The sequence below is a fragment of the Dendropsophus ebraccatus genome, chromosome 2 (assembly GCF_027789765.1).
Source record: "Dendropsophus ebraccatus isolate aDenEbr1 chromosome 2, aDenEbr1.pat, whole genome shotgun sequence".
NCBI lineage: Eukaryota > Metazoa > Chordata > Amphibia > Anura > Hylidae > Dendropsophus > Dendropsophus ebraccatus.
In genome coordinates this window covers 217,711,461-217,783,549 of record NC_091455.1, presented here as the reverse complement: position 1 = coordinate 217,783,549, position 72,089 = coordinate 217,711,461, and the positions used below count along the sequence as shown (strand labels likewise).

The window sequence follows — 72,089 nt, the reverse complement described above, 5'->3', positions numbered from 1 at the left end:
GGAGGATGAGGGGGATGATACTGAGGAGGATGATACTGAGGAGGATGAGGGGGATGATACTGAGGAGGATGATACTGAGGAGGATGAGGGGGATGATACTGAGGAGGATGAGGAGGATGATACTGAGGAGGATGATACTGAGGAGGATGAGGGGGATGATACTGAGGAGGATGAGGAGGATGAGGGGGATGATACTGAGGAGGATGAGGAGGATGAGGGGGATGATACTGAGGAGGATGAGGGGGATGATACTGAGGAGGATGATACTGAGGAGGATGAGGGGGATGATACTGAGGAGGATGAGGGGGATGATACTGAGGAGGATGAGGGGGATGATACTGAGGAGCATGAGGGGGATGATACTGAGGAGGATGATACTGAGGAGGATGAGGGGGATGATACTGAGGAGGATGAGGGGGATGATACTGAGGAGGATGAGGAGGATGATACTGAGGAGGATGAGGGGGATGATACTGAGGAGGATGAGGGGGATGATTCTGAGGGGGATGAGGTGGGTGATACTGAGGAGGATGATACTGAGGAGGATGAGGGGGATGATACTGAGGAGGATGAGGGGGATAATACTGAGGAGGATGAGGGGGATGATACTGAGGAGGATGAGGGGGATGATACTGAGGAGGATGAGGGGGATGATACTGAGGAGGATGAGGGGGATGAGGGGGATGATACTGAGGAGGATGAGGGGGATGATACTGAGGAGGATGAGGGGGATGATACTGAGGAGGATGAGGGGGATGATACTGAGGAGGATGATACTGAGGAGGATGAGGAGGATGATACTGAGGAGGATGAGGGGGATGATACTGAGGAGGATGAGGGGGATGATACTGAGGAGGATGAGGGGGATGATACTGAGGAGGATGAGGGGGATGATACTGAGGAGGATGAGGAGGATGATACTGAGGAGGATGATACTTACGAGGATGAGGAGGATGATACTTAGGAGGATGATACTTAGGAGGAATAGGGGGATGATACTGAGGGGGATGATACTGAGGAGGATGAGGGGGATGATACTGAGGAGGATGAGGAGGATGATACTGAGGAGGATGATACTGAGGAGGATGAGGAGGATGAGGGGGATGATACTGAGGAGGATGAGGGGGATGATACTGAGGAGGATGAGGGGGATGATACTGAGGAGGATGATACTGAGGAGGATGAGGGGGATGATACTGAGGAGGATGATACTGAGGAGGATGAGGGGGATGATACTGAGGAGGATGATACTGAGGAGGATGATACTGAGGAGGATGAGGAGGATGATACTGAGGAGGATGAGGGGGATGATACTGAGGAGGATGAGGGGGATGATACTGAGGAGGATGAGGAGGATGAGGGGGATGATACTGAGGAGGATGAGGGGGATGATACTGAGGAGGATAATGGGGATAATACTGAGGAGGATGAGGGGGATGATACTGAGGAGGATGAGGAGGATGATACTGAGGAGGATGAGGGGGATGATACTGAGGAGGATGAGGAGGATGATACTGAGGAGGATGATACTGAGGAGGATGAGGAGGATGATACTGAGGAGGATGAGGAGGATGATACTGAGGAGGATGATACTGAGGAGGATGAGGAGGATGATACTGAGGAGGATGAGGGGGATGATACTGAGGAGGATGAGGGGGATGATACTGAGGAGGATGAGGGGGATGATACTGAGGAGGATGAGGGGGATGATACTGAGGAGGATGAGGAGGATGATACTGAGGAGGATGAGGAGGATGAGGGGGATGATACTGAGGAGGATGAGGGGGATGATACTGAGGAGGATGAGGAGGATGATACTGAGGAGGATGAGGGGGATGATACTGAGGAGGATGATACTTACGAGGATGAGGAGGATGATACTTAGGAGGATGAGGAGGATGATACTTAGGAGGAATAGGGGGATGATACTGAGGAGGATGAGGGGGATGATACTGAGGAGGATGAGGGGGATGATACTGAGGAGGATGATACTTACGAGGATGAGGAGGATGATACTTAGGAGGATGAGGAGGATGATACTTAGGAGGAATAGGGGGATGATACTGAGGGGGATGAGGGGGATGATACTGAGGAGGATGATACTGAGGAGGATGATACTGAGGAGGATGAGGAGGATGAGGGGGATGATACTGAGGAGGATGAGGGGGGTGATACTGAGGAGGATGAGGGGGATGATACTGAGGAGGATGATACTGAGGAGGATGAGGAGGATGAGGGGGATGATACTGAGGAGGATGAGGGGGATGATACTGAGGAGGATGAGGGGGATGATACTGAGGAGGATGAGGGGGATGATACTGAGGAGGATGAGGAGGATGATACTGAGGAGGATGAGGAGGATGATACTGAGGAGGATGAGGGGGATGATACTGAGGGGGATGAGGGGGATGATACTGAGGAGGATGAGGGGGATGATACTGAGGAGGATGAGGAGGATGATACTGAGGAGGATGAGGGGGGTGATACTGAGGAGGATGAGGAGGATGATACTGAGGAGCATGAGGGGGGTGATACTGAGGAGGATGAGGGGGATGATACTGAGGAGGATGAGGGGGATGATACTGAGGAGGATGAGGGGGATGATACTGAGGAGGATGAGGGGGATGATACTGAGGAGGATGAGGGGGGTGATACTGAGGAGGATGAGGGGGGTGATACTGAGGAGGATGAGGGGGGTGATACTGAGGAGGATGAGGGGGATGATACTGAGGAGGATGATACTGAGGAGGATGAGAGGGGATGATACTGAGGAGGTTGAGGGGGGTGATACTGAGGAGGATGAGGAGGATGATACTGAGGAGGATGAGGAGGATGAGGGGGATGATACTGAGGAGGATGAGGAGGATGATACTGAGGAGGATGATACTGAGGAGGATGATACTGAGGAGGATGATACTGAGGAGGATGAGGGGGATGATACTGAGGAGGATGAGGAGGATGATACTGAGGAGGATGATACTGAGGAGGATGAGGGGGATGATACTGAGGAGGATGAGGGGGATGATACTGAGGAGGATGAGGAGGATGATACTGAGGAGGATGAGGGGGGTGATACTGAGGAGGATGAGGGGGATGATACTGAGGAGGATGATACTGAGGAGGATGAGGGGGATGATACTGAGGAGGATGAGGGGGATGATACTGAGGAGGATGAGGAGGATGATACTGAGGAGGATGATACTGAGGAGGATGAGGGGGATGATACTGAGGAGGATGATACTGAGGAGGAAGAGGGGGATGATACTGAGGAGGATGATACTGAGGAGGATGAGGGGGATGATACTGAGGAGGATGAGGAGGATGATACTGAGGAGGATGAGGGGGGTGATACTGAGGAGGATGAGGGGGATGATACTGAGGAGGATGAGGAGGATGAGGGGGATGATACTGAGGAGGATGAGGAGGATGAGGGGGATGATACTGAGGAGGATGAGGGGGATGATACTGAGGAGGATGAGGGGGATGATACTGAGGAGGATGAGGAGGATGATACTGAGGAGGATGAGGGGGATGATACTGAGGAGGATGAGGGGGATGATACTGAGGAGGATGAGGGGGATGATACTGAGGAGCATGAGGGGGATGATACTGAGGAGGATGAGGGGGATGAGGGGGATGAGGGGGATGATACTGAGGAGGATGATACTGAGGAGGATGAGGGGGATGATACTGAGGAGGATGAGGGGGATGATACTGAGGAGGATGATACTGAGGAGGATGAGGGGGATGATACTGAGGAGGATGAGGGGGATGATACTGAGGAGGATGAGGGGGATGATACTGAGGAGCATGAGGGGGATGATACTGAGGAGGATGATACTGAGGAGGATGAGGGGGATGATACTGAGGAGGATGAGGGGGATGATACTGAGGAGGATGAGGGGGATGATACTGAGGAGGATGAGGGGGATGATACTGAGGAGCATGAGGGGGATGATACTGAGGAGGATGATACTGAGGAGGATGAGGAGGATGATACTGAGGAGGATGAGGGGGATGATACTGAGGAGGATGAGGAGGATGATACTGAGGAGGATGAGGAGGATGATACTGAGGAGGATGAGGAGGATGATACTGAGGAGGATGAGGAGGATGATACTGAGGAGGATGATACTTACGAGGATGAGGAGGATGATACTTAGGAGGATGAGGAGGATGATACTTAGGAGGAATAGGGGGATGATACTGAGGGGGATGATACTGAGGAGGATGAGGGGGATGATACTGAGGAGGATGAGGAGGATGATACTGAGGAGGATGAGGAGGATGATACTGAGGAGGATGATACTTACGAGGATGAGGAGGATGATACTTAGGAGGATGAGGAGGATGATACTTAGGAGGAATAGGGGGATGATACTGAGGGGGATGATACTGAGGAGGATGAGGGGGATGATACTGAGGAGGATGAGGAGGATGATACTGAGGAGGATGAGGAGGATGATACTGAGGAGGATGATACTTACGAGGATGAGGAGGATGATACTTAGGAGGATGAGGAGGATGATACTTAGGAGGAATAGGGGGATGATACTGAGGTGGATGAGGGGGATGATACTGAGGAGGATGAGGAGGATGATACTGAGGAGGATGATACTGAGGAGGATGAGGAGGATGAGGGGGATGATACTGAGGAGGATGAGGGGGGTGATACTGAGGAGGTTGAGGGGGATGATACTGAGGAGGATGAGGGGGATGATACTGAGGAGGATGATACTGAGGAGGATGAGGGGGATGATACTGAGGAGGATGATACTGAGGAGGATGAGGGGGATGATACTGAGGAGGATGAGGGGGATGATACTGAGGAGGATGAGGAGGATGATACTGAGGAGGATGAGGGGGATGATACTGAGGAGGATGAGGGGGATGATACTGAGGAGGATGAGGGGGATGATACTGAGGAGGATGAGGGGGATAATACTGAGGAGGATGAGGGGGATGATACTGAGGAGGATGAGGGGGATGATACTGAGGAGGATGAGGGGGATGATACTGAGGAGGATGAGGAGGATGATACTGAGGAGGATGAGGAGGATGATACTGAGGAGGATGAGGGGGATGATACTGAGGAGGATGATACTGAGGAGCATGAGGGGGATGATACTGAGGAGGATGAGGAGGATGATACTGAGGAGGATGAGGAGGATGATACTGAGGAGGATGAGGGGGATGATACTGAGGAGGATGAGGGGGATGATACTGAGGAGGATGATACTGAGGAGGATGATACTGAGGAGGATGATACTGAGGAGGATGAGGGGGATGATACTGAGGAGGATAATGGGGATAATACTGAGGGGGATGAGGGGGATGATACTGAGGAGGATGATACTGAGGAGGATGAGGAGGATGATACTGAGGAGGATGAGGGGGATGATACTGAGGAGGATGATACTGAGGAGGATGAGGAGGATGATACTGAGGAGGATGATACTTACGAGGATGAGGAGGATGATACTTAGGAGGATGAGGAGGATGATACTTAGGAGGAATAGGGGGATGATACTGAGGTGGATGAGGGGGATGATACTGAGGAGGATGAGGAGGATGATACTGAGGAGGATGATACTGAGGAGGATGAGGAGGATGAGGGGGATGATACTGAGGAGGATGAGGGGGGTGATACTGAGGAGGTTGAGGGGGATGATACTGAGGAGGATGAGGAGGATGAGGGGGGTGATACTGAGGAGGTTGAGGGGGATGATACTGAGGAGGATGAGGAGGTTGAGGGGGGTGATACTGAGGAGGATGAGGGGGATGATACTGAGGAGGATGATACTGAGGAGGATGAGGGGGATGATACTGAGGAGGATGAGGGGGATGATACTGAGGAGGATGAGGAGGATGATACTGAGGAGGATGAGGAGGATGATACTGAGGAGGATGAGGGGGATGATACTGAGGAGGATGAGGGGGATGATACTGAGGAGGATGATACTGAGGAGGATGAGGGGGATGATACTGAGGAGGATGATACTGAGGAGGATGAGGGGGATGATACTGAGGAGGATGAGGGGGATGATACTGAGGAGGATGAGGAGGATGATACTGAGGAGGATGAGGAGGATGATACTGAGGAGGATGAGGGGGATGATACTGAGGAGGATGAGGGGGATGATACTGAGGAGGATGATACTGAGGAGGATGAGGGGGATGATACTGAGGAGGATGATACTGAGGAGGATGAGGAGGATGATACTGAGGAGGATGAGGGGGATGATACTGAGGAGGATGAGGAGGATGAGGGGGATGATACTGAGGAGGATGAGGGGGATGATACTGAGGAGGATGAGGAGGATGATACTGAGGAGGATGAGGGGGATGATACTGAGGGGGATGAGGGGGATGATACTGAGGAGGATGAGGGGGATGATACTGAGGAGGATGAGGGGGATAATACTGAGGAGGATGAGGGGGATGATACTGAGGAGGATGAGGGGGATGATACTGAGGAGGATGAGGGGGATGATACTGAGGAGGATGAGGAGGATGATACTGAGGAGGATGAGGAGGATGATACTGAGGAGGATGAGGGGGATGATACTGAGGAGGATGATACTGAGGAGCATGAGGGGGATGATACTGAGGAGGATGAGGAGGATGATACTGAGGAGGATGAGGAGGATGATACTGGGGAGGATGAGGGGGATGATACTGAGGAGGATGAGGGGGATGATACTGAGGAGGATGATACTGAGGAGGATGATACTGAGGAGGATGAGGTGGGATGATACTGAGGAGGATAATTGGGGGAAAATACTGAGGGGGATGAGGAGGATGATACTGAGGAGGATGAGGAGGATGATCCTGAGGAGGATGAGGGGGATGATACTGAGGAGGATGATACTGAGGAGGATGAGGAGGATGATACTGAGGGAGGATGATCTTAGGAGGAATAGGGGGATGATACTGAGGGGGATGATACTGAGGAGGATGAGGGGGATGATACTGAGGAGGATGAGGAGGATGATACTGAGGAGGATGAGGAGGATGATACTGAGGAGGATGATACTTACGAGGATGAGGAGGATGATACTTAGGAGGATGAGGAGGATGATACTTAGGAGGAATAGGGGGATGATACTGAGGGGGATGAGGGGGATGATACTGAGGAGGATGAGGAGGATGATACTGAGGAGGATGATACTGAGGAGGATGAGGGGGATGATACTGAGGAGGATGAGGGGGGTGATACTGAGGAGGATGAGGGGGATGATACTGAGGAGGATGATACTGAGGAGGATGAGGAGGATGAGGGGGATGATACTGAGGAGGATGATACTGAGGAGGATGAGGGGGATGATACTGAGGAGGATGAGGGGGATGATACTGAGGAGGATGAGGGGGATGATACTGAGGAGGATGAGGAGGATGATACTGAGGAGGATGAGGAGGATGATACTGAGGAGGATGAGGGGGATGATACTGAGGGGGATGAGGGGGATGATACTGAGGAGGATGAGGGGGATGATACTGAGGAGGATGAGGAGGATGATACTGAGGAGGATGAGGGGGGTGATACTGAGGAGGATGAGGAGGATGATACTGAGGAGGATGAGAGGGGTGATACTGAGGAGGATGAGGGGGGTGATACTGAGGAGGATGAGGGGGATGATACTGAGGAGGATGATACTGAGGAGGATGAGAGGGGATGATACTGAGGAGGATGAGGGGGATGATACTGAGGAGGTTGAGGGGGGTGATACTGAGGAGGATGAGGAGGATGATACTGAGGAGGATGAGGAGGATGAGGGGGATGATACTGAGGAGGATGATACTGAGGAGGATGAGGGGGATGATACTGAGGAGGATGAGGGGGATGATACTGAGGAGGATGAGGAGGATGATACTGAGGAGGATGATACTGAGGAGGATGAGGGGGATGATACTGAGGAGGATGATACTGAGGAGGATGAGGGGGATGATACTGAGGAGGATGATACTGAGGAGGATGAGGGGGATGATACTGAGGAGGATGGAGGAGGATGATACTGCGGAGGATGATACTGAGGAGGATGAGGGGGATGATACTGAGGAGGATGAGGAGGATGAGGGGGATGATACTGAGGAGGATGAGGAGGATGAGGGGGATGATACTGAGGAGGATGAGGGGGGATGATACTGAGGAGGATGATACTGAGGAGGATGAGGGGGATGATACTGAGGAGGATGAGGGGGATGATACTGAGGAGGATGAGGGGGATGATACTGAGGAGCATGAGGGGGATGATACTGAGGAGGATGATACTGAGGAGGATGAGGGGATGATACTGAGGAGGATGAGGGGGGATGATACTGAGGAGGATGAGGAGGATGATACTGAGGAGGATGAGGGGGATGATACTGAGGAGGATGAGGGGGATGATTCTGAGGGGGATGAGGTGGGTGATACTGAGGAGGATGATACTGAGGAGGATGAGGGGGATGATACTGAGGAGGATGAGGGGGATAATACTGAGGAGGATGAGGGGGATGATACTGAGGAGGATGAGGGGATGATACTGAGGAGGATGAGGGGGATGATACTGAGGAGGATGAGGGGATGATACTGAGGAGGATGAGGGGGATGATACTGAGGAGGATGAGGGGGATGATACTGAGGAGGATGAGGGGGATGATACTGAGGAGGATGATACTGAGGAGGATGAGGAGGATGATACTGAGGAGGATGAGGGGGATGATACTGAGGAGGATGAGGGGGATGATACTGAGGAGGATGAGGGGGATGATACTGAGGAGGATGAGGGGGATGATACTGAGGAGGATGAGGGGGATTATACTGAGGAGGATGAGGGGGATGATACTGAGGAGGATGAGGGGGATGATACTGAGGAGGATGAGGGGGATGATACTGAGGAGGATGAGGAGGATGAGGGGGATGATACTGAGGAGGATGATACTGAGGAGGATGAGGGGGATGATACTGAGGAGGATGATACTGAGGAGGATGAGGGGGATAATACTGAGGAGGATGAGGGGGATGATTCTGAGGGGGATGATACTGAGGAGGATGAGGGGGGTGATACTGAGGAGGATGATACTGAGGAGGATGAGGGGGATGATACTGAGGAGGATGAGGGGGATGATACTGAGGAGGATGAGGGGGATGATACTGAGGAGGGAAATATATGAAAATAGGGGGAACCCTACGCGTTTTTTAAAAATTATTTATTTAAAAAAAAAACGCATAGGGTCCCCCCTATTTTTATAACCAGCCGGGTTAAAAACCAAACGCCAGCAGCCTGGTAACACCAGGGTGGGAATGGCCATTGGTTTAGGCCCTCCCCAGCCTGCTTCTTACCAGCCTGCTGCCGCCCGGTCCAGGAGCGCCAATTTTGACGCTCCGGGACCACTGGCACCCGGCTCTTCCCAGTACCCCTGGTGGCATTGGGTACTGGGGTAATAATAGGGGGTTAGTGTTAGCCACTTTATACCGGCTAACACTAGGCCCCGACTTAGTAATGGATTCCGTCTATTAGACGACTTCCACTACTAAGTCTATAAAGTAAAGAAATAAAGACAAGACACAAGTTAAAAAAAATTTTTATTCAAATAAAAACACCCCCACACCCCTCATTGACCATTTTATTAAAAAAAAAAAAAACGCTGGTCATCGACGTAGTCCACGGAATCCGACGTAATCCCCAGGATACTGATATCTGAAAAACAAAAAGGGAGAAACACACAAAAAAACACACAAACAGGAGCACAACACCCATCATTGTGAGCGGTGTTGTGCTCCTTACAGTATGCAGCATCTTTACAGATCGCTGCTTACAGTCTGGCCCCCAAGGGGTTAAGGGAGGATGTATTGTATCCCCCTTAACCCTTTGGGGGCCAGACTGATGTCAGACTGCACCCATCCCAGCAAGGAAGGGGTTAAGTGACCCCCCCTTCCTTGCTGGGAGGGGTGCAGTGCAGGGGAGGGGGTGTGGAGAGCTGTATACTCACCCCGATGTGTCCTCTTCGCTGGTCCGCAGCACAATGAAGTCACTGTACTGCGGACCCGCTCATTATATGTGCGCTCAGCCGAACAGCCAATCAGCTGAGCGCACATATAATTCTAAATGTTTCTTCTAATAATGCTATTGTCATAACATAATTAGAAGAAACATTTGATGTTTTAATTAAAGTAAAGTGATGATTAGTACAGAAAGCTCTATTACCGGCAATATGAATTAACGGCTTATGGAGCTTCCTGTACTAATTAATATTAAATTAATAAAACACATTTTCGTTGTAATAAAGTCCCTTTTGTTGGTCAATAATTTATTTCTAACGAATCCATCATTGTGCAATTAAATATACTGTTAAAAAATAAATGTATATATAAATATACATTTATTTATATATCTATTTATTTTAACAGTATATGTAATTGCACAGTGATGGATTCGTTAGAATTAAATTATTGACCAACGAAAGGGACTTTATTACAACGAAAATGTGTTTTATTAATTTAATATATTAACTATTAGAGGCATCGGCATTCGGCATCATTGCCGGCTATTTTTGAAGTACTCCGTACGAACCGCCTGTCAATCCACGGCCGCATTTCCAGCCTCAAACAATGGTCTTGTTCATTTTTTACGGGTCCGTTTACGATAGGGCCGTAGATTCATACATAGTGTGCACTGTGCAGCCGTATATCCTATACTTTCCAGCGTACGCATGAACCACCAAAAATACCGCCGCACAATTACAGCCGCAAATACAGCCGCACACTTACATAGTCTGAACCTGGCCTAAGGGTACAAACACACACACCGTATACGCAGCAGATCTGCAGCAGATTTGATGCTGTGTTCAGTTATTTAGATCTAATCTGCTGCGTATCTGCTGTGTGGCTTTGTACCCTCAGACGTGATGCATGTACGGACAAGCTGGCTTCTTTTTTCTTTAATCTAAGCAACTTTTTAGCAAAATCTTGTTTAGTGGCCGTTCTTACATCCTCAGGCGTCAGTCCCACAGCTTCAGCCAGGATAGCAGACTGTTCATTTTCCGTGACTGTTTGAGTGTCCGCAACTTTCTCTGTAATCTTAGAAATTTCAGTATAGGACATAACCTCTCAGTTTCTTCTTTTATTCCTTATATCGGAAAAGTAATCAGTGTCCACAGGAAAGCAGAATCCAACCCAAACAATTGCACTGTGCTGATTCCGCTCAGTGTGTGTAGAGGGGCCTGCACTCCCAATCCAATCAATCAGTAATATCCATGTGTTGTCTTCAATGAGCTTATTACATGGTACCAAAACTGGTGGTTGTAACCAGGGCCGCCATCAGGGCAGTATTGGCGGTACAGCTGTCAGGGGCCCGGGCTAAAACTAGCATCCAGGGGGGCCCGGCAGCCCAGCCTACCTGTGTGTAAGCTCCTGACAGCTGTACCGCACAGGCAGGAAGACACAGGGCCTCCTCCTCACTCCCCCGGGCCCTTCCTCTTCCTCACTCCCCCGGGCCCTTCCTCTTCCTCACTCCCCCGGGCCCTTCCTCTTCCTCACTCCCCCGGGCCCCTTGGAGGAGAAGGGGGAGGGGCCGGAGCCGCTGTGTGAGGAGCAGGAGGAAAACAGGAAGCACGTGGGTCCTGGAGCTTCCCAGCAAGTAAGTGTAGATGTGTGTGTAATCATGTGTGCTGGGGGGGATGATGTGTGCTGGGGGGATGATGTGTGCTGGGGGGGGATGATGTGTGCTGGGGGGATGATGTGTGCTGGGGGGGATGATGTGTGCTGGGGGGGGATGTGTGCTGGGGGGATGATGTGTGCTGGGGGGGATGTGTGCTGGGGGGGATGATGTGTGCTGGGGGGGGATGATGTGTGCCGGGGGGGGATGTGTGCCGGGGGGGGATGTGTGCTGGGGGGGATGATGTGTGCTGGGGGGGATGATGTGTGCTGGGGGGATGATGTGTGCTGGGGGGATGATGTGTGCTGGGGGGGGATGATGTGTGCTGGGGGGGGATGATGTGTGCTGGGGGGATGATGTGTGCTGGGGGGGGATGATGTGTGCTGGGGGGGGATGATGTGTGCTGGGGGGATGATGTGTGCTGGGGGGGATGATGTGTGCTGGGGGGGGATGTGTGCTGGGGGGATGATGTGTGCTGGGGGGGATGTGTGCTGGGGGGGATGATGTGTGCTGGGGGGGGATGATGTGTGCTGGGGGGATGATGTGTGCTGGGGGGGATGATGTGTGCTGGGGGGGATGATGTGTGCTGGGGGGGGATGTGTGCTGGGGGGGGATGTGTGCTGGGGGGGATGATGTGTGCTGGGGGGGGATGATGTGTGCTGGGGGGGGATGATGTGTGCTGGGGGGGATGATGTGTGCTGGGGGGGATGATGTGTGCTGGGGGGGATGATGTGTGCTGGGGGGGATGATGTGTGCTGGGGTATATTGCACCTTGTCAGCCCCCACATCCCTGATCCCTGCACCCTGTCTGCCCCCGCATCCCTGCACCCTGTCTGCCCCCGCATCCCTGCACCCTGTCTGCCCCCACATCCCTGATCCCTGCACCCTGTCTGCCCCCTCATCCCTGATCCCTGCACCCTGTCTGCCCCCGCATCCCTGCACCCTGTCTGCCCCCGCATCCCTGCACCCTGTCTGCCCCCGCATCCCTGCACCCTGTCTGCCCCCGCATCCCTGCACCCTGTCTGCCCCCGCATCCCTGCACCCTGTCTGCCCCCACATCCCAGCAGTATTATTTGGTACCAATGCGTAGACATATTTTGTGGCCATGTGTAGGGGGTTTGTGCTCCTGATCTTTTAAGACCCCAGCAACACTCCTCTCGGACCACCTTCTTTATTTAACTATGACTGTGTAGTGGTTTAATGTCTAAGCACTTGGGACCCCACTTTTAAATTGTGCCCAGGCCCTTGGGTTCCATTGTTTTTATTTTAATTAATAGTGCACGGAAGTTGGCTGGCGTAGGATGTATCCAAAGAGACCCAGCTTTCCAGAATTATCCCACAGCCCCCAGTTTCTTCAAAGACATCAGTCAAAAATATGTCCCATGTTTTTTTTTGTTAAGGGGGGGCCCAGACACTTCGGCTGTATGGGGCCCCGAAATTTCTGATGGCGGCCCTGGTTGTAACGCACACACATGCTTGAGAAAGAAGCGGGAGCTCCGAAATGTCGCAGAACGTGATTGCTCCATCTGTTCCGTCAGTGTCCGGATGTCCTATGTGAACTGTGACTAGCCGGCTGGGCGATGGACATTTCTACATTATAAGACGGAGGTTCTCTCATCAGTGCGATTATTTCCTTGTCACATATTGGTGAAGCGTTTTGGTACCATGGAACCTAAGCTCATTGAAGACAATACATTTACAAATACTGGATTTTCCTGTGGATGTTACTCTGGGACTCTGGGAGTGCAGGTTCCTCTATACACACTGAGAGGAATCAGCACAGTGCAATTGTTTGTGTTGGATGTACTATTATGTGTATACTGTGTGTATGTATATATGTACTATGTGTATACTGTGTGTATGTATATATGTACTATTATGTGTATACTATGTGTATGTATATATGTACTATGTGTATACTGTGTGTATGTATATATGTACTATTATGTGTATACTATGTGTATGTATATATGTACTATGTGTATACTGTGTGTATGTATATATGTACTATGTGTATACTATGTGTATGTATATATGTACTATGTGTATACTATGTGTATGTATATATGTACTGTGTGTATATTATGTGTATGTATATATGTACTATGTGTATGTATATATGTACTATGTGTATGTATATATGTACTATGTGTATACTATGTGTATGTATATATGTACTATGTGTATACTGTGTGTATGTATATATGTACTATGTGTATACTGTGTGTATGTATATATTTACTATGTGTGTACTATGTGTATGTATATGTATACTATGTGTATGTATATATGTACTATGTGTATACTATGTGTATGTATATATGTACTATGTGTATACTATGTGTATGTATATATGTACTATGTGTATGTTTATATGTACTATGTGTATGTATATATGTACTATGTGTATACTATGTGTATGTATATATGTACTATGTGTATACTGTGTGTATGTATATATGTACTATGTGTATGTATATATGTACTATGTGTATACTATGTGTATATTATGTGTATGTATATATATGTACTATGTGTATACTATGTGTATGTATATATGTACTATGTGTATACTATGTGTATGTATATATGTACTATGTGTATACTATGTGTATGTATATATGTACTATGTGTATACTATGTGTATGTATATATGTACTATGTGTATGTATATATGTACTATGTGTATATTATGTGTATGTATATATGCACTATGTGTATACTATGTGTATGTATATATGTACTATGTGTATACTATGTGTATGTATATATGTACTATGTGTATACTATGTGTATGTATATATGTACTATGTGTATACTATGTGTATGTATATATGTACTATGTGTATACTATGTGTATGTATATATGTACTGTGTGTATACTATGTGTATGTATATATGTACTATGTGTATACTATGTGTATGTATATGTTTACTATGTGTATCTCCTGTATATAATGATATATGTACAGCTGGTATAACCTGGGTATATACTGTATATAATTATATATGTACAGCTGGTATAACCTGGATATATACTGTATATAATATATATGTACAGCTGGTATAACCTGGGTATATACTGTATATAATATATATGTACAGCCGGTATAACCTGGGTATATACTGTATATAGTTATATATGTACAGCTGGTATAACCTGGGTATATACTGTATATAATTATATATGTACAGCCGGTATAACCTGAGTATATACTGTGTATAATTATATATGTACAGCTGGTATAACCTGAGTATATACTGTGTATAATTATATATGTACCACTGCTTTAACCTAGGTAAGTTCTCCATACATATGCTGGGGTTCTTGGTGATGTCATCATCATTCTGTATTATTAGTACTGATCCCTCAGCCAGTGACTTGTAGTTTGGCTGATGATCTGTTGCTGATCCTCTGGTGCCAGGTACTGGTTTTGGCTCCGGGGGGGGTCGATCATTCATAATCATCCGTACAACCCTGCACTGATACAATGCTCTCAGCTCGGCTACAATGAGGCCATTGATGACTTTCTCTGTACTGAATGATGAATTGTCTTCCTCTTGTCCCCAGCAGCAGTCACCTCAGGAGGAGCCGACTGTGCAGTGCGGCCGGGGATGCTGCGAGGGTCCGGGGGTCTGTGACACTTTCTGCATAGAGAGAAGGTAACCTAGAGCGGGACTACAAGCTGTGTATATGTATGATTATATATGTGTATATATGTACGAGTGTGTGTATATGGGTGTATATATATAGATGTGTATATGGGTGTATATACTTGTGTATAGCTGGACATCATCGGACATGACACTGATACCTTGTTCTATGACGCTCTTCCTGCACTTCTCCTTGTAGTTATTAGTTCACCATGTGTCTGGAGGTGACCTCCCCCACGTTCCCTGCTCCTCGCTCCCTCCCCCACGTTCCCTGCTCCTCGCTCCCTCCCCCGCGTTCTCTGCTCCTCGCTCCCTCCCCCACGTTCCCTGCTCCTCGCTCCTTCCCCCGCGTTCCCTGCTCCTCGCTCCCTCCCCCACGTTCCCTGCTCCTCGCTCCCTCCCCGACGTTCCCTGCTCCTCGCTCCCTCCTCCCCCACGTTCCCTGCTCCTCGCTCCCTCCTCCGCGTTCCCTGCTCCTCGCTCCCTCCCCCGCGTTCCCTGCTCCTCGCTCCCTCCTCCGCGTTCCCTGCTCCTCGCTCCCTCCACTACGTTCCCTGCTCCTCGCTCCCTCCCCCACGTTCCCTGCTCCTCGCAACCTCCCCCGCGTTCCCTGCTCCTCGCTCCCTCCCCCGCGTTCCCTGCTCCTCGCTCCCTCCTCCGCGTTCCCTGCTCCTCGCTCCCTCCACCACGTTCCCTGCTCCTCGCTCCCTCCCCCGCGTTCCCTGCTCCTCGCTCCCTCCCCCGCGTTCCCTGCTCCTCGCTCCCTCCACCACGTTCCCTGCTCCTCGCTCCCTCCACCGCGTTCCCTGCTCCTCGCTCCCTCCACCGCGTTCCCTGCTCCTCGCTCCCTCCCCCGCGTTCCCTGCTCCTCGCTCCCTCCCCCGCGTTCTCTGCTCCTCGCTCCCTCCACCGCGTTCCCTGCTCCTCGTACCCTCCCCCGCGTTCCCTGCTCCTCGCTCCCTCCTCCGCGTTCTCTGCTCCTCGTTCCCTCCTCCGCGTTCCCTGCTCCTCGCTCCCTCCCCCGCGTTCCCTGCTCCTCGCTTTCTCCCCCGCGTTCCCTGCTCCTCGCTCCCTCCCCCGCGTTCCCTGCTCCTCGCTCCCTCCTCCGCGTTCCCTGCTCCTCGCTCCCTCCTCCGCGTTCCCTGCTCCTCGCTCCCTCCTCCGCGTTCTCTGCTCCTCGCTCCCTCCTCCGCGTTCTCTGCTCCTCGTTCCCTCCTCCGCGTTCTCTGCTCCTCGCTCCCTCCTCCGCGTTCCCTGCTCCTCGCTCCCTCCCCCGCGTTCCCTGCTCCTCGCTTTCTCCCCCGCGTTCCCTGCTCCTCGCTCCCTCCCCCGCGTTCCCTGCTCCTCGCTCCCTCCCCCACGTTCCCTGCTCCTCGCTCCATCCTCCGCGTTCCCTGCTCCTCGCTCCCTCCCCCGCGTTCCCTGCTCCTCGCTCCCTCCCCCACGTTCCCTGCTCCTCGCTCCCTCCCCCGCGTTCCCTGCTCCTCGCTCCCTCCACCGCGTTCCCTGCTCCTCGCTCCCTCCACCGCGTTCCCTGCTCCTCGCTCCCTCCCCCGCGTTCCCTGCTCCTCGCTCCCTCCCCCGTGTTCCCTGCTCCTCGCTCCCTCCCCCGCGTTCCCTGCTCCTCGCTCCCTCCTCCGCGTTCTCTGCTCCTCGTTCCCTCCTCCGCGTTCTCTGCTCCTCGCTCCCTCCTCCGCGTTCCCTGCTCCTCGCTCCCTCCCCCGCGTTCCCTGCTCCTCGCTCCCTCCCCCGCGTTCCCTGCTCCTCGCTTTCTCCCCCGCGTTCCCTGCTCTCTTCTCTCCCCTCACATGTCTCTTCTCTCCCCTCGCACGTCTCCGTCTCTTCTCTCCCCTCACGTCTCTTCTCTCCCCTCACATGTCTCTTCTCTCCCCTCACAAATCTCTGTCTCTTCTTCTGATGTGGCGTCCTCCCCACGACGTTGCGATGGCCGACAGAGGACGGGGATGGACAGGAGTACGCGGCTTCCTGTTATTCTCTGCTTTATATGGAGCCATGGTTTATATTTAGCTGATCCCAGTGCCCGGGGGAGGGGGACAAGACAGAGCGCAGATCCAGACCTCTGTATCCAAGGACAACATGTCTGTGTATAGTAACGCACCGCGGCGACGATCCTGGAGGCCTGACACTGTGACGGAGCTGCAGCTGTGCTTCACTAACCCGAGGTGCTCCCTCATATACTGCACAAACAGGAACCTTCCAGGAGCTGCGAGGCTCCATGTTAGCTGGGAGTATCCCTGACCCTCCTGCCTCCATATTATACTATATTACTGCGTATACTGAGAAGATTTCCACAACGCTTCTCGTGTGTCTGCGGCAAAATCTGTGTATCTAAGGGGGCATGTACCAAAGGGAAGAGCAGCAGGCTCCGGGCCCCTTCTGTGTGCAACGCCGGACGTATAGGAAGCTTCAGGAACGGGCAGCCTCATGTGCAACGCCGGACGTATAGGAAGCTTCAGGGACGGGCAGCCTCATGTGCAACGCCGGACGTATAGGAAGCTTCAGGGACGGGCAGCCTCATGTGCAACGTGGGACGTATAGGAAGCTTCAGAGACGGGCAGCCTCATGTGCAACGCCGGACGTATAGGAAGCTTCAGAGACGGGCAGCCTCATGTGCAACGCCGGACGTATAGGAAGCTTCAGGGACGGGCAGCTTTATGTGCAACGTGGGACGTATAGGAAGCTTCAGGGACGGGCAGCCTCATGTGCAACGTGGGACGTATAGGAAGCATCAGGGACGGGCAGCCTCATGTGCGATGCCGGATGTATAGGAAGCTTCAGAGACGGGCAGCCTCATGTGCAACGCCGGATGTATAGGAAGCTTCAGAGACGGGCAGCCTCATGTGCAACGCCGGATGTATAGGAAGCTTCAGAGACGGGCAGCCTCATGTGCAACGCGGGACGTATAGGAAGCTTCAGGGACGGGCAGCCTCATGTGCAACGCGGGACGTATAGGAAGCTTCAGAGACGGGCAGCCTCATGTGCAACGCCGGACGTATAGGAAGCTTCAGGGACGGGCAGCTTTATGTGCAACGTGGGACGTATAGGAAGCATCAGGGACGGGCAGCCTCATGTGCAACGCCGGACGTATAGGAAGCTTCAGGGACGGGCAGCCTCATGTGGAACGTGGGACGTATAGGAAGCTTCAGGGACGGGCAGCCTCATGTGCAACGTGGGACGTATAGGAAGCTTCAGAGACGGGCAGCCCCATGTGCAACGTGGGACGTATAGGAAGCATCAGGGACGGGCAGCCTCATGTGCAACGTGGGACGTATAGGAAGCATCAGGGACGGGCAGCCTCATGTGCAACGTGGGACGTATAGGAAGCATCAGGGACGGGCAGCCTCATGTGCGATGCCGGATGTATAGGAAGCTTCAGGGACGGGCAGCCTCATGTGCAACGTGGGACGTATAGGAAGCTTCAGGGACGGGCAGCCTCATGTGCGATGACGGACGTATAGGAAGCTTCAGAGACGGGCAGCCTCATGTGCAACGCCGGACGTATAGGAAGCTTCAGGGACGGGCAGCCTCATGTGGAACGTGGGACGTATAGGAAGCTTCAGGGACGGGCAGCTTTATGTGCAACGTGGGACGTATAGGAAGCTTCAGGGACGGGCAGCCTCATGTGCAACGTGGGACGTATAGGAAGCTTCAGGGACAGGCAGCCTCATGTGCAACGTGGGACGTATAGGAAGCTTCAGGGACGGGCAGCCTCATGTGCAACGCCGGACGTATAGGAAGCTTCAGGGACGGGCAGCCTCATGTGCAACGTGGGACGTATAGGAAGCTTCAGGGACGGGCAGCCTCATGTGCAACGTATAGGAAGCTTCAGGGACTGGCAGCCTCATGTGGGACGTGGGACGTATAGGAAGCTTCAGGGACGGGCAGCCTCATGTGCAACGTGGGACGTATAGGAAGCTTCAGGGACGGGCAGCCTCATGTGCAATGTGGGACGTATAGGAAGCTTCAGGGACGGGCAGCCTCATGTGCAACGTATAGGAAGCTTCAGGGACTGGCAGCCTCATGTGGGACGTGGGACGTATAGGAAGCTTCAGGGACCGGCAGCCTCATGTGCGATGCCGGATGTATAGGAAACTTCAGGGACCGGCAGCCTCATGTGCAACGTGGGACGTATAGGAAGCTTCAGGGACCGGCAGCCTCATGTGCGATGCCGGATGTATAGGAAGCTTCAGGGACGGGCAGCCTCATGTGGGACGTATAGGAAGCTTCAGGGACCGGCAGCCTCATGTGCGATGCGGGACGTATAGGAAGCTTCAGGGACGGACAGCCTCATGTGCAACGTGGGACGTATAGGAAGCATCAGGGACGGGCAGCCTCATGTGCAACGTATAGGAAGCTTCAGGGACTGGCAGCCTCATGTGCAATGCGGGACGTATGGGAAGCTTCAGAAACGGGCAGCCTCATGTGCAACGCCGGACGTATAGGAAGCTTCGGAAACGGGCAGCCTCATGTGCGACACCGGACGTATAGGAAGCATCAGGGACCGGCAGCCTCATGTGCAACGCCGGACGTATAGGAAGCTTCAGGGACGGGCAGCCTCATGTGCAACGCCGGACGTATAGGAAGCTTCAGGGACGGGCAGCCTCATGTGGGACGTATAGGAAGCTTCAGGGACTGGCAGCCTCATGTGGGACGTATAGGAAGCTTCAGGGACTGGCAGCCTCATGTGGGACGTATAGAAAGCTTCAGGGACTGGCAGCCTCATGTGGGACGTATAGGAAGCTTCAGGGACTGGCAGCCTCATGTGGGACGTATAGAAAGCTTCAGAGACGGGCAGCCTCATGTGCAACGTGGGACGTATAGGAAGCTTCAGGGACGGGCAGCCTCATGTGCAATGCCGGACGTATAGGAAGCTTCAGGGACCGGCAGCCTCATGTGCAACACCGGACGTATAGGAAGCTTCAGGGACGGGCAGCCTAATGTGCAACGCGGGACGTATAGAAAGCTTCAGAGACGGGCAGCCTCATGTGGGACGTATAGGAAGCTTCAGGGACGGGCAGCCTCATGTACGATGCCGGACGTATAGGAAGCTTCAGGGACCGGCAGCCTCATGTGCAACGCGGGACGTATAAGAAGCTTCAGGGACGGGCAGCTTTATGTGCAACGCGGGACGTATAGGAAGCTTCAGGGACGGGCAGCCTCATGTGCAACACCGGATGTATAGGAAGCTTCAGGGACGGGCAGCCTCATGTGCAATGTGGAACGTATAGGAAGCTTCAGGGACGGGCAGCATCATGTGCAACACCGGATGTATAGGAAGCTTCAGGGACGAGCAGCCTAATGTGCAACGCGGGACGTATAGGAAGCTTCAGGGACCGGCAGCCTCATGTGCAACGCCGGACGTATAGGAAGCTTCAGGGACGGGCAGCCTCATGTGCAACGTGGGACGTATAGGAAGCTTCAGGGACGGGCAGCCTCATGTGCAACGTGGGACGTATAGGAAGCTTCAGGGACCAGCAGCCTCATGTGCAACGCCGGACGTATAGGAAGCTTCAGGGACGGGCAGCCTCATGTGCAACGCAGGACGTATAGGAAGCTTCAGGGACCGGCAGCCTCATGTGCGATGCCGGACGTATAGGAAGCTTCAGGGACGGGCAGCCTCATGTGACACGTGGGGCGTATAGGAAGCTTCAGGGACGGGCAGCCTCATGTGCAACGTGGGACGTATAGGAAGCTTCAGGGACCGGCAGCCTCATGTGCAATGTGGAACGTATAGGAAGCTTCAGGGACGGGCAGCCTCATGTGCAACACCGGATGTATAGGAAGCTTCAGGGACCGGCAGCCTCATGTGCAACGCGGGACGTATAGGAAGCATCAGGGACGGGCAGCCTCATGTGCAACGCGGGACGTATAGGAAGCATCAGGGACGGGCAGCCTCATGTGCAACGTGGGACGTATAGGAAGCTTCAGGGACCGGCAGCCTCATGTGCAACGTGGGACGTATAGGAAGCTTCAGGGACCGGCAGCCTCATGTGCAACACCGGACGTATAGGAAGCTTCAGGGACGGGCAGCCTCATGTGCAACATCGGATGTATAGGAAGCTTCAGGGACGGGCAGCCTCATGTGCAATGTGGAACGTATAGGAAGCTTCAGGGACGGGCAGCCTCATGTGCAACGTGGGACGTATAGGAAGCTTCAGGGACCAGCAGCCTCATGTGCAATGCCGGACGTATAGGAAGCTTCAGGGACCGGCAGCCTCATGTGCGATGCCGGACGTATAGGAAGCTTCAGGGACCGGCAGCCTCATGTGCAACGTGGGACGTATAGGAAGCTTCAGGGACTGGCAGCCTCATGTGCAACGTGGGACGTATAGGAAGCTTCAGGGACCGGCAGCCTCATGTGCAACGCGGGACGTATAGGAAGCTTCAGGGACCGGCAGCCTCATGTGCAACGTGGGACGTATAGGAAGCTTCAGGGACCGGCAGCCTCATGTGCAACGCGGGACGTATAGGAAGCTTCAGGGACGGGCAGCCTCATGTGCAACGCCGGACGTATAGGAAGCTTCAGAGACGGGCAGCCTCATGTGCAACGCCGGACGTATAGGAAGCTTCAGGGACGGGCAGCCTCATGTGCAACGTGGGACGTATAGGAAGCTTCAGGGACTGACTATTTCTTGCGTTGTTTAAACTTTTTTCTCCAAGTGAAGAAAAAAAAAATCAGCCCTGAATACACTGTGAGATGTATATAGGCGAGATTTCATGCAGATTTGATGTGGATTTACTGCTCCTATATAACTAATATAATACTGCTCCCTATATACAGGAATATACTACTATAATACTGCTCCTATATACAGGAATATAACTACTATAATACTGCTCCTATATACAGGGATATAACTACTATAATACTGCTCCTATATACAGGAATATACTACTATAATACTGCTCCTATATACAGGAATATACTACTATAATACTGCTCCTATATACAGGGATATAACTACTATAATACTGCTCCTATATACAGGAATAGAACTACTATAATACTGCTCATATATATAAGAATATAACTACTATAATACTGCTCCTATATACAGGAATATACTACTATAATACTGCTCCTATATACAGGGATATAACTACTATAATACTGCCCGCTATATACAGGAATATACTACTATAATACTTCTCCTATATACAGGAATATACTACTATAATACTGCTCCTATATACAGGGATATAACTACTATAATACTGCTCCTATATACAGGAATATACTACTATAATACTGCTCCTATATACAGGAATATAACTACTATAATACTGCTCCTATATACAGGAATATACTACTATAATACTGCTCCTATATACAGGAATATACTACTATAATACTGCTCATATATACAGGAATATACTACTATAATACTGCTCCTATATACAGGGATATAACTACTATAATACTGCTCCTATATACAGGAATAGAACTACTATAATACTGCTCATATATATAAGAATATAACTACTATAATACTGCTCCTATATACAGGAATATACTACTATAATACTGCTCCTATATACAGGGATATAACTACTATAATACTGCCCGCTATATACAGGAATATACTACTATAATACTTCTCCTATATACAGGAATATACTACTATAATACTGCTCCTATATACAGGGATATAACTACTATAATACTGCTCCTATATACAGGAATATACTACTATAATACTGCTCCTATATACAGGAATAGAACTACTATAATACTGCTCATATATATAAGAATATAACTACTATAATACTGCTCCTATATACAGGAATATACTACTATAATACTGCTCCTATATACAGGGATATAACTACTATAATACTGCCCGCTATATACAGGAATATACTACTATAATACTTCTCCTATATACAGGAATATACTACTATAATACTGCTCCTATATACAGGGATATAACTACTATAATACTGCTCCTATATACAGGAATATACTACTATAATACTGCTCCTATATACAGGAATATAACTACTATAATACTGCTCCTATATACAGGAATATACTACTATAATACTGCTCCTATATACAGGAATATACTACTATAATACTGCTCCTATATACAGGAATATAACTACTATAATACTGCTCCTATATACAGGGATATAACTACTATACTACTACTCCTATATACAGGAATATACTACTATAATACTGCCCCCTATATACAGAGATATAACTACTATAATACTGCTCCTATATACAGGGATATAACTACTATAATACTGTTCCTATATACAAGAATATACTACTATAATACTGCTCCTATATACAGGAATATAACTACTATGATACTGCTCCTATATACAGGGATATAACTACTATAATACTGCTCCTATATACAGGAATATACTACTATAATACTGCTCCCTATATACAGGAATATACTACTATAATACTGCTCCTATATACAGGAATATAACTACTATAATACTGCCCCCTATATACAGGAATATACTACTATAATACTGCTCCTATATACAGGAATATACTACTATAATACTGCTCCTATATACAGGGATATAACTACTATAATACTGCTCCTATATACAGGAATATACTACTATAATACTGCTCCCTATATACAGGAATATACCACTATAATACTGCTCCTATATACAGGAATATAACTACTATAATACTGCTCCTATATACAGGAATATAACTACTATAATACTGCTCCTATATACAGGAATATACTACTATAATACTACCCCTATATACAGGGATATAACTACTATAATACTGCTCCTATATACAGGAATATAACTACTATAATACTGCTCCTATATACAGGAATATAACTACTATAATACTGCTCCTATATACAGGGATATAACTACTATAATACTGCTCCTATATACAGGAATATAACTACTATAATACTACCCCTATATACAGGAATATAACTACTATAATACTGCTCCTATATACAGGGATATAACTACTATAATACTGCTCCTATATACAGGAATATAACTACTATAATACTACCCCTATATACAGGAATATACTACTATAATACTGCTCCTATATACAGGAATATAACTACTATAATACTGCCCCCTATATACAGGAATATACTACTATAATACTGCTCCTATATACAGGAATATAACTACTATAATACTGCCCCCTATATACAGGAATATAACTACTATAATACTGCCCCCTATATACAGGAATATAACTACTATAATACTGCTCCTATATACAGGAATATAACTACTATAATACTACCCCTATATACAGGAAAATACTACTATAATACTGCTCCTATATACAGGGATATAACTACTATAATACTGCCCTCTATATACAGGAATATACTACTATAATACAGCCCCTATATACAGGAATATACTACTATAATACTGCTCCTATATACAGGGATATAACTACTATAATACTGCCCTCTATATACAGGAATATACTACTATAATACAGCCCCTATATACAGGAATATACTACTATAATACTGCTCCTATATACAGGAATATAACTACTATAATACTGCTCCTATATACAGTGATATAACTACTATAATACTGCTCCTATATACAGGGATATAACTACTATAATACTGCTCCTATATACAGGAATATAACTACTATAATACTACCCCTATATACAGGAATATACTACTATAATACTACCCCTATATACAGGAATATAACTACTATAATACTGCTCCTATATACAGGAATATAACTACTATAATACTGCTCCTATATACAGGAATATAACTACTATAATACTGCTCCTATATACAGGGATATAACTACTATAATACTGCTCCTATATACAGGAATATAACTACTATAATACTGCTCCTATATACAGGAATATAACTACTATAATACTGCTCCTATATACAGGGATATAACTACTATAATACTGCTCCTATATACAGGAATATAACTACTATAATACTGCCCCCTATAGAGGGATATATGGAGTTGCCAGCAGGGCAGTGATGCTTGTGGTTTGCAGTTTCCTGGAGACTCCTCAGCAGATTCTTCCCTTTGAGGAGGATGATTGTGCGGTACAGATGTGATTCAGCACTGGTGGTGGGGGGGGGGGGGGGGGGGGGGGGCGTTGGGGTGAGTCACATCTCCCGGCTCCTCTCCCTGTGAGGGGCGTCTGGAGGAAACTCCACAATCCTCCTCATCCTCTGGGCAGTGTGAGGAGCCGGAGGTCGCGGGGAGGCATGGAGGCCACTGCTCGGTATGATGCTCTCTGCTGTCTTGTTGCTCGCTCTTTCTGCCTCTCCTCTTACCCCAAGGTCTCCGGGGGCCCGGGGGGGGGGGGGGGGGGGGGATGGGGGCATTGTTACTCTTGAGGGTCTCTGGGGGCGGGGTCACTCTTGAGGGTCTCTGGGGGGGGGGGCTCACTCATTGGATCATTCATTAGTTATATATTATATATTGATACATTTAGAGAGCAAATCTACTAGATTTATCCATGGAAGCCACCAATATCCGTATAATCTCTATCCTTATAATCCACAGCTTCATAATGTATGGCTATAATCTACATGATATAATCTACAGCTTTAGGCTGGGTTCACACTATGTATATTTGAGGCTGTATTTGTGAGGCTGTATAGCAACCAAAACCAGGAGTGGATTGAAAACACAGAAAGGATCTGTTCACATATTCCGCTATATACAGGAATATACTACTATAATACTTCTCCTATATACAGGAATATACTACTATAATACTGCTCCTATATACAGGGATATAACTACTATAATACTGCTCCTATATACAGGGATATACTACTATAATACTGCTCCTATATACAGGAATATAACTACTATAATACTGCCCCCTATATACAGGAATATACTACTATAATACTGCTCCTATATACAGGAATATACTACTATAATACTGCTCCTATATACAGGAATATACTACTATAATACTGCTCCTATATACAGGTATATACTACTATAATACTGCTCCTATATACAGGGATATACTACTATAATACTGCTCCTATATACAGGGATATAACTACTATAATACTGCTCCTATATACAGGAATATACTACTATAATACTGCTCCTATATACAGGAATATAACTACTATAATACTGCTCCTATATACAGGAATATACTACTATAATACTGCTCCTATATACAGGAATATACTACTATAATACTGCTCCTATATACAGGAATATAACTACTATAATACTGCTCCTATATACAGGGATATAACTACTATACTACTACTCCTATATACAGGAATATACTACTATAATACTGCCCCCTATATACAGAGATATAACTACTATAATACTGCTCCTATATACAGGGATATAACTACTATAATACTGTTCCTATATACAAGAATATACTACTATAATACTGCTCCTATATACAGGAATATAACTACTATGATACTGCTCCTATATACAGGGATATAACTACTATAATACTGCTCCTATATACAGGAATATACTACTATAATACTGCTCCCTATATACAGGAATATACTACTATAATACTGCTCCTATATACAGGAATATAACTACTATAATACTGCCCCCTATATACAGGAATATACTACTATAATACTGCGCCTATATACAGGAATATACTACTATAATACTGCTCCTATATACAGGGATATAACTACTATAATACTGCTCCTATATACAGGAATATACTACTATAATACTGCTCCCTATATACAGGAATATACCACTATAATACTGCTCCTATATACAGGAATATAACTACTATAATACTGCTCCTATATACAGGAATATAACTACTATAATACTGCTCCTATATACAGGAATATACTACTATAATACTACCCCTATATACAGGGATATAACTACTATAATACTGCTCCTATATACAGGAATATAACTACTATAATACTGCTCCTATATGCAGGAATATAACTACTATAATACTGCTCCTATATACAGGAATATAACTACTATAATACTGCTCCTATATACAGGAATATACTACTATAATACTGCTCCCTATATACAAGAATATAACTACTATAATACAGCCCCTATATTCAGGAATATACTACTATAATACTGCTCCTATATAGGAATTCCTATACAGGAATATAACAGATGTGATTCAGCACTGGTGGTGGTGGTGGTGGGGGGGGGGGGGGGGGGGGGGGGGGCGTTGGGGTGAGTCACATCTCCCGGCTCCTCTCCCTGTGAGGGGCGTCTGGAGGAAACTCCACAATCCTCCTCATCCTCTGGGCAGTGTGAGGAGCCGGAGGTCGCGGGGAGGCATGGAGGCCACTGCTCGGTATGATGCTCTCTGCTGTCTTGTTGCTCGCTCTTTCTGCCTCTCCTCTTACCCCAAGGTCTCCGGGGGCCCGGGGGGGGGGGGGGGGGGGGGATGGGGGCATTGTTACTCTTGAGGGTCTCTGGGGGCGGGGTCACTCTTGAGGGTCTCTGGGGGGGGGGGGCTCACTCATTGGATCATTCATTAGTTATATATTATATATTGATACATTTAGAGAGCAAATCTACTAGATTTATCCATGGAAGCCACCAATATCCGTATAATCTCTATCCTTATAATCCACAGCTTCATAATGTATGGCTATAATCTACATGATATAATCTACAGCTTTAGGCTGGGTTCACACTATGTATATTTGAGGCTGTATTTGTGAGGCTGTATAGCAACCAAAACCAGGAGTGGATTGAAAACACAGAAAGGCTCTGTTCACATAATGTTGTAATTGAGTGGATGGCCGCCATTTAATGGCAAATATTTGCTGTTATTTTAAAACAACGGCTGTGGTATTGAAATAATGGCCGTTATTTACTGTTATATGGCGGCCATCCACTCAATTTCAACATTGTGTGAACAGATCCTTTCTGTGTTTTCAATCCACTCCTGGTTTTGGTTGCTATGAGGACCTGACATGAGGACCAAATACAGCCTCAAATATACATAGTGTGAACCCAGCCTTATAATGTACAGCTTCAATCTACATGTTATAATCTACAGCTTTATAATGTATAGCTATAATCTACATGATATAATCTACAGCTTTATAATGTACAGCTATAATCTACATGTTATCTACAGCTTTATAATGTACAGCTATAATCTACATATTATAATCTACAGCTTTATAATGTACAGCTATAATCTACATATTATAATCTACAGCTTTATAATGTACAGCTATAATCTACATGATATAATCTACATCTTTATAATGTACAGCTTTATAATGTACAGCTATAATCTACATGATATAATCTACAGCTTTAGGCTGGGTTCACACTATGTATATTTCAGGCTGTATTTGGTCCTCAAGTCAGGTCCTCATAGCAACCAAAACCAGGAGTGGATTGAAAACACAGAAAGGATCTGTTCACACAATGTTGAAATTGAGTGGATGGCCGCCATATAACAGTAAATAACGGCCATTATTTCAATATAACAGCCGTTGTTTTAAAATAACAGCAAATATTTGCCATTAAATGGCGGCCATCCACTCAATTACAACATTGTGTGATCAGAGCCTTTCTGTGTTTTCAATCCACTCCTGGTTTTGGTTGCTATACAGCCTCACAAATACAGCCTCAAATATACATAGTGTGAACCCAGCCTTATAATGTACAGCTATAATCTACATGATATAATCTACAGCTTTATAATGTACAGCTATAATCTACATATTATAATCTACAGCTTTATAATGTACAGCTATAATCTACATGATATAATCTACATCTTTATAATGTACAGCTTTATAAATCTACATGATATAATCTACATGTTATAATCCACAGCTATAATCAACATGATATAATCAACATGATATAATCTACAGCTTTATAATGTATAGCTATAATCTACATGTTATAATCTACAGCTTTATAATGTACAGCTATAATCTACATGTTATCTACTGCTTTATAATGTACAGCTATAATCTACATGTTATAGTCTACAGCTTTATAATGTACAGCTATAATCTACATGTTATAATCTACAGCTTTATAATGTACAGCTATAGGCTGGGTTCACACTACGTATATTTCAGTCAGTATTGTGGTCCTCATATTGCAACCAAAACCAGGAGTGGATTATAAACACAGAAAGGATCTGTTCACACAATGTTGAAATTGAGTGGATGGCCGTCATATAACAGTAAATAACGGCCATTATTTCAATATAACAGCCGTTGTTTTAAAATAACAGCAAATATTTGCCATTATATGGCGGCCATCCACTCAATTACAACATTATGTGAACAGATCCTTTCTGTGTTTTTAATCCACTCCTGGTTTTGGTTGCTATGAGGACCACAATACTGACAGAAATATACTGACTGAAATATACGTAGTGTGAACCCAGCCTCAATCTACATGATTTAATCTACCCCCTTATAAATGATATCCTTACTATCGCCTCCCCTTAACGTGTAGATTGTAAGCTCTGACGGCCAGGGCTGGCATTATGGTGGTGATGAGGCGCTGTGTGTGCAGGATGAGGGGACAGGACAGTCAGATGTCCCTTTTCTGGGGTTTTCCCTCCTGGGGATGAGGGGTCCGCACACACCTGCTCATCTGCTTCACTGGCTGGAAGCTTCTAACTTATTTTAGACATGGCTGACGGGAAAGCAATGGGTGTGGCCTATTGTCAAACATGGCAACTTTTCTTATTCCCAGCCCACTATATGGGGTCACTAATTACCCCATAGCCAGTCCACAATATGAGTTATCTTACTCCCCCATAGCCAGTCCACAATATGGGGTCACTAATTCCCCCATAGCCAGTCCACAATATGAGGTCTCTTACTCCCCCATAGCCAGTCCACTATATGGGGTCACTAATTCCCCCATAGCCAGTCCACTATATGAGTTATCTTATGCCCCCACAGCCAGTCCACAATATGAGGTCTCTTACTCCTCCATAGAAACATAGAAGATTGTCGGCAGAAAAAGACCACTGGGTCCATCTAGTCTGCCCTTTTAGTATTTTCTTTCTTATTATCTTAGGATAGATATATGTCTATCCCAGGCATGTTTAAATTCTGTTATTGTAGATTTACCAACCACCTCTGCTGGAAGTTTGTTCCAGGTATCTACTACTCTTTCAGTAAAATAATATTTTCTTACATTGCTGCCATCATTCCTCCAGTCTCCACCTGGCCGAGCGGCAGGAAGACCCCTCCATAGCCAGTATACTATATGGGGTCTCTTACTCCCCCATAGCCAGTCCACAATATGAGGTTTCTTACTCCTCCATAGCCAGTCCACAATATGAGGTCTCTTACTCCTCCATAGCCAGTCCACTATATGAGGTCTCTTACTCCTCCATAGCCAGTATACTATATGGGGTCTCCTACACCCCCATAGCCAGTCCACTATATGAGGTTTCTTAATCCCCCATAGCCAGTATACTATATGGGGTCTCCTACTCTCCCATAGCCAGTCCATTATATGAGGTTTCTTAATCCTTCATAGCCAGTCCACTAAATGAGGTCTCTTACTTCCAGTTGACTATATGTAGTATCTTACTCCTTCATAGCCAGTACAATGGTCAGTGCATAGATCAATTGGCCAGTCCTCTCTGGTCAATGAAGTGGTCATATGGCCAGTCCGTTCTGGTCAGTGTATGGGTCACATGGCCGGTTCTGTTTTGGGTGTACGGGTCACAAGGCTGGTCCTCTTTGGTCGGTGTACAGGTCACATGGCTGGTCTTCTATGGTCGGTGTATGGGTTACATGGCTGGTCCTCTCTGGTTGGTATATGGGTCACATGGCTGGTCCTCTCTGGTCGTGTATGGGTCACATGGCCGGTCTTGTATGGTCAGTGTATGGGTCACATGGTCTGTCCTCTCTATGGTCGGTGTATGGGTTACATGGCCGGTCTTGTATGGTCAGTGTATGGGTCACATGGTCTGTCCTTCTATGGTCGGTGTATGGGTTACATGGCTGGTCCTCTCTGGTTGGTATATGGGTCACATGGCTGGTCCTCTCTGGTCGTGTACGAGTCACATGGCCAGTCCTCTATGGTCAGTGTACAGGTCACATGGCCGATCTTCTATGGTCAGTGTACAGGTCACATGGCCGGTCCTCTCTGGTTGGTGTACAGGTCACATGGCCGGTCTTCTCTGGTTGGTGTACAGGTCACATGGCCGGTCTTCTATGGTCAGTGTATGGGTCACATGGCTGGTCCTCTCTGGTGTACGGGTCACATGGCATGCCCTCTATGGTCAGTGTACGAGTCACATGGCCGGTCTTCTATGGTCAGTGTATGGGTCACATGGCTGGTCCTCTCTGGTGTACGGGTCACATGGCTGGTCCTCTATGGTTGGTGTACGGGTCACATGGCCGGTCCTCTATGGTCAGTGTATGGGTGACATGGTCGGTGTACAGGTCACATGGCATGCCCTCTATGGTCAGTGTACGAGTCACATGGCCGGTCTTCTATGGTCAGTGTATGGGTCACATGGCCGGTCCACTCTGGTCGGTGTACAAGTCACATGGCCGGTCCTTTATGGTCAGTGTACGGGTGACATGGTCGGTCCTCTATGGTCAGTGTACGGGTCACATGGCCGGTCCTCTCTGGTCGGTGTACGGGTCACATGGCCGGTCCTCTATGGTCGGTGTACGGGTCACATGGCCGGTCCTCTGGTCGGTGTACGGGTCACATGGCCGGTACTCTATGGTTGGTGTACGGGTCACATGGCCGCTCCTCTATGGTCGGTGTACGGGTCACATGGCCGCTCCTCTCTGGTTGGTGTACGGGTCACATGGCCGGTCCTCTATGGTCGGTGTACGGGTCACATGGCCGGTCCTCTCTGGTCGGTGTACGGGTCACATGGCCGGTCCTCTATGGTTGGTGTACGGGTCACATGGCCGGTCCTCTATGGTTGGTGTACAGGTCACATGGCCGGTCTTCTATGGTCAGTGTATGGGTCACATGGCTGGTCCTCTCTGGTGTACGGGTCACATGGCTGGTCCTCTATGGTTGGTGTACGGGTCACATGGCCGGTCCTCTATGGTCAGTGTACGGGTGACATGGTTGGTGGACAGGTCACATGGCATGCCCTCTATGGTCAGTGTACAAGTCACATGGCCGGTCTTCTATGGTCAGTGTATGGGTCACATGGCTGGTCCTCTCTGGTGTACGGGTCACATGGCTGGTCCTCTATGGTTGGTGTACGGGTCACATGGCCGGTCCTCTATGGTCAGTGTATGGGTGACATGGTCGGTGTACAGGTCACATGGCATGCCCTCTATGGTCAGTGTACGAGTCACATGGCCGGTCTTCTATGGTCAGTGTATGGGTCACATGGCCGGTCCACTCTGGTCGGTGTACAAGTCACATGGCCGGTCCTTTATGGTCAGTGTACGGGTGACATGGTCGGTCCTCTATGGTCAGTGTACGGGTCACATGGCCGGTCCTCTCTGGTCGGTGTACGGGTCACATGGCCGGTCCTCTATGGTCGGTGTACGGGTCACATGGCCGGTCCTCTGGTCGGTGTACGGGTCACATGGCCGGTACTCTATGGTTGGTGTACGGGTCACATGGCCGCTCCTCTATGGTCGGTGTACGGGTCACATGGCCGGTCCTCTCTGGTTGGTGTACGGGTCACATGGCCGGTCCTCTATGGTCGGTGTACGGGTCACATGGCCGGTCCTCTCTGGTCGGTGTACGGGTCACATGGCCGGTCCTCTATGGTTGGTGTACGGGTCACATGGCCGGTCCTCTCTGGTCGGTGTACGGGTCACATGGCCGGTCTTCTATGGTCAGTGTATGCGTCACATGGCCGGTCCACTCTGGTCGGTGTACGGGTCACATGGCCGGTCCTCTATGGTTGGTGTACGGGTCACATGGCCGGTCCTCTCTGGTCGGTGTACGGGTCACATGGCCGGTCTTCTATGGTCAGTTTATGCGTCACATGGCCGATCCACTCTGGTCGGTGTACGGGTCACATGGCCGGTCCTCTATGGTCAGTGTACGGGTGACATGGTCGGTCTTCTATGGTCAGTGTATGGGTCACATGGCCGGTACTCTCTGGTCGGTGTACGGGTCACATGGCCGGTCTTTTATGGTCAGTGTATGGGTCACATGGCCGGTCCTCTCTAGTCGGTGTACGGGTCACATGGCCGGTCCTCTCTGGTCGGTGTACGGGTCACATGGCCAGTCCTCTATGGTCAGTATACAGGTCACATGGCCGGTCTTCTCCTCTCCCCGTGTTGTCCTTCCAGGCTCCCATGCCCTTGTTTTCCCCGTAGACGGGTGACAGCCGGCCCGCACATGTCTTTTTGGGCTCCTCTCTCGGAATGCTGGAATTATAAACAGACACAAGCGGTTACATAAGAGGTTTATTACATGTCACTCCGCCTGACTCGTCAGCTTGTGACCCCTCGGCCCACCCTATGGCCTTCCTATTGTATCCCAAAGTGCTGAGATAGGAGCAGAGCGGCGGTGATGTACACACACATCCATCCCATTGTCTGGGGCTGTGAGGAACAATAGGGTCCTGGGGAGGGGTCTTCCTGCCGCTCGGCCAGGTGGAGACTGGAGGAATGACGGCAGGGGACAACATTGGGGCCGTCAGGGAGGTGCGGGGTCTGTGGACATCACCAACGCATCTACAGAGGGGGCTGCTGGGTAATGCTCCTCGTACACAGACATCCCACACCGCCTCCTGCTGCCGATTCGGCCGTCAGTCCGAGGTATGTGGGGACCTTATTACACAGAGCCATAAACAGCCGAATCGGGAAATTATCGCCCTATGTAATAGAGACAACGATCAGCCGATGAAACGATCACCGAATGATCACTTTGGGCGCTGACTGTGCATCACTACGCATAATAGCTGCGTGTAATAGTGATGTCCATGCAGTCTTTGCCTAAACCCCTGACCTTACCTATCCCCACTCCTCTTCCGGTCCCAGCGGCAGCGGTTGAACATCCTGTCAGCTGAGCCAATCACAGACTGGGAAGCTGCGGAGCACAGGAGAGAAGACCAGGAGTAGGGAGAGGTAAGGTGTCAGGGGTTTGGGCAAGGACTGCACGGACATCGCTAACAATGTCCATGCAGGCCTTACTGCCCAATTATCAGGCCGTCTAATAGGTCCAGTAAACGAGCGCTGATCTAGCAGATTGGCGGTTTCCTAATATGATGTCGGCCTGTGTGATAGGACCCTAAGGGGCCTAGAAGACAAAGCGATTAACAATAAACCATTGCACACTATATTGTTTCCCGCTACCATATTATACAGAAGGATCGTCGTGGTTACAATCAATACTCTGATCGTTTCCTCCATCTGATCCCAGAAAAAGAAGGAACCATGAGCAATTACACCCAACAATTAGTCACCGAATGCGGAACTACAGCGAACAATTAACCGGGGTGTCAAAGCTACATCAACAATCTCAGAATAGTGAGTGCAGCTCTGGAGGATGAGACATGATGTAACAGCAGAATAGTGATTGCAGCTCTGGAGGATGAGACATGATGTAACAGCAGAATAGTGATTGCAACTCTGGAGGATGAGACAGGATGTAACAGCAGAATAGTGAGTGAGTGCAGCTCTGGAGGATGAGACATGATGTAACAGCAGAATAGTGAGTGCAGCTCTGGAGGATGAGACATGATGTAACAGCAGAATAGTGAGTGCAGCTCTGGAGGATGAGACATGATGTAACAGCAGAATAGTGAGTGCAGCTCTGGAGGATGAGACATGATGTAACAGCAGAATAGTGAGTGCAGCTCTGGAGGATGAGACATGATGTAACAGCAGAATAGTGAGTGCAGCTCTGGAGGATGAGACATGATGTAACAGCAGAATAGTGAGTGCAGCTCTGGAGGATGAGAGATGATGTAACAGCAGAATAGTGAGTGCAGCTCTGGAAGATGAGATATGATGTAACAGCAGAATAGTGAGTGCAGCTCTGGAGGATGAGACATGATGTAACAGCAGAATAGTGAGTGCAGCTCTGGGGGATGAGACAGGATGTAACAGCAGAATAGTGAGTGCAGCTCTGGAAGATGAGATATGATGTAACAGCAGAATAGTGAGTGCAGCTCTGGAAGATGAGACATGATGTAACAGCAGAATAGTGAGTGCAGCTCTGGAGGATGAGACATGATGTAACAGCAGAATAGTGAGTGCAGCTCTGGGGGATGAGACAGGATGTAACAGCAGAATAGTGAGTGCAGCTCTGGAAGATGAGATATGATGTAACAGCAGAATAGTGAGTGCAGCTCTGGATGTGACTGGAGGAGTTGTGGTTGGATTGATGAGTGTGTCTTAGGTTGGCCTGTGCTGTGTGTGTATACAGTATATATATCTGCTGGGAGCATATGACCGCCATCCCGGCAGTGGAGTGTTGCCCTGAGCACTGTACATCAGCAGACAGTCACATGGAGCCGCTGGCACACTCTGACCTCCACCAGTCCTGAAAACGATGCACAATGAATGAAGGCTGTACATGTATACAGTATATACTGTATGCCTACCCTGCACCCACCGCCCTCCATAATGTATATACTCTAATCAGCCAAATCATTACAACCACTGACAGGTTCTGTGAAAGCTGAGCGACTGTGACCAAGGCTGACAGCGGGAGATGGGGGCCAGGGAAGGGCGACCAGGGACTGGGGACAGGGGGTCAAGGAAGGACAACCAGGGACTGGGGACAGGGGGCCAAGGAAGGACAAGCGGGGACAGGGGGCCAAGGAAGGACAAGCGGGGACAGGGGGCCAAGGAAGGACAAGCGGGGACAGGGGGCCAAGGAAGGACAAGCGGGGACAGGGGGCCAAGGAAGGACAACCGGGGACAGGGGGCCAAGGAAGGACAACCGGGGACAGGGGGCCAAGGAAGGACAACCGGGGACAGGGGGCCAAGGAAGGACAACCGGGGACAGGGGGGCCAAGGAAGGACAACCGGGGACAGGGGGCCAAGGAAGGACAACCAGGGACAGGGGGCCAAGGAAGGACAACCGGGGACAGGGGGCCAAGGAAGGACAACCGGGGACAGGGGGCCAAGGAAGGACAACCAGGGACAGGGGGCCAAGGAAGGACAACCGGGGACAGGGGGGCCAAGGAAGGACAACCGGGGACAGGGGGCCAAGGAAGGACAACCGGGGACTGGAGACAGGGGGCCAAGAAAGGACAACCAGGGACTGGGGACAGGGACATGGGGGCCAAGGAAGGATAACGGGACTGGGGACAGGGGGCCAAGGAAGGACAACCCGGGACAAGGGGGCCAAGGAAGGACAACCGGGGACAGGGGGCCAAGGAAGGATAACTGGACTGGGGACATGGGGCCCAAGGAAAGACAATCGGGGACTGAGTTGGGCAATCATGATGATCTGTGGGATCCGTGGAGGCCGCACCTCACACCCTACAGGATCTGCTGCTGATCCCACAGGGCTATGGGGTCCAGCAGGGGGGGAGGGGGCACATCACAGGGCTATGGGGTCCTTCGGGGGGGACACAGCACGGGACTATGGCGTCCTGCGGGGGGGGGGCACATCACAGGGCTATGGGGTCCAGCAGGGGGGGAGGGGGCACATCACAGGGCTATGGGGTCCTGCAGGGGGGACACAGCACAGGACTATGGGGTCCTGCGGGGGGGACACAGCACGGGACTATGGCGTCCTGCGGGGGGGACACAGCACAGGGATATGGGGTCCAGCGGGGGGGACGCAGCACAGGGATATGAAGTCCGGGGGGACGCAGCACAAGGATATGGAGTCCGGGGGGGGACGCAGCACAGGGATATGGAGTCCGGGGGGACGCAGCACAGGGATATGGAGTCCGGGGGGGGGGGGAACGCAGCACAGGGATATGGAGTCCGGGGGGACGCAGCACAGGGATATGGAGTCCGGGGGGGCGCAGCACAGGGATATGGAGTCCGGGGGAACGCAGCACAGGGTTATGGAGTCCGGGGGAACGCAGCACAGGGTTATGGAGTCCGGGGGGGGGCGCAGCACAGGGATATGGAGTCCGGGGGGACGCACAGTAGGTTGGGGTCTTCAGAGTGTGTATACATATATACACTATATAACACTCAGAAGCTCTGCATCCCCCTCGCACAGGACTGAACACGAGGGTCCCAGGGGTCTCCGGCCATTGTCTGTCTCACTCATCATCACCATGAAGCGTTTCCTGTGCCGGACAATGGAGGCGGCTGCAGATGGCAAATTCCCTTCCTGCAGCAATGAAGTGTTCACATCTGTATACAGGGACCAGAGAGAGGCGGGGCTGTGACTACCTCAGTGATGTCATACAGGGGGCGGGGCTGTGACTACCTCAGTGATGTCATACAGGGGGCGGGGCTGTGACTACCTCAGTGATGTCATACAGGGGGAGGGGCTGTGACTACCTCAGTGATGTCATACAGGGGGCGGGGCTGTGACTACCTCAGTGATGTCATACAGGGGGCGGGGCTGTGACTACCTCAGTGATGTCATACAGGGGGCGGAGCTGTGACTACCTCAGTGATGTCATACAGGGGGCGGGGCTGTGATTGTGGGTCTTAAGGTCGTGTACGGTGTGTGGAGGCCCCCGCAGTCCTGTCTTTGGAGGATGGGGGGTCCGGCAGTGTTCTGTCCTCGGGGGATGGGGGGTCCGGCAGTGTCCTGTCCTCGGGGGATGGGGGGTCCGGCAGTGTCCTGTCCTCGGGGGATGGGGGTCCGGCAGTGTCCTGTCCTCGGGGGATGGGGGGTCCGGCAGTGTCCTGTCCTCGGGGGATGGGGGGTCCGGCAGTGTCCTGTCCTCGGGGGATGGGGCGTCCCGCAGTGTCCTGTCCTCGGGGGATGGGGAGTCCCGCAGTGTCCTGTCCTCGGGGGATGGGGAGTCCGGCAGTGTCCTGTCCACGGGGGATCGAGGGTCCGGCAGTGTCCTGTCCTCAGGGGATGGGGGGTCCGGCAGTGTCCTGTCCTCGGGGGATGGGGGGTCCGGCAGTGTCCTGTCCTCGGGGGATGGGGAGTCCCGCAGTGTCCTGTCCTCGGGGGATGGGGAGTCCGGCAGTGTCCTGTCCTCGGGGGATGGGGGGTCCGGCAGTGTCCTGTCCTCGGGGGATGGGGAGTCCGGCAGTGTCCTGTCCTCGGGGGATGGGGAGTCCGGCAGTGTCCTGTCCACGGGGGATCGAGGGTCCGGCAGTGTCCTGTCCTCGGGGGATGGGGGGTCCGGCAGTGTCCTGTCCACGGGGGATGGAGGGTCCGGCAGTGTCCTGTCCACGGGGGATGGAGGGTCCGGCAGTGTCCTGTCCTCGGGGGATGGGGGGTCCGGCAGTGTCCTGTCCTCGGGGGATGGGGAGTCCGGCAGTGTCCTGTCCTCGGGGGATGGGGAGTCCGGCAGTGTCCTGTCCTCGGGGGATGGAGGGTCCGGCAGTGTCCTGTCCTCGGGGGATGGGGGGTCCGGCAGTGTCCTGTCCTCGGGGGATGGGGGGTCCGGCAGTGTCCTGTCCTCGGGGGATGGGGAGTCCGGCAGTGTCCTGTCCTCGGGGGATGGGGAGTCAGGCAGTGTCCTGTCCTCGGGGGATGGGGAGTCAGGCAGTGTCCTGTCCTCGGGGGATGGGGAGTCCGGCAGTGTCCTGTCCTCGGGGGATGGGGAGTCCGGCAGTGTCCTGTCCTCGGGGGATGGGGAGTCCGGCAGTGTCCTGTCCACGGGGGATCGAGGGTCCGGCAGTGTCCTGTCCTCGGGGGATGGGGGGTCCGGCAGTGTCCTGTCCTCGGGGGATGGGGGGTCCGGCAGTGTCCTGTCCTCGGGGGATGGGGAGTCCCGCAGTGTCCTGTCCTCGGGGGATGGGGAGTCCGGCAGTGTCCTGTCCTCGGGGGATGGGGAGTCCGGCAGTGTCCTGTCCTCGGGGGATGGGGAGTCCGGCAGTGTCCTGTCCACGGGGGATCGAGGGTCCGGCAGTGTCCTGTCCTCGGGGGATGGGGGGTCCGGCAGTGTCCTGTCCACGGGGGATGGGGGGTCCGGCAGTGTCCTGTCCACGGGGGATGGAGGGTCCGGCAGTGTCCTGTCCTCGGGGGATGGGGGGTCCGGCAGTGTCCTGTCCTCGGGGGATGGGGAGTCCGGCAGTGTCCTGTCCTCGGGGGATGGGGAGTCCGGCAGTGTCCTGTCCTCGGGGGATGGAGGGTCCGGCAGTGTCCTGTCCTCGGGGGATGGGGGGTCCGGCAGTGTCCTGTCCTCGGGGGATGGGGGGGTCCGGCAGTGTCCTGTCCTCGGGGGATGGGGAGTCCGGCAGTGTCCTGTCCTCGGGGGATGGGGAGTCTGGCAGTGTCCTGTCCTCGGGGGATGGGGAGTCCGGCAGTGTCCTGTCCTCGGGGGATGGGGAGTCCGGCAGTGTTCTGTCCTCGGGGGATGGGTTGGTCCGGCAGTGTTCTGTCTTCGGAGGATGGGGGGTCCGGCAGTGTCCTGTCCTCGGGGGATGGGGGGTCCGGCAGTGTTCTGTCCTCGGGGGATGGGTGGTCCGGCAGTGTTCTGTCTTCGGAGGATGGGGGGTCCGGCAGTGTCCTGTCCTCGGGGGATGGGGGGTCCGGCAGTGTTCTGTCCTCGGGGGATGGGGGGTCCGGCAGTGTCCTGTCCTCGGGGGATGGGGGTCCGGCAGTGTCCTGTCCTCGGGGGATGGGGGGTCCGGCAGTGTCCTGTCCTCGGGGGATGGGGGGTCCGGCAGTGTCCTGTCCTCGGGGGATGTGGGGTTTCGGCAGTGTCCTGTCCTCGGGGGATGGGGAGTCCCGCAGTGTCCTGTCCTCGGGGGATGGGGAGTCCGGCAGTGTCCTGTCCTCGGGGGATGGGGGTCCGGCAGTGTCCTGTCCTCGGGGGATGGGGGTCCGGCAGTGTCCTGTCCTCGGGGGATGGGGAGTCCGGCAGTGTCCTGTCCTCGGGGGATGGGGAGTCCGGCAGTGTCCTGTCCTCGGGGGATGGGGGGTCCGGCAGTGTCCTGTCCTCGGGGGATGGGGGTCCGGCAGTGTCCTGTCCTCGGGGGATGGGGGTCCGGCAGTGTCCTGTCCTCGGGGGATGGGGGGTCCGGCAGTGTCCTGTCCTCGGGGGATGGGGGGTCCGGCAGTGTCCTGTCCTCGGGGGATGGGGGTCCGGCAGTGTCCTGTCCTCGGGGGATGGGGGTCCGGCAGTTCCTCCATGGTTACCACTTTGTAGCTTTCCTTCTCATTCTTCTTCTTCTCAGATGGAAGATAAACATTTCAGAACTTCCCACTGATGTAACAAGTCCTGGGGGGGGGATCAGCGCGGCCGTCACCTCCGTACACAGTCCTCGCAGACGCTCCGGGGGTCACTACAGGTCGTTCTCCTCTATATGATGGCGACATCCTCCTGGTGCGTCTAATCATCCACCCTGCAGATATTGTGACATCGTGTATGGGGGGGGGGGGGGAGCGATGGTGGAATTTTAGGTCATAAAGTCACTTGGACACTGAGTTGTGTTTAACCCTGAAATGCGTGGGAAGCGATTAATGATGGAATGATAATGGAGAACATTCCCAGAGATGAAGAAGATTCTGGAAAGAATCGCTTTGTCCCCATAGACCACTGGCACCATTCACACCATACTCACAGGCCCCTCATCCCCCGGTATAGACCCTTATACACCATACTCACAGACCCCTCATCCCCTGGTGTAGACACCATTCACACCATACTCACAGGCCCCTCATCCCCCGGTATAGACCCTTATACACCATACTCACAGACCCCTCATCCCCTGGTGTAGACACCATTCACACCATACTCACAGGCGCCTCATCCCCTGGTGTAGACCCTTATACACCATACTCACAGGCCCCTCATCCCCCAGTGCAGACACCATTCACACCATACTCACAGGCCCCTCATCCCCCAGTGCAGACACCATTCACACCATACTCACAGGCCCCTCATCCCCCGGTATAGACCCTTATACACCATACTCACAGGCCCCTCATCCCCCAGTGCAGACACCATTCACACCATACTCACAGACCCCTCATCCCCCGGTATAGACCCTTATACACCATACTCACAGACCCCTCATCCCCCAGTGCAGACACCATTCACACCATACTCACAGGCCCCTCATCCCCCGGTATAGACCCTTATACACCATACTCACAGACCCCTCATCCCCCAGTGCAGACACCATTCACACCATACTTACAGGCGCCTCATCCCCTGGTGTAGACACCATTCACACCATACTCACAGGCCCCTCATCCCCCAGTGCAGACACCATTCACACCATACTCACAGGCCCCTCATCCCCCGGTATAGACCCTTATACACCATACTCACAGGCCCCTCATCCCCCGGTATAGACCCTTATACACCATACTCACAGGCCCCTCATCCCCCGGTGCAGACACCATTCACACCATACTCACAGGCGTCTCATCCCCCAGTGCAGACACCATTCACACCATACTCACAGGCCCCTCATCCTCCGATGCAGACACCATATGCACAGGCCCCTCACCCCCCCCCCCCCCCCCCCCCCCCCGGTGCAGCCACCATTCACACCATACTCACAGGCCCCTCATCCCCCCCCCCCGGTGCAGCCACCATTCACACCATACTCACAAGCCCCTCATCCCCCCCCCCCCGGTGCAGCCACCATTCACACCATACTCACAAGCCCCTCATCCCCCAGTGCAGCCACCATTCACACCATACTCACAGGCCCCTCATCCCCCCCCCCCCCGGTGCAGCCACCATTCACACCATACTCACAGGCCCCTCATCCCCCGATGCAGACACTTAGACACCATTCAGACGTGACTGAAAAAGTGCAGGGTAAGATCGGCAGCTGATAAACTGGTAAATAATAATGGTGGTGCAGAGGGCTACGTGTGGGCCCGGCTCCTCTGCTTTGTCTGGGAGTTTTGGGTGGGCAGCGCGGTGCGGACACGTGGAGTGCGCTCCCTTCCTGCGTATGGTTCTTATTAGCTGCTCCCTATGATCATTTGTTTACTCTCATGGGGGAAGAAGAAGAAGAAGGAGGAGGAGTAGGAAGGAGACGGCAGCAGATTCCCGGGATTGCCTCCTCTGTGCCCTCGCTGTTGTCCCTGCAGTTTCTGGGTACGGCCATGGGTCCCGCTCCGGCTCCTCACTCCGTTACTTTTTGTAGCGCCTGTACAGGAAGAATGTAAACGTGCCGGGGCAGGATGTGCGGAGACGGGTGACGGCAGGATGTGCCCCCCAGCTGCGCTCACTCTCACCTCTCTCCTCCTTCTTTACCGATAGTTTTTGGAATTGTTTTGCAATTTTTTGGATCTCTGGATGCAGCGAGAACTGAATGAACTTTCCTGCTGGTGTCTGGTGAGTGACGGGGGGGGGGACGCAGCTACTGGGGCAATCAGACACGGGGCAGAGAGGCAGGGACCCCCAGACGGTGACAGATGGGGGGATGCAGCCGTCAGGGGCGCTCAGACACGGGGAGAAGAGAGGCAGGGACCCCCAGATGGTGACATGAGGGGGGGGGGGGGCAGGGACCCCAGACGGTAACAGGCGGGGGGTGGCAGAGGGGCAGGGCCCCTCCGACAGTGACAGATGCGGAGAGACCCTCAGACGGTGACAGATGGGGGGACGCAGCCGCCAGGGGCGCTCAGACACGGGGAGAAGAGGGGAAAGACCCCCAGATGGTGACATACGGGGGGGGGGGGGGGGGCAGGGACAGTGACACCCGAACAGTGACACATGGGGGAACAGAGCTGCCAGGGCGATCAGACACGGGGGGGCAGAGACTCGAGAGGTTTTACAGAAACCAGAAAAGTCATAAAACATAAAACAAAACGAAAAGTAACAAAAACGCTACAAAATATCCAGTGAGTGCGGTAACACTGTGTGATGATGGGGGTAGTAGTCATGTTGTAACACTGTGATGATGGGGTAGTAGTCATGTGGTAACAGTGTGATAATGGGTGTAGTAGTCATGTGGTAACAGTGTGATAATGGGGATAGTAGTCATGTGGTAACACTAAGATGATGGGGGTAGTAGTCATGCGGTAACACTGATGATGGGGGTAGTAGTTATGGCAGATTAAAACTACTCTGTACCCACACTCTGCCCCCCCCAACCACTTGTACCTCTACATCTCCTCCATAACATCTACATCTCCTCCATAACATCTACACCTACATCTCCTCCATAACATCTACATCTACATCTCCTCCATAACATCTCCATCTCCTCCATAACATCTACATCTACATCTCCTCCATAACATCTACATCTCCTCCATAACATCTACATCTACATCTCCTCCATAACATCTACATCTACATCTCCTCCATAACATCTACAGCTCCTCCATAACATCTACAGCTCCTCCATAACATCTACATCTCCTCCATAACATCTACATCTCCTCCATAACATCTACATCTCCTCCATAACATCTACATCTCCTCCATAACATCTACATCTACAGCTCCTCCATAACATCTACATCTCCTCCATAACATCTACATCTCCTCCATAACATCTACATCTCCTCCATAACATCTACATCTCCTCCATAACATCTCCATCTCCTCCATAACATCTACACCTACATCTCCTCCATAACACCTACATCTCCTCCATAACATCTACATCTACATCTCCTCCATAACATCTACATCTACATCTCCTCCATAACATCTACATCTCCTCCATAACATCTACATCTCCTCCATAACATCTACATCTACAGCTCCTCCATAACATCTACATCTCCTCCATAACATCTACATCTCCATCTCCTCCATAACATCTACATCTCCTCCATAACATCTACATCTACAGCTCCTCCATAACATCTACATCTCCTCCATAACATCTACAGCTCCTCCATAACATCTACATCTCCTCCATAACATCTACACCTACAGCTCCTCCATAACATCTACATCTCCTCCATAACATCTACATCTCCTCCATAACATCTACATCTCCTCCATAACATCTACACCTACAGCTCCTCCATAACATCTACAGCTCCTCCATAACATCTACATCTACATCTCCTCCATAACATCTACATCTACATCTCCTCCATAACATCGACATCTACATCTCCTCCATAACATCGACATCTACATCTCCTCCATAACATCTACATCTCCTCCATAACATCTACACCTACATCTCCTCCATAACATCCACAGCTCCTCCATAACATCTACAGCTCCTCCATAACATCTACATCTCCTCCATAACATCTACACCTACAGCTCCTCCATAACATCCACAGCTCCTCCATAACATCTACATCTCCTCCATAACATCGACATCTACATCTCCTCCATAACATCTACATCTCCTCCATAACATCGACATCTACATCTCCTCCATAACATCGACATCTACATCTCCTCCATAACATCTACATCTCCTCCATAACATCTACATCTCCTCCATAACATCTACATCTCCTCCAAAACATCTACATCTCCTCCAAAACATCTACATCTCCTCCATAACATCTACATCTCCTCCATAACATCTACATCTCCTCCATAACATCTACATCTCCTCCATAACATCTACATCTCCTCCATAACATCGACATCTACATCTCCTCCATAACATCGACATCTACATCTCCTCCATAACATCGACATCTACATCTCCTCCATAACATCTACATCTACATCTCCTCCATAACATCGACATCTACATCTCCTCCATAACATCGACATCTCCTCCATAACATCTACATCTCCTCCATAACATCGACATCTCCTCCATAACATCGACATCTCCTCCATAACATCTACATCTACATCTCCTCCATAACATCGACATCTACATCTCCTCCATAACATCTACATCTCCTCCATAACATCTACATCTCCTCCATAACATCTACATCTACATCTCCTCCATAACATCTACATCTACATCTCCTCCATAACATCTACATCTCCTCCATAACATCTACATCTCCTCCAAAACATCTACATCTCCTCCATAACATCTACATCTACATCTCCTCCATAACATCTACATCTCCTCCATAACATCTACAGCTCCTCCATAACATCTACATCTCCTCCATAACATCTACATCTCCTCCATAACATCTACAGCTCCTCCATAACATCTACATCTACATCTCCTCCATAACATCTACAGCTCCTCCATAACATCTACATCTCCTCCATAACATCTACATCTCCTCCATAACATCTACATCTACAGCTCCTCCATAACATCTACACCTACATCTCCTCCATAACATCTACATCTACATCTCCTCCATAACATCTACATCTCCTCCATAACATCTACATCTACAGCTCCTCCATAACATCTACATCTCCTCCATAACATCTACAGCTCCTCCATAACATCTACAGCTCCTCCATAACATCTACATCTCCTCCATAACATCTACATCTACATCTCCTCCATAACATCTACATCTACAGCTCCTCCATAACATCTACATCTCCTCCATAACATCTACAGCTCCTCCATAACATCTACATCTACATCTCCTCCATAACATCTACATCTCCTCCATAACACCTACATCTCCTCCATAACATCTACATCTCCTCCATTACATCTACATCTCCTCCATAACATCTACACCTACATCTCCTCCATAACATCTACATCTCCTCCATAACATCTACATCTCCTCCATAACATCTACACCTACATCTCCTCCATAACATCTACATCTCCTCCATAACATCTACAGCTCCTCCATAACATCTACATCTACAGCTCCTCCATAACATCTACATCTCCTCCATAACATCTACACCTACATCCTTTCCATAACATCTACATCTACTCCATAACATCTACAGCTCCTCCATAACATCTTCATCTACATCTCCTCCATAACACCTACATCTCCTCCATAACACCTACATCTCCTCCATAACACCTACATCTCCTCCATAACATCTACATCTACAGCTTCTCCATAACATCTACAGCTCCTCCATAACATCTACATCTACAGCTTCTCCATAACATCTACAGCTCCTCCATAACATCTACATCTCCTCCATAACATCTACAGCTCCTCCATAACATCTACATCTCCTCCATAACATCTACATCTCCTCCATAACATCTACATGTCCTCCATAACATCTACATCTCCTCCATAACATCTACATCTCCTCCATAACATCTACATCTCCTCCATAACATCTACATCTCCTCCATAACATCTACATCTACAGCTCCTCCATAACATCTACATCTACATCTCCTCCATAACATCTACATCTCCTCCATAACATCTACATCTACATCTCCTCCATAACATCTACATCTCCTCCATAACATCTACATCTACATCTCCTCCATAACATCTACATCTACATCTACATCTCCTCCATAACATCTACATCTCCTCCATAACATCTACATCTCCTCCATAACATCTACAGCTCCTCCATAACATCTACATCCCCCCCCCCCCCCCATTAGTACAGCATTTCCCTTCTTACTACCTGAGGATATATATATGAGGCAGGTTATATTCTGTTCTTGTAGATTTACCAACCACATCTGCTGAAAGTTGTTCCAAGCGTCTACTACTCTTTTAGTAAAGTATTATTTTCTCTGCCATCTGCTTATCTCACAGGATAGGCAGATAGTATCACTACAGAGGATTAGATACAGATAGGATTAGATACAGTACTTCGGCAGGCAGTATGCCACATGCTGGGCTTAGATACCTTAATTTAGGCACAGACTGGGCTGGGTTTCCTTCTCTCTCTGCGGTGTCCTGAAGTGGCCGGTGAGCTGCCCTAGTGACATCCATCCTCATCCTCCTCCTCATCATCATCATCAGTCACCATTGTCATCATCATCACCAATCACCATCCTCATCAACATCAGTCACCATCCTCATCATCATCACCATCCTCATCCTCATCAATCACCATCCTCATCATCATCACCAATCACAGTCATCACCAATCACCATCCTCATCATCATCAATCACCATCCTCATCATCATCACCAATCACAGTCATCACCAATCACCATCCTCATCATCATCAGTCACCATCCTCATCATCATCAGTCACCATCCTCATCATTATTAGCAGCAGTGAAGGAAACATTTTCATGTAAAGCGGAACTGGGGGTCACAGGATGTCACTAATAACATTCCAGGGAGTCTACAAGACGTCAGCTCCACCCGACACACACATAGCCTGACACACATACATCCCGACACACACACATCCCGACACACATACAGCTTGACACACATACATCCCAACACACATACATCCTGTTATACACACAGCCCGACACACACACAGCTTGACACACATACAGCTTGACACACATACATCCCAACACACATACATCCCGTTATACACACAGCCCGACACACACACAGCCTGACACACACACAGCCCGAGACGCATGTCCTGACACACACACAGCTCGACACACATACATCCCGACACACACACAGCTCGACACACACACATCCCGACATATCTCTGTATTATAGCTCTGCATTATATTTCGTTATTATATCCCTGCTCTGTATTACATTTCTGCTCTGTGTTATATCCCAGAATTATATCTCTGCTCTGTATTATATCCCGGTATTATATCTCTGCTCTGTATTATATCCCAGCATTATATCTCTGCTCTGTATTATATCCCAGTATTATATCTCTGCTCTGTATTATATCCCAGAATTATATCTCTGCTCTGTATTATATCCCAGTATTATATCTCTGCTCTGTATTATATCTCTGCTCTGTATTATATCCCGGTATTATATCTCTGCTCTGTATTATATCCCAGTATTATATCTCTGCTCTGTATTATATCCCGGTATTATATCTCTGCTCTGTATTATATCCCGGTATTATATCTCTGCTCTGTATTATATCCCGGTATTATATCTCTGCTCTGTATTATATCCCGGTATTATATCTCTGCTCTGTATTATATCCCGGTATTATATCTCTGCTCTGTATTATATCTCTGCTCTGTATTATATCCCAGTATTATATCTCTGCTCTGTATTATATCCCGGTATTATATCTCTGCTCTGTATTATATCCCGGTATTATATCTCTGCTCTCTATGACATCTCTGTATTACACCTCCATAGATAGTCCCAGCTGCAGCATGTATAGTGTCAGGGTGGAGCAGCAGGGAAGGGGTTACTGCTGGGTTGGGAGATGGTTCCCTTATATGTGGAGCACCGCATTCGCCGCTGCTCTTCAGCCTCCACATTCCTGACCGTATAATTTGGAGAAATCCCAAAATTGAGAAGAGGCGTTCAATGAGGAGTCCGCTCCAAGAGAAACATGCAAGGGAAATCCTCTCACATCAAAGCCCCGGGCTTTGTCACTAGTCATAGCGCAACCTGCCAGAGCAGAGCATTGTGGGAATAAGTCGTCAGTCAGGTCCAAAGAAGGTCACAACTCCTCCTCATCATCATCACTGAACTATACTTATCCTTTACTACACCTGAGTTATATTATATCTTACCATCCAGTCACTTCACCTCTGATGGGCAACTAAGTTATATTATATTTTACCATCCAGTCACGTCACCTCTGCTGGGTGCCCGAGTTATATTATATCTTACCATCCAGTCACCTCACCTCTGCTGGGCACGTAAGTTTTATTATATCTTACCATCTAGTCACCTCACCTCTGCTGGGAGCTCGAGCTATATTATATCTTACCATCCAGTCACCTCACCTCTGCTGGGCACGCAAGTTTTATTATATCTTACCATCTAGTCACCTCACCTCTGCTGGGAGCTCGAGCTATATTATATCTTACCATCCAGTCACCTCACCTCTGCTGGGCACCCAAGTTTTATTATATCTTACCATCTAGTCATCTCACCTCTGCTGGGCGCCTGAGTTATATTATATCTTATCTTTCAGTCTAAACTAAAAAAAAAAAAAAAAACTTGACCAAGCCATAGACGAAGTGGGCGTGTGCGCGAAACGGTCTGTTGCTGTATTGCACTTTTATATGCAAAAGAGGAGCCCGTAGAGCCTCATTGAAGAGTCTCAAAACACGGGACTAGCCAGATATCCCTCCGGGAAGGACCCAGCCAAGGGGCGGCTCCTGTTAGGAAACCACCAAATCCACCATATTAAGTGGCCCTATAAGTCCCTCATCATTGCCCCTCATCAGTGTGGAGCAGGATTCTGGCTGGGTGGGAGCAATGCCTAGTAGAGCCATGAAAGAAACAGATTGCTGAACTCAGGAAGACCGTCCAAAGGTAACACTGCCGGCTGCTAGTCAAAGCGCTCAATGCAGTGAAGTCCTAGGTGCACTGCCCCCTGGAAAACATGATTATGCAAAAGAGGAGCCCGTGGAGTCTTATTGCTCCCACCTAGCCAGAATCCTGCTCCACACTGATGAGGGGCAACACCCCGAAACAGCTGTCTTTGGATGGTTACCTTACTTGGTTTATCCCTTGTCATTACACTGACTTATAGGGCCTCTTAATATGGTGGATTTGGTGGTTTCCTTACAGGAGCTGCCCCTTGGCTGGGTCCTTCCCGGAGGGATACCTGGCTAGTCCTGTGTTTTGAGACTCTTCAATGAGGCTCCCCGGGCTCCTCTTTTGCATATTCATGTTTCCCAGGGGGCAATGCACCTAGGACTTCACTGCATTGAGCGCTTTCACTAGCAGCTGGCAGTGTTATCGTTTGGCTGGTCTCCCTGAGATCAGTGATGTTTCTTATATTGCACTTTTGTTTTCTCCTCCCTCACCTGTGTGCCAACAGGCATTAAATATATGTCGTTTATACTTTAATAAAGCTGGAAGAGAAGACTGGGTGAGTGCCGCTGTGCTAGGTTAACAAGGGACTGGACTAAGATTAGGAGAACCGTGACTAAAGGCTTCCGTGCACTGACAATATACTTGTATGTTTGAAAATGTATGATGACTCATGATGCGGATAGATGATAATTCTCGTGATAATGACAACATGATGGTGATGATTGATGAAGACATTAACAAGATTGATAATGGTGACGTCATTGTTCTGGCGCTCTCCTCATAACGCTCTTTGTGCTCTCTGCAGGTTATAAATGAACAGCCCTTATGCCCAATATGAGCTGGAGTTTCCTAACCCGTCTCCTAGAAGAAATCCACAATCACTCCACCTTTGTCGGGAAGGTATGGCTCACAGTCCTCATCGTCTTCCGGATAGTTCTGACCGCGGTGGGCGGAGAATCCATCTACTCGGATGAACAGAGTAAATTCACATGTAACACCAAGCAGCCGGGCTGCGATAATGTCTGCTATGACGCCTTCGCTCCGCTCTCACACGTACGCTTCTGGGTCTTCCAGATCATCATGATCTCAGCTCCATCCGTCATGTATCTCGGCTATGCCATTCACCGGATCGCCCGGGTGTCTGAGGAAGACAGAAGGAAACACGCCCTGAAGAAAAAGAAGAAGTCCTTCTCAAGATGGAGGACGGGTCAGAATGTAGAAGATCTGGATGATGACGAAGAGGAGCCCATGATTTATGAGACCCCGGCTGAACCAGAAAAGGTGGAGAGTAAAGATAAAGAGAGAAAGAAGCACGACGGGCGAAGACGAATCAAGGAGGAGGGACTGATGAAGATCTATGTCTTCCAGCTACTCTCCAGGGCAATCTTTGAAGTTGCCTTTTTAGCTGGACAGTACTTCTTATATGGCTTCAAGGTCCTCCCGTCCTTCCAATGCAGCAGTCTGCCATGTCCGCACATGGTGGACTGCTTTGTCTCCAGGCCCACTGAAAAGACCATCTTCCTTCTCATCATGTATGTAGTCAGCTGCCTCTGCCTGGTGCTCAATATCTGTGAGATGTTCCATCTGGGCATCGGCACCATACGAGATGCCATCCACAGACGAAGGACTAACACCACCAGACAACCGCCCTACAACTACTCCTACCCCAAAAACATAACAACGTGTCCCCCAGAGTACAATATGGTGGTTAAATCTGACAAATCCACCAAACTCCCCAACAGCACCATGGCACACGAGCAGAATGTGGCCAATGTAGTGCAGGAGCATCAGTGTACGAGCCCCGACGAAAACCTGCCCTCTGACCTCAGCTCCTTACAGAAACATTTGAGGGTCGCACAGGAGCAGCTAGACATTGCCTTCCAAACATACAACTCTCAGGCCAATGGACAAACGTCCAGAACCAGCAGCCCTGCTTCCGGGGGAACAGTGGTGGAGCAAAATCGGGTCAATACCGCTCATGAAAAGCAAGGAGCAAAGCCAAAGACTGGCTCAGATAGAGAAAGCACCAGCAGCAAGGAAGGAAAGAACTCGGTGTGGATATAACTGGGCATGTAAAGCTCCTCAGATCACTGCCGAAGACCGTAGTGTGGATATAGCCAGGATATGGCGCTCCTCTGATCACTGCCGAAGACCGTAGTGTGGATATAGCCAGGATATGGCGCTCCTCTGATCACTGCCGAAGACCGTAGTGTGGATATAGCCAGGATATGGCGCTCCTCTGATCACTGCCGAAGACCGTAGTGTGGATATAGCCAGGATATGGCGCTCCTCTGATCACTGCCGAAGACCGTAGTGTGGATATAGCCAGGATATGGCGCTCCTCTGATCACTGCCGAAGACCGTAGTGTGGATATAGCCAGGATATGGCGCTCCTCTGATCACTGCCGAAGACCGTAGTGTGGATATAGCCAGGATATGGCGCTCCTCTGATCACTGCCGAAGACCGTAGTGTGGATATAGCCAGGATATGGCGCTCCTCTGATCACTGCCGAAGACCGTAGTGTGGATATAGCCAGGATATGGCGCTCCTCTGATCACTGCCGAAGACCGTAGTGTGGATATAGCCAGGATATGGCGCTCCTCTGATCACTGCCGAAGACCGTAGTGTGGCTATAGCCATGATATGGCGCTCCTCTGATCACTGCCGAAGACCGTAATGTGGATATAGCCAGGATATGGAGTTACTTTGATCATTGCCAAAGATGTCACTATGGATATAGCCTGGGACAAGAAGGTCCTCCAATCATTACCAAAGATCTTGGTGTGGATATAGCCAGGATATGGAGCTCCTCAAGATGTTGATATGTATATAGCCTGTAATAAGGGCTTCTCTGCTCACTGCCAAATATACATATGGCCTGGGATAAGGAGCTGATCACTACCACATTTTATAGCAATATCTAATATCACCAGAGGTGGGTCCCGAATCCCTCGAGGGTTATCCTATGCCATAGACTGCCCAGCTCGGTGGTGGGCCAGAACGTTTGCACATTTTTGGGGTACAGACTGGGAAATGTTCTGATTCTTGATTTTTTTGTTTCTAACTGTTATTATAATTTGTACAATTTTATTTCTGGTTTTATATATATAAAAAAAAAAAATCTATGAAGTATTAAAAATGATGAAGTGTCTAAAAATTGCCAGGATGTCAGGAGTTAAGATGAGTATAAACAGATTGCCTCACAACATGGATGAGACCCTAACACTATCTGTTACACATAACCTTGTAGACTCCTCTTTGCAACCCTCACATAGTATTAGTCCCCTCTATGCAGTCTATGTATAGTATAAGGCCCTTCTGAGCAGCACCCATATAGTATTAGACTTCTCTGCCCAGCCTCAATATATTAGGCAGTGTATGTATATTATGTGCAGTCTATGTATAGTATAAGACCCTTTTGTGCAGCCATGTATAGTATTAGACCCCTCTATGCAGCCTCTATATAGTAGTGGGCCTCTCGGTGCAGCCCCCATATAGTATTAGGCTCCTCTGTGCAGCTCCTTTATAGTATTAGGCCTCTTGGTGCAGTCCCCATATAGTAGTAGGCCTCTTTTTGCAGCCCCCATATAATATTAGGCTCCTCTGTACAACTTCAATGTAGTATTAGGCCTCTTTGTGCAGCCCCCATATAGTAGTAAACATATCTGTGCAGTAACCATATAGTAGTAGGCTTCCTTGTACGACCCCTATATAGTAGAAGGCCTCTTTGTGCAGCCTCCATAAAGTAGTAGGCCTCTCTGTGCAGCCACATACAGTAGTAGGCATCTTTGTTCAGCATTCTGTGCAGCCTCCATATGGTAGTAGACAAAAAACAAAAGGTGCAACAACAAGCTGCAGGTGCAAGTGCTTACCGTACATACTCCTTCTGGAGTACACAATAAAAACCTGCTCTATAGATATTAAAAATGAGGATCTAAGCAAACTATTTGATCAAACAGAGTGTACCATGTCGCCATGTTAAGGTGTCCTCAGAGACATGGTCCTACTCTAGAATTCTCACACTAGCAATGGACTCTCCTGAGCTAACAATAAGCCTATAACTGGGCAGATAGGAGCCAACCAATCGAATCGGTGCTTTTAATAGTAGGCCTCTTTGTGCAACTCCCATATACAGTAGTAAAAAAAAAACAAGCAAGCTAGCGGATTTCACCAAGGTGGTCCACTTGCATCCACCAGCGCTACTCACTATAAATGTGTATATTAGAATGCTGTCCAAAAGGAGTACAAGTGTCACATATGAAATCCGCTCCTGGGCTAAAAACCACACTGGCTAACTCTGCAGCCCTGCCAATCCGTCTAATGCAGGCACTACAAGTCTCAGCTCGCTCTCTCCAGCATAAGATACCATGAAACTGATCCTACCTGGGTAATTGGAGCAAACAATAAGAGAGCAGGTCCAGCACAGACGATCCGCGGCAAGAGAAAACAGGATACAAATCCAGTGTATACAGTCCGGGATATTGGATGCAGTGGCACAGGTAATAATCCTTCAGAACTTAAGTCCAGGAACAGGCAGTATAGTGGATGGAGTGTGGGCACGCTCCGGCCGGCAGCGGGCACCACAAAAACTTCCGCCCGTAGATCTAGTTTTTTGGTCTACTACGGCCTCCTTACTTTGTCTTTGTGACAAAGTGTGGTTTTTAGCCCAGGAGCGGATTTCATATGTGACACTTGTACTCCTTTTGGACAGCATTCTAATATACACATTTATAGTGAGTAGCGCCGGTGGATGCAAGTGGACCACCTTGGTGGAATCCGCTAGCTTGCTTGTTTTTATTGTATGGATGACAGGTCTATTGATATCCCCGTGCAGCACCACTAATCGGGTTGTGGCCCATCTAGGACTGTCTCTGTGAAGGAGACCAATACCTTATATGTTTTATTTACCCATACAGTAGTAGGCCTCTCTGTGCAGCCCCCATACAGTAGTAGGCCTCTCTGCGCAGCCCCCATACAGTAGTAGGCCTCTCTGTGCATCCCCCATATAGTAGTAGGCCTCTCTGTGCAGCCCCCATACAGTAGTAGGCCTCTCTGCGCAGCCCCCATACAGTAGTAGGCCTCTCTGTGCATCCCCCATATAGTAGTAGGCCTCTCTGTGCATCCCCCCTATAGTAGTAGGCCTCTGTGCAGCCCCCATACAGTAGTAGGCCTTCCTGTGCAGCCCCCATACAGTAGTAGGCCTCTCTGCGCAGCCCCCATACAGTAGTAGGCCTCTCTGCGCAGCCCCCATACAGTAGTAGGCCTCTTTGTGCAGCCCCCATACAGTAGTAGGTCTCTCTGCGCAGCCCCAATATAGTAGTTGGCCTTCCTGTGCAGCCCCCATACAGTAGTAGGCCTCTGCGCAGCCCCCATACAGTAGTAGGCCTTCCTGTGCAGCCCCCATACAGTAGTAGGTCTCTCTGCGCAGCCCCAATATAGTAGTTGGCCTTCCTGTGCAGCCCCCATACAGTAGTAGGCCTCTGCGCAGCCCCCATACAGTAGTAGGCCTTCCTGTGCAGCCCCCATACAGTAGTAGGTCTCTCTGCGCAGCCCCAATATAGTAGTTGGCCTTCCTGTGCAGCCCCCATATAGTAGCAGGCCTCTTTGTGCAGCCCCCACAGTAGTAGACCTCTCTCATCAGCCCTCATACAGTAGTATGCCTCTTTGTGCAGTCCCTATGAAATATAAATAACACCTCACCTGTCATGGCTTCCCTATAGCTCCTCGGTGTCCTTTCAGGGCTACATTTAGCTGCTTCCCTCTGTCAGTGCAGGAAACATAGTGCCAGCAATCTTTGTTCCACAGCTTTCAACCATGTCCTTGTCTTTAAGATGCACACAGTTAAAGCGAAGGTCACTGGGCCCTGGATTCCTGGGAGGGCTCTGAAATGGAGCTCCAGGGCCCCGGGCCCCGTGTGTTATAGACCCCTGACGTAAACAATCCGAGACACCTAGAGCATTAAACATGTCCTTCTCCGAGACCGCATCACACATGATAGGCTGAGATACATCAGGATTGTAACACACATAAAAGAGTGAGTATGACAAAGGATAGGTGAAGATCCATCAGATACAACAGTATCACACAGGACAGGATTAGATACAGGGGCAGCAGAGAGTAGAACACATGACAGGATGAGATACAGAGGCAGCAGACTGTATCTAATCCCGTCATGCGTGATGCTGGACAGCAGAGAGTATCACACATGACAGGATTAGACACAGGGGCAGCAGAGAGTACCGCACAATGGGATTAGATACAGGGGCAGCAGAGAGTAATACACAACGGGATTAGATACAGGGGCAGCAGAGAGTAATACACAACGGGATTAGATACAGGGGCAGCAGAGAGTAATACACAATGGGATGAGATACAGGGGCAGCAGAAACTATCACACATGACGGGATTAGATACAGAGGCAGCAGGGAGTATCACACATGACGGGATGAGATACAGAGCACATGATGAGATTAGATACAGGCGCAGCAGTCTCTGGACCTTATGCTGATGACTGTTCTGTAGGTGAGGCTGCTGTTTATGGAGCTGACCTGGCATTAACCCCTCGGCTGCCAGAGGTCACAGCGCTGTTTCATCTCCCTCCATTCTCAGTGAAAGAAGGAATTGCGGCCAAATCCAGGATGAGGGGACGAGAGCCAAAGCCTCCACCCTGGACCCCAACCAGCGGGAAACACAAGCACATCCCGACCAGAGGGGAAATGGCGGCAGCAGAGAAGGCGGAGGCATCTGGTGGCACCAGGAGGGGTATGTCGAGGGGTATGTCATGGGGCATACAGGACCCCCCCATCAGCCTAGCTGACCCCTATAATACAGGAAGACCCCCCCCATCAGCCTAGCTGACCCCTATAATACAGGAGAACCCCCCATCAGCCTAGCTGACCCCTATAATACAGGAGGACCCCCCCATCAGCCTAGCTGACCCCTATAATACAAGACCCCCCCATCAGCCTAGCTGACCCCTATAATACAAGAACCCCCCCCCCATCAGCCTAGCTGACCCCTATAATACAGGACCCCCCCATCAGCCTAGCTGACCCCTATAATACAGGAGAACCCCCCCATCAGCCTAGCTGACCCCTATAATACAGGAGGAGACCCCCCCCCATCAGCCTAGCTGACCCCTATAATACAGGAGGACCCCCCCCATCAGCCTAGCTGACCCCTATAATACAGGAGGACCCCCCCCATCAGCCTAGCTGACCCCTATAATACAGGAGGACCCCCCATCAGCCTAGCTGTCCCCTATAATACAGGAGGACCCCCCATCAGCCTAGCTGACCCCTATAATACAGGAGGACCCCCCATCAGCCTAGCTGACCCCTATAATACAGGAGGACCCCCCATCAGCCTAGCTGACCCCTATAATACAGGAGGACCCCCCATCAGCCTAGCTGACCCCTATAATACAGGAGGACCCCCCCCCATCAGCCTAGCTGACCCCTATAATACAGGACCCCCCCATCAGCCTAGCTGACCCCTATAATACAGGAGGACCCCCCCCATCAGCCTAGCTGACCCCTATAATACAGGAGGACCCCCCATCAGCCTAGCTGACCCCTATAATACAGGAGGACCCCCCCCATCAGCCTAGCTGACCCCTATAATACAGGACCCCCCCCATCAGCCTAGCTGTCCCCTATAATACAGGAGGACCCCCCATCAGCCTAGCTGTCCCCTATAATACAGGAGGACCCCCCCATCAGCCTAGCTGACCCCTATAATACAGGAGGACCCCCCCCCATCAGCCTAGCTGACCCCTATAATACAGGAGGACCCCCCATCAGCCTAGCTGACCCCTATAATACAGGAGGACCCCCCCATCAGCCTAGCTGACCCCTATAATACAGGAGGACCCCCCATCAGCCTAGCTGACCCCTATAATACAGGAGGACCCCCCCATCAGCCTAGCTGACCCCTATAATACAGGAGGACCCCCCCCCATCAGCCTAGCTGACCCCTATAATACAGGAGGACCCCCCCCATCAGCCTAGCTGACCACTATAATACAGGAGCACCCCCCCCCCCATCAGCCTAGCTGACCCCTATAATACAGGACCCCCCATCAGCCTAGCTGTCCCCTATAATACAGGACCCCCCATCAGCCTAGCTGACCCCTATAATACAGGAGTACCCCCCCCCCATCAGCCTAGCTGACCCCTATAATACAGGAGGACCCCCCATCAGCCTAGCTGACCCCTATAATACAGGACCCCCCATCAGCCTAGCTGACCCCTATAATACAGGAGGACCCCCCCCCCCATCAGCCTAGCTGACCCCTATAATACAGGAGGACCCCCCCATCAGCCTAGCTGACCCCTATAATACAGGAGGACCCACCCCCCATCAGCCTAGCTGACCCCTATAATACAGGACCCCCCATCAGCCTAGCTGACCCCTATAATACAGGAGGACCCCCCCATCAGCCTAGCTGACCCCTATAATACAGGAGGACCCCCCCATCAGCCTAGCTGACCCCTATAATACAGGAGGACCCCCCCATCAGCCTAGCTGACCCCTATAATACAGGAGGACCCCCCCCATCAGCCTAGCTGACCCCTATAATACAGGAGGACCCCCCCCATCAGCCTAGCTGACCCCTATAATACAGGAGGACCCCCCCCCCATCAGCCTAGCTGACCCCTATAATACAAGAGGACCCCCCCCCATCAGCCTAGCTGACCCCTATAATACAGGAGGACCCCCCCCCCCCCCATCAGCCTAGCTGACCCCTAAAATACAGGAGGACCCCCCCCCCCATCAGCCTAGCTGACCCCTATAATACAGGAGGACCCCCCATCAGCCTAGCTGACCCCTATAATACAGGAGGACCCCCCCATCAGCCTAGCTGACCCCTATAATACAGGAGGACCCCCCCCATCAGCCTAGCTGACCCCTATAATACAGGAGGACCCCCCCCATCAGCCTAGCTGACCCCTATAATACAGGAGGACCCCCCATCAGCCTAGCTGACCCCTATAATACAGGAGGACCCCCCCCCCCCATCAGCCTAGCTGACCCCTATAATACAAGACTCAGGCTTCTTGTTACTTCCCGCCTCCCTGTAGATGAGGGTCTGGGGGTCCGTGTTATCCAGGTGTTTGGGGGGATATATTGGGGGGACACTCCGGCCATTATTCCATCACTGCGGTTTCCTCTCATCTCCTCCCCACACAGCGGCCATTGTCCCATAATCACCATGAGGAGGACTGTACCGGGACCCCCAAATCCTGCCGACCCCCGGGAGGAGAACGAGCCAACATCCAACCTGAGAGCCCCCCCACCGACTACAGGACTGTACACACCATACACATACACACCATACACATACACATCATACATATCATACACATAATACATACACACACAGGACTGTACACACCATACACATACACATCATACATATCATACACATAATACATACACACACAGGACTGTACACACCATACACATACACATCATACACATAATACATACACACATACAGGACTGTACACACCATACACATCATACATACACATCATACATATCATACACATAATACATACACACATATAGGACAGTACACACCATACGCATAATATATACACATACAGGACTGTACACACCATACACATACACATCATACATACACATCATACAGGACTGTACACACCATACACATCATACATACACATCATACAGGACTGTACACACCATACACATCATACATACACATCATACAGGACTGTACACACCATACACATACACATCATACATACACATCATACAGGACTGTACACACCATACACATCATACATACACATCATACAGGACTGTACACACCATACACATCATACATACACATCATACATACACACATATAGGACTGTACACACCATACGCATAATACATACACATACACATCATACACATAATACATACACACATACAGGACTGTACACACCATACACATCATACATACACATACAGGACTGTACACACCATACATACACATACAGGACTGTACACACCATACACATCATACATATCATACACATCATACATACACATACAGGACTGTACACAACATACACACCATACATACACACCATACATATCATACAGGAGCCGTCCCGGAACGAATTATACTCGTAATCCGAAGTACCACTGTGTATACACACACACACACACACACATACACACACACAGACAGACATATACACAGGGCCCGACACACAGGTTTCCAGGACTCTTCTGCCATCTAGTGACGGCTGCCGGGAGCATCTGGCAGAATTTGTGTCCATATATAATTGTTTCTATTTAAGAAGTGTGCGGGGGCTGTGTAGGTGTGTGTGTGTGGGGGGGGGAGGTGTGTGCAGGGGAGGTAGCTGTGTAGGTGTGTGCGGGGGGTAGCTGTGTGTGTGCAAAGGGGAGGGTAGCTGTGTAGGTGTGTGCGGGGGGGGGGCGGGGGTAGCTGTGTCGGTGTGTGCGGGGGGGGGGGGGTAGCTGTGTCGGTGTGTGCGGGGGGTAGCTGTGTGTGTGCAAAGGGGAGGGTAGCTGTGTAGGTGTGTGCGGGGGGGGGGAGTAGCTCTGTGTGTGCGGGGGGGTAGCTGTGTGTGTGCAAAGGGGAGGGTAGCTGTGTAGGTGTGTGCGGGGGGAGTGGGGTAGCTGTGAAGGTGTGTGCGGGGGGGTAGCTGTGTAGGTGTGTGCGGGGGGGGTAGCTGTGTAGGTGTGTGCGGGGGGGGGGGGGGTAGCTGTGTAGGTGTGTGCGGGGGGGGGTAGCTGTGTAGGTGTGTGCGGAGGGGGGTAGCTGTCTGTGTGCGGGGGGGGGTAGCTGTGTAGGTGTGTGTGGGGGGGGGGGGGGGTAGGTGTGTGCGGGGGGGGTAGCTGTGTAGGTGTGTGCGGGGGGGGGGGGTAGCTGTGTAGGTGTGTGCGGGGGGGGGGGCGGGGGTAGCTGTGTCGGTGTGTGCGGAGGGGGGTAGCTGTGTAGGTGTGTGCGGGGGGGGGGGGGTAGCTGTGTAGGTGTGTGCGGGGGGGGGGGGGGGTAGCTGTGTAGGTGTGTGCGGGGGGGGTAGCTGTGTAGGTGTGTGTGGGGGGGGGGGGGGGCGATAGCTGTGTAGGAGTGTGCGGGGGGGGGGGTAGTTGTGTAGGTGTGTGCGGGGTGGGGTTAGCTGTGTAGGTGTGTGCGGGGGGGGGTAGCTGTGTAGGTGTGTGCGGGGGGGGGGTGGGTAGCTGTGTAGGAGTGTGCGGGGGGGGTAGCTGTGTAGGTGTGTGCGGGGGGGGTTAGCTGTGTAGGTGTGTGCGGGGGGGGGGGGTAGCTGAGTAGGTGTGTGCAGGGGGGGGGGGTAGCTGTGTAGGTGTGTGCGGGGGGGGGGGGGCGGTAGCTGTGTAGGTGTGTGCGGGGGGGGGGGGCGGTAGCTGTGTAGGTGTGTGTGTGGGGTAGCTGTGTAGGTGTGTGTGTGGGGTAGCTGTGTAGGTGTGTGCGGGGGGGGGGGTAGCTGTGTAGGTGTGTGCGGGGGGGGTAGCTGTGTGTGGGGGGGTAGCTGTGTAGGTGTGTGCGGGGGGGGGGTAGCTGTGTAGGTGTGTGCGGGGGGGGTAGCTGTGTAGGTGTGTGCGGGGGGGGGGGGGGGTAGCTGTGTAGGTTTGTGCGGAGGGGGGGGGGTAGCTGTGTAGGTTTGTGCGGGGGGGGGGGTAGCTGTGTAGGGGGGGGGAGTAATGTTGTGATGTAACAGCAGAATAGTGAGTGCAGCTCTGGAGGATGAGACATGATGTAACAGCAGAATAGTGAGTGCAGCTCTGGAGGATGAGACATGATGTAACAGCAGAATAGTGAGTGCAGCTCTGGAGGATGAGACATGATGTAACAGCAGAATAGTGAGTGCAGCTCTGGAGGATGAGACATGATGTAACAGCAGAACAGTGAGTGCAGCTCTGGAGGATGAGACAGGATGTAACAGCAGAACAGTGAGTGCAGCTGTGTAGGTGTGTGTGGAGGGGGGTAGCTGTGTGTGTGGAGGGGGGGTAGCTGTGTAGGTGTGTGTGTGGGGGGGGGGTAGCTGTGTAGGTGTGTGCGGGGGGGGGGGTAGCTGTGTAGGTGTGTGCGGGGGGGGGGGGGTAACTGTGTAGGTGTGTGTGGAGGGGGGGGTAGCTGTGTAGGTGTGTGCGGGGGGGGTAGCTGTGTAGGTGTGTGCGGGGGGGGGGGAGGTGTGTGGAGGGGGGGTAGTTGTGTATGTGTGTGCGGGGGGGGTAGCAGTGTAGGTGTGTGTGGAGGGGGGGGGGTAGCTGTGTGCGGGGGGGGGTAGCTGTGTAGGTGTGTGTGTGGGGTAGCTGTGTAGGTGTGTGTGTGGGGTAGCTGTGTAGGTGTGTGCGGGGGGGGGGGGTAGCTGTGTAGGTGTGTGCGGGGGGGGGGGGTAGCTGTGTAGGTGTGTGCGGGGGGGGGGTAGCTGTGTAGGTGTGTGCGGGGGGGGGGGGGGTAGCTGTGTAGGGGGGGAGTAATGTTATGATGTAACAGCAGAATAGTGAGTGCAGCTCTGGAGGATGAGACAGGATGTAACAGCAGAATAGTGAGTGCAGCTCTGGAGGATGAGAGGATGTAACAGCAGAATAGTGAGTGCAGCTCTGGAGGATGAGACATGATGTAACAGCAGAATAGTGAGTGCAGCTCTGGAGGATGAGACCTGATGTAACAGCAGAATAGTGAGTGCAGCTCTGGAGGATGAGACAGGATGTAACAGCAGAATAGTGAGTGCAGCTCTGGAGGATGAGAGAGGATGTAACAGCAGAATAGTGAGTGCAGCTCTGGAGGATGAGAGAGGATGTAACAGCAGAATAGTGAGTGCAGCTGTGTAGGTGTGTGCGGGGGGGGTAGCTGTGTAGGTGTGTGTGTGGGGGGGTAGCTGTGTAGGTGTGTGCGGGGGGGTAGCTGTGTGTGTGGGGGGGTAGCTGTGTAGGTGTGTGCGGGGGGGAAGCTGTGTGTGGGGGGGGGTAGCTGTGTAGGTGTGTATGGGGGGGTAGCTGTGTAGGTGTGTGCTGGGGGGGTAGCTGTGTAGGTGTGTGCTGGGGGGGGTAGCTGTGTAGGTGTGTGCTGGGGGGGGGTAGCTGTGTAGGTGTGTGCAGGGGGGGGTAGCTGTGTAGGTGTGTGCAGGGGGGGGGGAAGCTGTGCAGGTGTGTGTGGAGGGGGGGGTAGCTGTGTAGGTGTGTGCGGGGGGGGGTAGCTGTGTAGTTGTGTGTGGGGGGGTAGCTGTGTAGGTGTGTGCGGGGGGGGTAGCTGTGTAGTTGTGTGTGGGGGGGTAGCTGTGTAGGTGTGTGCGGGGGGGGTAGCTGTGTAGGTGTGTGCGGGGGGGGTAGCTGTGTAAGTGTGTGCAGGGGGGGGGTAGCTGTGTAGGTGTGTGCAGCGGGGGGGCAGCTGTGTAGGTGTGTGCAGCGGGGGGGGCAGCTGTGTAGGTGTGTGCAGGGGGGGGGGGAAGCTGTGCAGGTGTGTGCGGGGGGGGGGGGGGGAAGCTGTGTGCGGGGGGGGGGGGGGTAGCTGTGTAGGTGTGTGCGGGGGGGGGGGGTAGCTGTGTAGGTGTGTGTGGAGGGGGGGGTAGCTGTGTAGGTGTGTGCGGGGGGGGGTAGCTGTGTAGGTGTGTGCGGGGGGGGGGGGGGTAGCTGTGTGGGTGTGTGCGGGGGGGGGGAAGCTGTGTAGGTGTGTGTGGGGGGGGGGGGTAGCTGTGGAGGTGTGTGCGGGGGGGGGGGTAGCTGTGTAGGTGTGTGTGGAGGGGGGGGTAGCTGTGTAGGTGTGTGCGGGGGGGGGGGGTAGCTGTGTAGGTGTGTGTGGAGGGGGGGGGTAGCTGTGTAGGTGTGTGCGGGGGGGGGGGGTAGCTGTGTAGGTGTGTGCTGGGGGGGGTAGCTGTGTAGGTGTGTGCAGGGGGGGGTAGCTGTGTAGGTGTGTGCAGGGGGGGGGGGAAGCTGTGCAGGTGTGTGTGGAGGGGGGGGGGTAGCTGTGTAGGTGTGTGCGGGGGGGGGGGTAGCTGTGTAGTTGTGTGTGGGGGGGGAGCGGGGTAGGTGTGTGCGGGGGGGGTAGCTGTGTAGGTGTGTGCGGGGGGGGTAGCTGTGTAAGTGTGTGCAGGGGGGGTAGCTGTGTAGGTGTGTGCAGGGGGGGTAGCTGTGTAGGTGTGTGCAGCGGGGGGGCAGCTGTGTAGGTGTGTGCAGGGGGGGGGGGAAGCTGTGCAGGTGTGTGCGGGGGGGGGGGGGGGAAGCTGTGTGCGGGGGGGGGGGGTAGCTGTGTAGGTGTGTGCGGGGGGGGGGGTAGCTGTGTAGGTGTGTGTGGAGGGGGGGGGTAGCTGTGTAGGTGTGTGCGGGGGGGGGGGGGTAGCTGTGTAGGTGTGTGCGGGGGGGGGGGGGTAGCTGTGTAGGTGTGTGCGGGGGGGGGGAAGCTGTGTAGGTGTGTGTGGGGGGGGGGGTAGCTGTGGAGGTGTGTGCGGGGGGGGGGTAGCTGTGTAGGTGTGTGTGGAGGGGGGGGTAGCTGTGTAGGTGTGTGCGGGGGGGGGGGGTAGCTGTGTAGGTGTGTGCGGGGGGGGGGTAGCTGTGTAGGTGTGTGCGGGGGGGGGTAGCTGTGTAGAGGGGGGAAGTAATGTTATGATGTAACAGCAGAATAGTGAGTGCAGCTCTGGAGGATGAGACAGGATGTAACAGCAGAATAGTGAGTGCAGCTCTGGAGGGTGAGAGAGGATGTAACAGCAGAATAGTGAGTGCAGCTCTGGGGGATGAGACATGATGTAACAGCAGAACAGTGAGTGCAGCTCTGGGGGATATGATATGATGTAACAGCAGAACAGTGAGTGCAGCTCTGGAGGATGAGACATGATGTAACAGCAGAACAGTGAGTGCAGCTCTGGAGGATGAGACAGGATGTAACAGCAGAATAGTGAGTGCAGCTCTGGGGGATGAGACATGATGTAAGAGCAGAATAGTGAGTGCAGCTCTGGAGGATAAGACATGATGTAACAGCAGAACAGTGAGTGCAGCTGTGGAGGATGAGACAGGATGTAACAGCAGAACAGTGAGTGCAGCTCTGGAGGATGAGACATGATGTAACAGCAGAACAGTGAGTGCCGCTCTGGAGGATGAGACAGGATGTAACAGCAGAATAGTGAGTGCAGCTCTGGAGGATGAGACATGATGTAACAGCAGAACAGTGAGTGCAGCTCTGGAGGATAAGACATGATGTAACAGCAGAATAGTGAGTGCAGCTCTGGAGGATGAGACAGGATGTAACAGCAGAATAGTGAGTGCAGCTCTGGGGGATGAGACAGGAGGATAACTACAAGGCTGTTGTGGGAAAAATAGGGCTGGCACTTCTCAGACACGCCCATGTGGGGGAGGAGCTTAAGCTATTTGGGGGCGGGTCTCCAATCAGTTACTTTGGATTCGTCCCGGCACGAAGATATCCGAGGAGGGCGCTCAGTCACGTGACCCCGCTTCCTCACACTCGGTGTAACTATGCGGCCGCGGCTCCTTCCCCGGTTGTTCCGGCCCTGGCTCCGGCACATGAGCAGCGCCTGTTACCCGCTAGCCGAGCACCGGGGACTGCTGCGACTCCGCGGCCCGAGCACCGAGAGCTTCCTGCAGGGACTCATCACTAACGACACGGAGCGACTGAAGGACGGCGCCATGTACGCTCACCTGCTCAACGTGCAGGGGCGGAGCTTGTACGACGTTATACTGTACAGGTACGTGGTGACGTCAGGGAGGGCACGTAGGCCCGCAGCCGCCATAGTCACACCTGGCAAGAGTCCTGTGTGATTTCAGGCGGGAATTAGGAAAATACACAGGAGTTAATCAGTGGTCTGGAGACCCCCCTGTCATGGGTAGTGAGGAGGTCAGAGGGCAGATAGGAGGGTAGTGAGGAGGTCAGAGGGCAGATAGGAGGGTAGTGAGGAGGTCAGAGGGCAGATTGGAGGGTAGTGAGGAGGTCAGAGGGCAGATAGGAGGGTAGTGAGGAGGCCAGAGGGCAGATAGGAGGGTAGTAAGGAGGTCAGAGGGCAGATAGGAGGGTAGTGAGGAGGGCAGATAGGAGGGTAGTGAGGAGGGCAGAGGGCAGATAGGAGGGTAGTAAGGAGGTCAGAGGGCAGATAGGAGGGTAGTGAGGAGGGCAGATAGGAGGGTAGTGAGGAGGTCAGAGGGCAGATAGGAGGGTAGTAAGGAGGTCAGAGGGCAGATAGGAGGGTAGTGAGGAGGGCAGATAGGAGGGTAGTGAGGAGGTCAGAGGGCAGATAGGAGGGTAGTAAGGAGGTCAGAGGGCAGATAGGAGGGTAGTGAGGAGGGCAGATAGGAGGGTAGTGAGGAGGTCAGAGGGCAGATAGGAGGGTAGTAAGGAGGTCAGAGGGCAGATAGGAGGGTAGTAAGGAGGTCAGAGGGCAGATAGGAGGGTAGTAAGGAGGTCAGAGGGCAGATAGGAGGGTAGTGAGGAGGTCAGAGGGCAGATAGGAGGGTAGTAAGGAGGTCAGAGGGCAGATAGGAGGGTAGTGAGGAGGGCAGATAGGAGGGTAGTAAGGAGGTCAGAGGGCAGATAGGAGGGTAGTAAGGAGGTCAGAGGGCAGATAGGAGGGTAGTAAGGAGGTCAGAGGGCAGATAGGAGGGTAGTGAGGAGGTCAGAGGGCAGATAGGAGGGTAGTGAGGAGGTCAGAGGGCAGATAGGAGGGTAGTGAGGAGGGCAGATAGGAGGGTAGTGAGGAGGGCAGAGGGCAGATAGGAGGGTAGTGAGGAGGGCAGATAGGAGGGTAGTGAGGAGGGCAGATAGGAGGGTAGTGAGGAGGGCAGAGGGCAGATAGGAGGGTAGTGAGGAGGGCAGATAACACAGAGCTCGGGGCAGGTGATGCGTTCTGCTCTGCACTCGGCCGGGAATCGGTGGTTGTCATCTCCTGAGCAGCTGGTGGCCGCTGATTCCTCTGCACCGTCCGTTATCATACACTGCAGGGTGGAGCCGATAAGCAGCCGGCGGCCACTGATCACATGGAGCTTATTACTATTACTTATTACTGTTATTTTACAAAGTAAGGCGCTCCCCCGTGTGTGTAGTTTATGGGCGGAGCGCTCGCTGGTTGGTGTGTGTGTGGTGTACGGGCGGAGCGCTCTCTGGTTGGTGTGTGTGTGGTGTACGGGCGGAGCGCTCCCCGGTTGGTTGTTTTGTGTGTGGTGTACGGGCGGAGCGATCTCTGGTTAGTGTGTGTGTGTGTGGTGTATGGGCGGAGCGCTTGCTGGTTGGTGTGTGTGTGTGGTGTATGGGCGGAGCGCTCGCTGGTTGGTGTGTGTGGTGTACGGGCGGAGTGCTCTCTGGTTGGTGTGTGTGTGTGGTGTACGGGCGGAGCGCTCGCTGGTTGGTGTGTGTGGTGTACGGGCGGAGTGCTCTCTGGTTGGTGTGTGTGTGGTGTATGGGCGGAGCGCTCTCTGGTTGGTGTGTGTGGTGTACGGGCAGAGCGCTCCCCGGTGTGTGTGCGCGTAGTGTACGGGCGGAGCGCTCGCTGGTTGGTGTGTGTGTGTGTGTGGTGTACGGGCGGAGCGCTCCCTGGTGTGTGTGTGGTGTACGGGCGGAGCGCTCCCCGGTGTGTGTGTGTGGTGTACGGGCGGAGTGCTCCCTGGTTGGTGTGTGTGGTGTACGGGCGGAGCGCTCCCTGGTGTGTGTGTGTGTGTGGTGTACGGGCGGAGCGCTCGCTGGTTGGTGTGTGGTGTATGGGCGGAGCGCTCTCTGGTTGGTGTGTGCGGTGTACTGGCGGAGCGCTCCCTGGTGTGTGTGTATTGTACGGGCGGAGCGCTCCCTGGTGTGTGTGTGTGGTGTACGGGCGGAGCGCTCCCCGGTGTGTGTGGTGTACGGGCGGAGCGCTCTCTGGTTGGTGTGTGTGTGTGTGGGCGGAGCGCTCTCTGGTTGGTGTGTGTGTGGTGTACGGGCGGAGTGCTCTCTGGTTGATGTGTGTGTGGTGTACGGGCGGAGCGCTCTGGTTGGTGTGTATGGTGTACGGGCGGAGCGCTCCCTGGTTGGTGTGTGTGTGTGGTGTACGGGCGGAGCGCTCGCTGGTTGGTGTGTGTGGTGTACGGGCGGAGTGCTCGCTGGTTGGTGTGTGTGGTGTACGGGCGGAGTGCTCTCTGGTTGGTGTGTGTGTGTGGTGTACGGGCGGAGCGCTCTCTGGTTGGTGTGTGTGTGTGGTGTACGGGCGGAGCGCTCGCTGGTTGGTGTGTGTGTGGTGTACGGGCGGAGCGCTCGCTGGTTGGTGTGTGTGTGGTGTACGGGCGGAGCGCTCGCTGGTTGGTGTGTGGTGTACGGGCGGAGCGATCTCTGGTGTGTGTGTGGTGTACGGGCGGAGCGCTCTCTGGTGTGTGTGGTGTACGGGCGGAGCGCTTCCTGGTGTGTGTGTTTGTGTGTGTGTATATAGTGTACGGGCGGAGCGCTCTCTGGTTGGTGTGTGTGTGGTGTACGGGCGGAGTGCTCTCTGGTTGGTGTGTGTGTGGTGTACAGGCGGAGTGCTCCCCGGTGTGTGTGTGGTGTATGGGCGGAGCGCTCTCTGGTGTGTGTGGTGTACGGGCGGAGCTCTCTCTGGTTGGTGTGTGTGTGGTGTACAGGCGGAGTGCTCCCCGGTGTGTGTGTGGTGTATGGGCGGAGCGCTCTCTGGTGTGTGTGGTGTACGGGCGGAGCGCTCTCTGGTGTGTGTGTAGTGTACGGGTGGAGCGCTCCCTGGTGTGTGTGTAGTGTACGGGCGGAGCGCTCCCTGGTGTGTGTGGTGTACGGGTGGAGCGCTCCCTGGTGTGTGTGTGTGTGTGTGTGTGTGTGTGTGTGTGTAGTGTACGGGCGGTGCGCTCCCTGGTGTGTGTAGTGTACGGGCAGTGCGCTCCCTGGTGTGTGTAGTGTACGGGCGGAGCGCTCCCTGGTGTGTGTAGTGTACGGGCGGAGCGCTCCCTGGTGTGTGTGGTGTACGGGTGGAGTCTCCTCTCTCACTCCCTGTTACATCTGGCAGGGTCCCGGTCCCGCAGGCGGAGTCCCCCGACCTCCTCATGGAGTGTGATGCGGCGGTCGTGGACGCAGTTCAGCGCCATCTACAGGTCTATAACTTCCGGAAGAAGGTGAGTGTGCGTCCGTGCCCGGAGCTGTCCGTGTGGGCCGTCATCCAGGAGAAGCCAGATCCGCTGCCCCCAGGAGCCCTGCTCTGTACTCCGGACCCCCGGGGGCCCCTAATGGGCTGCAGGCTGATAACAGACACTGGACAGGATGTCAGGGACCTGATCCCACCCGGGACACAGCTGGGAAGTATCCGGGACTACAGCCGCCACAGATACCAGCACGGTGCGTATATACCCCACTATATCCTCCTATCATATGTAACAGCAGAATAGTGAGTGCAGCTCTGGAGGATGAGACATGATGTAACAGCAGAATAGTGAGTGCAGCTCTGGAGGATGAGACATGATGTAACAGCAGAATAGTGAGTGCAGCTCTGGAGGATGAGACATGATGTAACAGCAGAATAGTGAGTGCAGCTCTGGAGGATGAGACATGATGTAAGAGCAGAATAGTGAATGCAGCTCTGGAGGATGAGACAGGATGTAAGCAGAATAGGGAGTGCAGCTCTGGAGGATGAGACATGATGTAACAGCAGAATAGTGAGTGCAGCTCTGGAGGATGAGACAGGATGTAAGAGCAGAATAGTAAGTGCAGCTCTGTGGGATCAGACATGATGTGAGTGCAGCTCTGGAGGATGAGACACAATGTAAGAGCAGAATAGTGAGTGCAGCTCTGGAGGATGAGACAGGATGTAACAGCAGAATAGTGAGTGCAGCTCTGGAGGATGAGACACAATGTAAGTGCAGAATAGTGAGTGCAGCTCTGGAGGATGAGACACGATGTAAGAGCAGAATAGTGAGTGCAGCTCTCAAGGATGAGACACGATGTAAGAGCAGAATAGTGAGTGCAGCTCTGCAGGATGAGACGGGATGTAACAGTAGAATAGTGAGTGCAGCTCTGGAGGATGAGACACGATGTAACAGTAGAATAGTGAATGCAGCTCTGCAGGATGACAGTATTTAACAGCAGAATAGTGAGTGCAGCTCTAGAGGATGAGACACGATGTAACAGTAGAATAGTGAATGCAGCTCTACAGGATGACACAGGATTTAACAGCAGAATAGTGAGTGAGTGCAGCTCTGGAGGATGAGACAGGATGTAACAGCAGAATAGTGAGTGCAGCTCTGGAGGATGAGACAGGATGTAACAGCAGAATAGTGAGTGCAGCTCTGGAGGATGAGACAGGATGTAACAGCAGGATAGTGAGTGCAGCTCTGGGGGATGAGACAGGATGTAACAGCAGAATAGTGAGTGCAGCTCTTCAGGATGAGACAGGATGTAACAGTAGAATAGTGAGTGCAGCTCTGGAGGATGAGACAGGATGTAACAGTAGAATAGTGAGTGCAGCTCTGGAGAATAAGATATGATGTGACATGGTCACATGATCACTCCCTCTCTTACAGGGATTGCGGAGGGTGTGAAGGATCTGCCCCCGGGGGAGGCGTTACCGCTGGAGTGTAACCTGGTCTATATGAACGGGATCAGCTTCTCTAAGGGCTGTTATGTTGGTCAGGAGCTGACGGCGCGGACTCATCACACCGGTGTCATCCGGAAGCGTCTGGTGCCCGTGCGCCTCTCTTCTCCCTCGTCAGCTGACTGGGAGGGGGCGGAGATTACCACATCCTCAGGAAAGTCTGCTGGCAAGTACAGGGCGGGGGTGGAAGAGCTGGGGCTGGCCCTTCTAAGACTCGCCCATGTGGGGGAGGAGCTTCATATAACAAGAGGTGGGGCTTCAGTCAGCGTCACAGCTTTTCTGCCCAGCTGGTGGCCAAGTCCCGGGGATGGAGCATAAAGAGGAGGAGTCTGACATGTCACCTGACACTCGTGACCTGCACTCATACACTGTAACAAACCCCATGTCCATTCACGGATGGCAAGCAAAGGATCCTGGGAATTGTTCTGGATTGATATTCCTCTGTATACATTGATTATTATGGATGAAAAACCAAATGTGGTGGTCACAGATCTGGTGACATCACTGAGGGGGCGGGGACAGAGATGTCATCAGAAGGGCAGGGCAGCTGGTTATAGGGGCGGAGACAGATGATGTCATCAGGAGGGCAGGGGCAGCTGGTTATAGGGGCAGGGTCAGAGAGGATGTCATCAGGAGGGCAGGGGCAGCTGGTTATAGGGGCAGGGTCAGAGAGGATGTCATCAGGAGGGCAGGGGCAGAGATGATGTCGTCAGGAGGGCAGGGGCAGCTGGTTATAGGGGCGGAGACAGATGATGTCATCAGGAGGGCAGGGGCAGCTGGTTATAGGGGCAGGGACAGAGATGATGTCATCAGGAGGGCAGGGGCAGCTGGTTATAGGGGCAGGGTCAGAGAGGATGTCATCAGGAGGGCAGGGGCAGAGATGATGTCATCAGGAGGGCAGGGGCAGCTGGTTATAGGGGCAGGGACAGATGATGTCATCAGGAGGGCAGGGGCAGCTGGATATAGGGGCAGGGACAGAGATGGGGTCATCAGGAGGGCAGGGGCAGCTGGTTATAGAGGGGGACAGAGATGATGTCATCAGTAGGGCAGGGACAGAGATGATGTCATTAGGAGGGCAGGGGCAGTTGGTTATGGGGGGGGAGCAGAGGTGAAGTCATCAGGGACAGAGGTGATGTCATCAGGAGACCAGGGCAGCTGGTTATAAGAGGGACAGAGATGATGTCATCAGGAGGGGAGGGGCAGCTGTTTATGGGTGGGGGAGCAGAGGTGAAGTCATCAGGGGCAGGGACAGAGGTGATGTCATTAGGAGAGCATGGGCAGAGATGATGTCATCAGGAGGGCAGGGGCAGCTGGTTATAGTGGCGGGGACAGAGATGATGTCATCAGGAGGGCAGGGACAGAGGTGATGTCATCAGGAGAGCCAGAGGTGAAGTCATCAGGGGCAGCAGGTTATACAGATCTGTGCCGGATCTCCACAGAGACATTAGCATCGGGGGGCACATACTTATCGTCTGTGTTCTGAAGGGATACATTGTTTGTGTGTAATAATCTACAATAAAGAGACGTCAGCTACTGTGATACATGATGTATGGGGGATGGTGAGTGCCGCCCTCTGCAGGACAGGACATACACTGCACACCTGGTCCAGCAGCACCTCAGTACTACCCCACAATAGGCCAGACCCTGAAGAATGCTGGCAGATCTCCGCTCTCAAGCTGCAGAATAGTGAGTACAGCTCTGGGGTATAATACAGGATGGAACTCAGGATCAGTAATGTAATTGTAACAGATGGTAAGTGTGGATCTGTTGTGCTACTCTAATGGTTTGGTTTTGGGCCGCACCTGCGCCCTCTTGACCCGTTATCCTGCTCCAGGATGTGGAAGCTGGAGGACTGCGGCTAGAGGTCACCAGGTCGCTCCATAACTGTGGTTTCGATGGGATCAACAGCTGGCTCCAAAGGACCAGGGCAGCGGGGAACAAGCCAAATATACATGGTCAGG

General features: G+C 51.5%; 2 protein-coding genes across 2 annotated transcripts; both read left to right on the top strand.

Moving 5' to 3' along the window:
• Positions 1–42,320: 42,320 nt before the first annotated feature.
• Positions 42,321–52,713, top strand: LOC138784953 (gap junction gamma-1 protein-like). Its single transcript, XM_069960661.1, has 2 exons — positions 42,321–42,648; positions 50,372–52,713. The coding sequence occupies exon 2, from the start codon at positions 50,392–50,394 to the stop codon at positions 51,628–51,630; it is 1,239 nt and encodes a 412-aa protein (XP_069816762.1). The 5' UTR covers positions 42,321–42,648; positions 50,372–50,391; the 3' UTR covers positions 51,631–52,713.
• A 12,254-nt stretch (positions 52,714–64,967) lies between these two features.
• IBA57 (iron-sulfur cluster assembly factor IBA57) lies at positions 64,968–71,669 on the top strand. The gene is made up of 3 exons (XM_069960660.1): positions 64,968–65,274; positions 68,551–68,876; positions 70,058–71,669. The coding sequence occupies exons 1-3, from the start codon at positions 65,045–65,047 to the stop codon at positions 70,444–70,446; spliced, it is 945 nt and encodes a 314-aa protein (XP_069816761.1). The 5' UTR covers positions 64,968–65,044; the 3' UTR covers positions 70,447–71,669.
• The last annotated feature ends 420 nt before the right edge of the window (positions 71,670–72,089 follow it).

Bases quoted from the DNA above. Each gene is read 5' to 3' on its own strand.
- LOC138784953 (XM_069960661.1), top strand. From the start codon at position 50,392: ATGCCCAATATGAGCTGGAGTTTCCTAACCCGTCTCCTAGAAGAAATC.
- IBA57 (XM_069960660.1), top strand. From the start codon at position 65,045: ATGCGGCCGCGGCTCCTTCCCCGGTTGTTCCGGCCCTGGCTCCGGCAC. The intron at 65,275-68,550 runs GTACGTGGTGAC...TACATCTGGCAG, and splicing joins TACGACGTTATACTGTACAG to GGTCCCGGTCCCGCAGGCGG. The intron at 68,877-70,057 runs GTGCGTATATAC...CCTCTCTTACAG, and splicing joins CCGCCACAGATACCAGCACG to GGATTGCGGAGGGTGTGAAG.